This window comes from Ranitomeya imitator, chromosome 4, assembly GCF_032444005.1.
Source record: "Ranitomeya imitator isolate aRanImi1 chromosome 4, aRanImi1.pri, whole genome shotgun sequence".
Classification (NCBI taxonomy): Eukaryota; Metazoa; Chordata; class Amphibia; order Anura; family Dendrobatidae; genus Ranitomeya; species Ranitomeya imitator.
The window spans coordinates 681,939,651-682,001,506 of NC_091285.1; the positions used below are offsets into that span (position 1 = coordinate 681,939,651).

The window sequence follows — 61,856 nt, forward strand, 5'->3', positions numbered from 1 at the left end:
TTTGGCTGAAACAGTGAGGTCCCAGCCTAGGATCGAGTACCGATGTACTCGATCCAAGGCCAGCGCAATTGACGTGATCGTCGATCGCACCAATCGCACGGCACAGCGGCGGTGTTACCGCTCTGTGCCCTGCCTGTACCTGCACGCTCTGCAGCCCCGTGTCCCCTGCCATGTCTCCGGATCCTTCCAGTCTGATTGGCGCGATCGATGTGATTGTCGATCGTGCCAATCACAGGGCACAGCAGCGGTGTGACCGCGCTGTGCCCTGAAGGTGACCTGCCGGTCACCTGCCTGTCACCTGCTGGTGACCTGCCGGTGACCTGCCTATGATCGGAGCTGTGAGCTCCGATCATAGGCTGGTGCATAGCAACACCAGCATCACCAGGGCCTTCTCTGATTGGTGGGATCGATGTGATCATCGATCCCACCAATCACAGGTCACAGCAGCGTTGTGACCGCTCTGTGACCTGTCTCACCTGTCCCTGACCTGTGTAACTGCTCTGAAGGAATCCTCACACTTGGTGAGGATTCCTTCAGAGCGGTCACACTGCGAGATCCCCTCCTGTGCTGAGATTTGTGGTGCCACAGTAGACTGTGACACCACAATTCTTGCTAAAGAAAAAAGAAGGAAGAAAGAAGAGAGAAGAAAGAAGAGAGACTACAAACCGTAAGTGTTGATACCCCGATCCCGGCCCAATCTCTATTCATCCCCCCTTCTCCCATCCCCCCTTCTCCCATCCCCCCTCCTTGCGCCGTATCTGTGCCCAAATTTAGCAGCCGCCGAGCGTTGATTGGTGACGCAGTTCACCTATCAACACTCGTACTTGCTTTTTTTCACCCCCTTAGCGCCGCCGAGCGTTGATTTGTGACACAGTTCACCTATCAACACTCGTGCTCACTTTTTTTTTCCCCATCCCCGTGCGCTCCCCCAGCCGCTGCGTCTAATCCGTGCCTTTTCTTTTTTTTCCTCCCATCCCCTTGCGCTCCCCCAGCCGCCGCGTGTAATCTGTGCCTTCCCTTTTCTTTTTTTCCCCATCTCCGTGCGCTCCTCCAGCCGCTGCATCTAATCCGTGCCTTTTCTTTTTTTTCCCCCATCCCCTTGCGCTCCCCCAACCGCCGCGTCTAATCTGTGCCTTCTCTTTTCTTTTTTTTCCCATCTCCGCGCGCTCCTCCAGCCGCTGCGTCTAATCCGTGCCTTTTCTTTTTTTTTCCCCCCATCCCCTTGCGCTCCTCCAGCTGCCGAGTGTAATCTGTGCCTTCCCTTTTCTTTTTCTTTTTCCCCATCTCCATGCGCTCCTCCAGCCGCTGAGTCTAATCCGTGCCTTTTCTTTTTTTTCCCCCATCCCCTAGCGCTCCCCCAGCCGCTGCGTCTAATCTCTGCCTTCCCTTTTCTTTTCTTTTTTTCCCATCTCCGTGCGCTCCTCCAGCCGCTGCATCTAATCCGTGCCTTTTCTGTTTTTTCCCCCATCCCCTTGCGCTCCCCCAACCGCCGCGTCTAATCTGTGCCTTCTCTTTTCTTTTTTTTCCCATCTCCGCGCGCTCCTCCAGCCGCTGCGTCTAATCCGTGCCTTTTCTTTTTTTTCCCCCCCATCCCCTTGCGCTCCCCCAACCGCCGCGTCTAATCTGTGCCTTCTCTTTTCTTTTTTTTCCCATCTCCGCGCGCTCCTCCAGCCGCTGCGTCTAATCCGTGCCTTTTCTTTTTTTTTCCCCCCATCCCCTTGCGCTCCTCCAGCTGCCGAGTGTAATCTGTGCCTTCCCTTTTCTTTTTCTTTTTCCCCATCTCCATGCGCTCCTCCAGCCGCTGCGTCTAATCCGTGCCTTTTCTTTTTTTTTCCCCATCCCCTTGCGCTCCCCCAACCACCGCGTCTAATCTGTGGCTTCCCTTTTCTTTTTTTCCCATCTCCGTTCGCTCCTCCAGCCGCTGCGTCTAATCCGTGCCTTTTCTTTTTTTTTTTTTTCCCCCATCCCCTTGCGCTCCCCCAAACGCCGCGTCTAATCTGTGCCTTCCCTTTTTTTTTTCCCATCTCCGTGCGCTCCTCCAGCCGCTGCATCTAATCCGTGCCTTTTCTTTTTTTCCCCCATCCTCTTGCGCTCCCCCAACCGCTGCGTCTAATCTGTGGCTTCCCTTTTCTTTTTTTTTCCCATCTCCGTGCGCTCCTCCAGCTGCTGCGTCTAATCCATGCCTTTACTTTTTTTTTCCCCTATCCCCTTGCGCTCCCCCAACCGCCGCGTCTAATCTGTGCCTTCCCTTTTCTTTTTTTTTCCGATCTCCGTGTGCTCCTCCAGCCGCTGCGTCTAATCCGTGCCTTTTCTTTTTTTCCCCATCCCCTTGCGCTCCCCCAACCACCGCGTCTAATCTGTGCCTTCCCTTTTCTTTTTTTTTTTCCCCATCTCCGTGCGCTCCTCCAGCCGCTGCGTCTAATCCGTGCCTTTTCTTTTTTTTCCCCCCCATCCCCTTGTGCTCCTCCAGCCGCTGCGTCTAATCCGTGCCTTTTCTTTTTTTTTCCCCATCCCCTTGCGCTCCCCCAACCACCGCGTCTAATCTGTGGCTTCCCTTTTCTTTTTTTCCCATCTCCGTTCGCTCCTCCAGCCGCTGCGTCTAATCCGTGCCTTTTCTTTTTTTTTTTTTCCCCCATCCCCTTGCGCTCCCCCAAACGCCGCGTCTAATCTGTGCCTTCCCTTTTTTTTTCCCATCTCCGTGCGCTCCTCCAGCCGCTGCATCTAATCCGTGCCTTTTCTTTTTTTCCCCCATCCTCTTGCGCTCCCCCAACCGCTGCGTCTAATCTGTGGCTTCCCTTTTCTTTTTTTTTCCCATCTCCGTGCGCTCCTCCAGCTGCTGCGTCTAATCCATGCCTTTACTTTTTTTTTCCCCTATCCCCTTGCGCTCCCCCAACCGCCGCGTCTAATCTGTGCCTTCCCTTTTCTTTTTTTTTCCGATCTCCGTGTGCTCCTCCAGCCGCTGCGTCTAATCCGTGCCTTTTCTTTTTTTCCCCATCCCCTTGCGCTCCCCCAACCACCGCGTCTAATCTGTGCCTTCCCTTTTCTTTTTTTTTTTCCCCATCTCCGTGCGCTCCTCCAGCCGCTGCGTCTAATCCGTGCCTTTTCTTTTTTTTCCCCCCATCCCCTTGTGCTCCTCCAGCCGCCGCGTCTAATCTGTGCCTTCCCTTTTCACATCCCCGTTCGCACACCCAGCAGCCGCCGAACTCTGATAAGTGAACCGTGTCACTTATCAGAGCTCTCGTGCCTGGTGTTTTTTCCAAATCCCCGTTCGTACACCCAGCAGGCGCCGAAATTTGATAAGTGACGCGGTTCACTTATCAGAGCTAGGGCCTGCTGTTTTAGACTTTTCCTTTCACAGGTATTTTTTCTCCCCTTTGTTTTTTTTTCTTTAGCTTTTTCTTTTCAGAATAGTTTGCACCAAACACTATCCCCCCACACGTACACATAGTTACCATTAAAGTACACAAAAGCACCATACTCACAAAAAAAATGTCCCGCTTGTCCCGTTCGTCGCAACAGCGCTATTCAGCGGAGGAGGCATATGCTTTCCTTGCCTCCGACACTGATAGCGAAGGAGAGGATCCCACTTTTCTTTATTTTTCTGATTCTTCCTCATCCTCTTCCTCATCCTCTTCCCCCTCCTCATCTTCCTCCTCCTGCCCTGCGGGACCGCCACGCAGACGCCGCAGGACAGAAGAAGTGCCCATCTGTTATGAAAGGCAATTCAGAATCACAATGGACATGGAGGTCAGAGCACATACAGTGAACTGACAATAACCCAAAATAATAGAACGAGCTCTGAGACGCGGGAACTCTGCAGACCGCAATCCCTAAGCCTATCAAACCACACTAAAGGTAGCCGTGGAGCGCTCCTGACCAGAACCTAGGCGCCTCGTCACAGCCTGAGAAACTAGCTAATCCTGAAGATAGAAAAATAAGCCTACCTTGCCTCAGAGAAATTCCCCAAAGGAAAAGGCAGCCCCCCACATATAATGACTGTGAGTAAGATGAAAACACAAACATAGAGATGAAACAGATTTAGCAAAGTGAGGCCCGACTAGCTGAATAGAACGAGGATAGGGAAGATAACTTTGCGGTCAGCACAAAAACCTATAAAAAACCACGCAGAGGGGACAAAAAGACCCTCCGCACCGACTAACGGTACGGAGGTGGTCCCTTTGCGTCTCAGAGCTTACAGCAGGCGAGAAAAACCAATAAAGCAAGCTGGACAGAAAAATAGCAACAAAATAACATAAGCAAAACTTAGCTTTGCAGAGCAGCAGGCCACAGGAATGATCCAGGGAAAAAACAAGTCCCACACTGAAACATTGACAGGAAGCATAGATCAAAGCATCAGGTGGAGTTAAGTAGAGAAGAAGCTAACGAGCTCACCAGATCACCTGAGGGAGGAAACTCAGAAGCTGCAGTACCACTTTCCTCCACAAACGGAAGATCCCAGAGAGAATCAGCCGAAGTACCACTTGTGACCACAGGAGTGAACTCTGCCACAGAATTCACAACACCCATCATTCATGAAGATGAAGATGAGGCAGGGTCCACTCCTGAAGATGAACCAGCGTGCCCCTCTTAGGACCCCGTATGGACCTCGCCTCCCGAAAATTACGAGCCACTGATTCCAGATTTTGTGGCAGAATCAGGAATCAGGTTTGACACCACCGGCCTCACAGAAATAGACTTTCTCAAAGTCTTTTTCTCTGAGGATTTTGTTAACCTCATGGTGGAGCAAACTAATTTGTACGCTCGTCAATTTTTGGAGCAAAACACCGGTTCATCATATTCTAACTGGTCTCCTGTAGACGCAGTTGAAATGATGCATTTTTGGGGCCTGATGCTTCATATGGGGCTCCTGAAGAAGCCAGAAGTTCGGCAATATTGGAGTGTTGATATTTTATTCAACACTCCAGTGTTCCGAATGGTCATGGTCCGAACGCGTTTTGAGGCCATCCATAAGTTCCTGCATTATTCCGATAATGCACAGTGTCCCGCACGAGATGACCCCAACTTTGACCGTCTGTTCAAAGTTCGGCCTGTCATCGAACATTTCAACAAAAAGTTTTCTGAAGTGTACGTGCCCAAAAGGGACATCTGCGTGGATGAGTCCTTGGTTCATTTTAAGGGGCGGCTCAGATTCCGTCAATACCTGCCCAGCAAGAGGGCCAGGTATGGAATCAAACTCTACAAGCTGTGTGAGAGTACCTCAGGGTACACCTACAGCTTTAGAGTCTACGAGGGGAAGGACAGCAGGATTGAACCGCCTGAGTGCCCCCCTGTCCTGGGAGTGAGTGGGAAAATAGTGTGGGATTTGGTGCACCCACTGCTGGATAAAGGTTATCACCTCTAGCCTCCATCCCACTCTACAAATCCCTCTCTGCATGAGGTACCGCAGCCTGCGGTACTGTCCACAAAAATTAGAGAGGCCTCCCAAAGACGCTACTTGGGCAGATGCTCAGAAAAGGTGAGAGCAGAGCCCAATGTAGCGACCACCTGCTGGTGGTCAAGTAGAAGGGCAAGAGGGATGTCCTTCTCTTGACCACCATACACGGTGATGGCAGTGCCCTCAGCACTGTACGGGGTACCTCTACACAGGTCTGCAAACCGGACTGTGTACTGGGGTACAACAAAAACATGGGGGGGCGTTGATCTCTCCGATCAACTCCTCCAACCATACAGTGCTTTGAGGAAGGCCAAGGTGTGGTACAAAAAGCTGTCTGTGCACATCGTACAAATGGCAATGCTGAACGCTTTCCTGCTGTCACGATGTGCACGCCACAGCGATACGTCGTACCTTCAGTTCCAGGAGGTAGTGGTTAAGGCACTGTTATTTGGCACGAGGGAAGGAGCGGGCCCCAGTACTTCCAGAACTGAAGGTGCTCGTATCGTACCAGGTCAGCATTTCCTGGGGGAGGTCCCGCAAACTGGAAAAAGAGGTAAGTCGCAAAAAAGGTGCCGAGTGTGTTATAAAAGGGGAATACGCAAGGACACCATTTATCAATGCGACACCTGCCCCGAAAAACCTGGCCTTTGTATGAAGGATTGCTTCAATTGTACCACACTTCCATGCACTACTAATTTACTATGTAAGTTCATTGGGGGTCCAGTTTACAAAATGTCACTTGTGTTTTTTTTTTTACTGTTTGGGCACATCAGAGGCTCTGCAAACGGAACATGACGCCTGCAGACCATTCCATCAAAGTCTGCTTTCCAAAACGTCACCACATCCCTTCCGAGCCCCGACGTGTGCCCAAACAGTATTTTTTCCCACATGTGGGGTATTAGCATACTCAGGACAAATTGGACAACAACTTTTGGGGTCCAATTTCTCCTGTTACACTTGGGAAAATTAAAAATTGGGGACTAAATGATCATTTTTGTAGGAAAAAATAGGATATTTTATTTTCACGCCCGGGCGTTATAAATTTAAGTGAAATACTTGGGGGTTCAAAATTCTCACCACACACCTAGATAAGTTCCCAATTAGGTCTAGTTTCCAAAATGGGGTCACTTGTGGGGGATTTCTACTGTTCAGGCACATCAGGGGCTCTGCAAACGGAACATGATGTCCGCGTACCATCCCATCAAAGTCTGCTTTTCAAAACGTCACTACTTCCCTTCCGAGCCCCGAAGTGTACCCAAACAGTAGTTTTCTCCCACATGCAGGGTATCAGCGTACTCAGGACAAATTGGACAACAACTTTTGGGGTCCAATTTCTCCTGTTACACTTGGGAAAATTAAAAATTGGGGACTAAATGATCATTTTTGTAGGAAAAAATAGGATAGTTTATTTTCACGCCCGGGCTGTTATGGACCTGGTGGTTAAGAGCACCCGGCACGACCTGATAGATAAACTCAACAGGACAAGCTCTGGGATGTGGGAGCTCTGCTGACCGCAACCCCTAATCCTATCACAACAACTAGAAATAGCCGTGGAGCGTTCCTGACTCTCCCTAGACGCCTCTTCACAGCCTAAGAGCTAGCTAGCCCTAGAGATAGAAAATAAAGCCTACCTTGCCTCAGAGAAATTCCCCAAAGGAAAAGGCAGCCCCCCACATATATTGACTGTGAGTAAAGATGAAAGTCACAAACGCAGAAATGAAACAGGTTTCAGCAAAGGGAGGCCAGACTTACTAAACAGACAGAGGATAGGAAAGGTATCTTTGCGGTCAGCACAAAAAACTACAAAAGACGACGCAGAGTGTGCAAAAAGACCTCCGCACCGACTAACGGTGCGGAGATGCCACTCTGCATCCCAGAGCTTCCAGCTAGCAAGACAAAATCATGATAGCCAACTGGACAAGGAAACAATTAACAAATAATAACAAGCAGGAACTTAGCTTCTGCTGGAGTAGACAGGTCACCAGAAAGATCCAAGAGCGAACTGAACCAATGCAGGAACATTGACAGCTGGCATGGAGTAACGATCTGAGTGGAGTTAAATAGAGCAGCCAACCAAATGATAAACCACGTCACCTGTGTAAGGAACCTCAGAAGCAGCAGTTCCACTCACAGCCACCAGAGGGAGCCCATGGACAGAACTCGCCGAAGTACCATTCACGACCACAGGAGTGAGTTCGACAACAGAATTCACAACACCGGGCGTTATAAATTTAAGTGAAACACTTGGGGGTTCAAAATTCTCACCACACAACTAGAAAAGTTCCCAATTAGGTCTAGTGTTGTGAATTCTGTGGCAGAGCTCCCTCCTGTGGTCACAAGTGGTATTTCGGCTGATTCTCTCTGTGAGCTTCCATTGGTGGAGGAGAGTGGTACTGCGGCTTCTGAGTTTCCTTCCTCAGGTGATGTGGTGAAGTCGTTAGGTGCTGCTCTATTTAACTCCACCTAGTGCTTTGATCCTGGCCTCCAGTCAATGTTCTAGTATTAGACCTGTTTCCTCCTGGATCGTTCCTGTGGCCTGCTGCTCTGCATAGCTAAGTTCCGCTTTTGCTATTTTGTTTGCTGTTTTTTCTGTCCAGCTTGCTTATTTGTTTTTTACTTGCTTGCTGGAAGCTCTGGGACGCAGAGGGTGTACCTCCATGCCGTTAGTTCGGTACGGAGGGTCTTTTTGCCCCCTTTGCGTGGTTTTTGTAGGGTTTTGTGTTGACCGCAAAGTTACCTTTCCTATCCTCGCTCTGTTCAGAAAGTCGGGCCTCACTTTGCTAAATCTATTTCATCTCTACGTTTGTCTTTTCATCTTAACTCACAGTCATTATATGTGGGGGCTGCCTTTACCTTTGGGGTATTTCTTTGAGGCAAGGTAGGCTTATTTTCTATCTTCAGGCTAGCTAGTTTCTCAGGCTGTGCCAAGTTGCATAGGGAGCGTTAGGCGCAATCCACGGCTGCTTCTAGTGTGGTTGGAGAGGATTAGGGATTGCGGTCAGCAGAGTTCCCATGTCTCAGAGCTCGTTCTATGTTTTTTGGGTTATTGTCAGGTCACTGTATGTGCTCTGACTTCTATGTCCATTGTGGTACTGAATTACCTTATCATAACAGTACTGGAGGCCCAAAGTACTAATGATTCTCAATAGAGGGAAAAAAGAAGTTCTGAGACCATTTTTTTTTCTCTGCACTGTGTTTTGCCTTTTTTTTTCCCTAGACATTTGGGTGGTTCAGGACACAGGTGTAGCGATGGACATTAAAGGTCTGTCTTCATGTGTGGATCAGCTCATGGCAAGAGTACAAAATATTCAAGACTTTGTGGTTCAGAATTCTATGTTAGAACCAAGAATTCCTATTCCTGATTTGTTTTTTGGAGATAGAACTAAATTTCTGAGTTTCAAAAATAATTGTAAACTATTTCTGGCTTTGAAACCTCGCTCCTCTGGTGACCCAGTTCAACAAGTTAGGATCATTATTTCCTTTTTACGTGGCGACCCTCAGGACTGGGCATTTTCTCTTGCGTCAGGAGATCCTGCATTAAGTAATATCGATGCGTTTTTCCTGGCGCTCGGATTGCTGTACGATAATAATAATAATAATAATTTTTATTTATATAGCGCCAACATATTCCGCAGCGCTTTACAAATTATAGAGGGGACTTGTACAGACAATAGACATTACAGCATAACAGAAATACAGTTCAAAACAGATACCAGGAGGAGTGAGGGCCCTGCTCGCAAGCTTACAAACTATGGGGAAAAGGGGAGACACGAGAGGTGGATGGTAACAATTGCTTTAGTTATTCGGACCAGCTATAGTGTAAGGCTCAGGTGTTCATGTAAAGCTGCATGAACCAGTTACCTGCCTAAGTATGTAGCAGTACAGACACAGAGGGCTAATACTGCATAAAGTGTATGAGAACATGATGCGAGGAACCTTTTTTTTTTTTTTTATTATATATAGGCCACACAGGGATCGTTAGGTTAATGCATTGAGGCGGTAGGCCAGTCTGAACAAATGAGTTTTTAGGGCACGCTTAAAACTGTGGGGATTGGGGATTAATCGTATTAACCTAGGTAGTGCATTCCAAAGAATCGGCGCAGCACGTGTAAAGTCTTGGAGACGGGAGTGGGAGGTTCTGATTATTGAGGATGCTAACCTGAGGTCATTAGCGGAGCGGAGGGCACGGGTAGGGTGGTAGACTGATACCAGGGAGGAGATGTAGGGTGGTGCTGAGCCATGGAGTGCTTTGTGGATGAGGGTAGTAGTTTTGTACTGGATTCTGGAGTGGATGGGTAGCCAGTGTAATGACTGGCACAGGGTAGAGGCATCGGTGTAACGGTTGGTGAGGAATATGATCCTGGCTGCAGCATTCAGGACAGATTGGAGCGGGGAGAGTTTTGCAAGAGGGAGGCCGATTAGTAGAGAGTTACAATAGTCCAGACGAGAATGAATAAGTGAAACAGTCAGAGTTTTTGCAGAGTCGAAAGTAAGAAAAGGGCGAATTCTAGAAATGTTTTTGAGATGCAGGTAAGAAGAGCGAGCCAGTGATCGGATGTAGGGGGTGAATGAAAGGTCAGAATCAAGGATGACCCCAAGGCAGCGGGCATGTTGCTTTGGAGTAATGGTGGAACCGCACACGGAGATGGCAATGTCAGGCAAAGGTAGGTTAGTAGAGGGAGAGAACACGAGGAGTTCAGTTTTTGACAGGTTTAGTTTCAGATAGAGGGAGGACATGATGTTAGAGACAGCGGTAAGACAATCACTGGTGTTTTCTAAAAAGGTCGGTGTGATATCGGGAGCAGAAGTGTATAATTGGGTGTCGTCAGCATAGAGATGGTACTGGAAACCAAATCTACTGATTGTTTGTCCAATAGGGGCAGTATACAACGAGAAGAGTAGGGGGCCTAGGACTGATCCTTGAGGAACCCCAACAGTAAGGGGAAGGTGAGAGGAGGAGGAACCAGCAAAACATACAGTGAAGGATCGGTCAGAGAGATAGGAGGAGAACCAGGAGAGAACGGTGTCCTTGATGAACCTAATTCAGTGGATCAGGCAGAGAAAAATTTGCTGGCTCTGTGTCAGGGTCAGGATGAGATAGAGGTATATTGTCAGAAATTTAGAAAGTGGTCCGTACTCACTCAATGGAATGAAGGTGCGCTCGCAGCTATTTTCAGAAAGGGTCTCTCTGAAGCCCTTAAGGATGTCATGGTGGGATTTCCTATGCCTGTTGGTCTGAATGAGTCTATGTCTTTGGCCATTCAGATCGGTCGACGCTTGCGTGAGCGTAAATCTGTGCACCATTTGGCGGTATTATCTGAGCATAAACCTGAGCCTATACAGTGCGATAGGACTTTGACTAGAGTTGAACGGCAAGAACACAGACGTCAGAATCGGCTTTGTTTCTACTGTGGTGATTCCACTCATGCTATCTCTGATTGTCCTAAGCGCACTAAGCGGTTCGCTAGGTCTGCCACCATTGGTACGGTACAGTCAAAATTTCTTTTGTCCGTTACCTTGATCTGCTCTTTGTCATCTTATTCTGTCATGGCATTTGTGGATTCAGGCGCTGCCCTGAATTTGATGGACTTGGAGTATGCTAGGCGTTGTGGGTTTTTCTTGGAGCCTTTGCAGTGTCCAATTCCATTGAGAGGAATTGATGCTACGCCTTTGGCCAAGAATAAGCCTCAGTACTGGACCCAGCTGACCATGTGCATGGCTCCTGCACATCAGGAGGTTATTCGCTTTCTGGTGTTGCATAATCTGCATGATGTGGTCGTGTTGGGGTTGCCATGGCTACAAGTCCATAATCCAGTATTAGATTGGAAATACATGTCTGTGTCCAGCTGGGGTTGTCAGGGGGTACATGGTGATGTCCCATTTCTGTCTATTTCGTCATCCACCCCTTCTGAGGTTCCAGAGTTCTTGTCTGATTACCGGGATGTATTTGATGAGCCCAAGTCCGATACCCTACCTCCGCATATGGATTGTGATTGTGCTATCGATTTGATTCCTGGTAGTAAATTCCCAAAAGGTCGACTGTTTAATTTATCTGTGCCTGAGCACGCCGCTATGCGGAGTTATGTGAAGGAGTCCTTGGAGAAGGGGCATATTCGCCCGTCATCGTCGCCATTAGGAGCAGGGTTTTTTTTTGTGGCCAAGAAGGATGGTTCGCTGAGACATTGTATAGATTATCGCCTTCTAAATACGATCACGGTTAAATTTCAGTACCCCTTGCCGTTGTTATCTGATTTGTTTGCTCGGATTAAGGGGGCCAGTTGGTTCACCAAGATAGATCTTCGTGGTGCGTATAGTCTTGTGCGTATTAAGCGAGGCGATGAATGGAAAACTGCATTTAATACGCCCGAAGGCCATTTTGAGTATCTAGTAATGCCATTCGGACTTGCCAATGCTCCATCAGTGTTTCAGTCCTTTATGCATGACATCTTCCAAGAGTACCTGGATAAATTCCTGATTGTGTACTTGGATGACATTTTGATCTTCTCGGATGATTGGGAGTCTCATGTGAAGCAGGTCAGAACGGTGTTTCAGGTCCTGCGTGCTAATTCTTTGTTTGTGAAGGGATCAAAGTGTCTCTTTGGTGTTCAGAAGGTTTCATTTTTGGGGTTCATCTTTTCCCCTTCTACTATAGAGATGGACCCTGTTAAGGTCCAAGCCATCCATGATTGGACTCAGCCGACATCTCTGAAAAGTCTGCAAAAGTTCATGGGCTTTGCTAATTTTTATCGTCGCTTCATCTGCAATTTTTCTAGTATTGCTAAACCATTGACCGATTTGACCAAGAAGGGTGCTGATGTGGTCAATTGGTCTTCTGCTGCTGTGGAAGATTTTCAAGAGTTGAAGCGTCGTTTTTCTTCTGCTCCTGTGTTGTGTCAACCAGATGTTTCGCTTCCATTCCAGGTCGAGGTTGATGCTTCTGAGATTGGAGCAGGGGCTGTTTTGTCGCAGAGAAGTCCTGATTGCTCGGTGATGAAACCATGCGCCTTCTTTTCCAGGAAGTTTTCGCCTGCTGAGTGAAATTATGATGTTGGCAATCGAGAGTTGCTGGCCATGAAGTGGGCATTCGAGGAGTGGCGTCATTGGCTTGAAGGAGCTAAGCATCGCGTGGTGGTCTTGACTGATCATAAGAACTTGACTTATCTCGAGTCTGACAAGTGGTTGAATCCTAGACAGGCTCGTTAGTTGCTGTTTTTTGCCCGTTTTGACTTTGTGATTTCGTACCTTCCGGGCTCTAAAAATGTGAAGGCGGATGCTCTGTCTAGGAGTTTTGTGCCCGACTCTCCGGGTTTATCTGAGCCGGCGGGTATTCTCAAAGAGGGAGTAATTGTGTCTGCCATCTCCCCTGATTTGCGGCGGGTGCTGCAAAAATTTCAGGCTAATAAACCTGATCGTTGCCCAGCGTCGAAACTGTTTGTTCCTGATAGGTGGACGAATAAAGTTATCTCTGAGGTTCATTGTTCGGTGTTGGCTGGTCATCCTGGAATCTTTGGTACCAGAGAGTTAGTGGCTAGATCCTTTTGGTGGCCATCTCTGTCGCGGGATGTGCGTTCTTTTGTGCAGTCCTGTGGGATTTGTGCTCAGGCTAAGCCCTGCTGTTCTCGTGCCAGTGGGTTGCTTTTGCCCTTGCCGGTCCCGAAGAGGCCTTGGACACATATCTCTATGGATTTTATTTCAGATCTTCCAGTCTCTCAAAAGATGTCAGTCATTTGGGAGGTCTGTGATCGCTTCTCTAAGATGGTCCATTTGGTACCCTTGTCTAAATTACCTTCCTCCTCTGATTTGGTGCCATTGTTCTTCCAGCATGTGGTTCGTTTACATGGCATTCCAGAGAATATCGTTTCTGACAGAGGTTCCCAGTTTGTTTCGAGGTTTTGGCGAGCCTTTTGTGCTAGGATGGGCATTGACTTGTCTTTTTCCTCGGCTTTCCATCCTCAGACTAATGGCCAGACCGAACGAACCAATCAGACCTTGGAAACATATCTGAGATGCTTTGTTTCTGCTGATCAGGATGACTGGATGTCCTTTTTGCCTTTGGCTGAGTTCGCCCTTAATAATCGGGCCAGCTCGGCTACCTTGGTTTCGCCATTTTTCTGCAACTCTGGGTTCCATCCTCGTTTCTCTTCAGGGCAGGTTGAGTCTTCGGATTGTCCTGGTGTGGATACTGTGGTGGACAGGTTGCAGCAGATTTGGACTCATGTAGTGGACAATTTGACCTTGTCCCAGGAGAAGGCTCAACGTTTCGCTAATCGCAGACGCTGTGTGGGTCCCCGACTTCGTGTTGGGGATTTGGTTTGGTTATCTTCTCATCATATTCCTATGAAGATTTCCTCTCCTAAGTTTAAACCTCGTTTCATTGGTCCGTATAGGATTTCTGAGGTTCTTAATCCTGTGTCTTTTCGTCTGACCCTTCCAGATTCTTTTTCCATACATAACGTATTCCATAGGTCATTGTTGCGGAGATACGTGGCACCTATGGTTCCATCTGTTGATCCTCCTGCCCCGGTTTTGGTGGAGGGGGAGTTGGAGTATATTGTGGAGAAGATTTTGGATTCTCATGTTTCGAGACGGAAACTGCAGTATCTGGTTAAGTGGAAGGGTTATGCTCAGGAAGATAATTCCTGGGTCTTTGCCTCTGATGTCCATGCTCCCGATCTTGTTCGTGCCTTTCATATGGCTCATCCTGGTCGTCCTGGGGGCTCTGGTGAGGGTTCGGTGACCCCTCCTCAAGGGGGGGGTACTGTTGTGAATTCTGTGGCAGAGCTCCCTCCTGTGGTCACAAGTGGTATTTCGGCTGATTCTCTCTGTGAGCTTCCGTTGGTGGAGGAGAGTGGTACTGTGTCTTCTGAGTTTCCTTCCTCAGGTGATGTGGTGAAGTCGTTAGGTGCTGCTCTATTTAACTCCACCTAGTGCTTTGATCCTGGCCTCCAGTCAATGTTCTAGTATTGGACCTGTTTCCTCCTGGATCGTTCCTGTGGCCTGCTGCTCTGCATAGCTAAGTTCCGCTTTTGCTATTTTGTTTGCTGTTTTTTCTGTCCAGCTTGCTTATTTGTTTTTTACTTGCTTGCTGGAAGCTCTGGGACGCAGAGGGTGTACCTCCGTGCCGTTAGTTCGGTACGGAGGGTCTTTTTGCCCCCTTTGCGTGGTTTTTGTAGGGTTTTGTGTTGACCGCAAAGTTACCTTTCCTATCCTCGCTCTGTTCAGAAAGTCGGGCCTCACTTTGCTAAATCTATTTCATCTCTACGTTTGTCTTTTCATCTTAACTCACAGTCATTATATGTGGGGGCTGCCTTTACCTTTGGGGTATTTCTCTGAGGCAAGGTAGGCTTATTTTCTATCTTCAGGCTAGCTAGTTTCTCAGGCTGTGCCGAGTTGCATAGGGAGCGTTAGGCGCAATCCACGGCTGCTTCTAGTGTGGTTGGAGAGGATTAGGGATTGCGGTCAGCAGAGTTCCCACGTCTCAGAGCTCGTTCTATGTTTTTTGGGTTATTGTCAGGTCACTGTATGTGCTCTGACTTCTATGTCCATTGTGGTACTCAATTACCTTATCATAACAGTTTAGTTTCCAAAATGGTCACTTGTGGGGGATTTCTACTGTTCAGGCACATCAGGGGCTCTGCAAATGGATCATGATGTCCGCGTACCATTCCATGAAAGTCTGCTTTTCAAAACGTCACAACTTCCCTTTCGAGCCCCGAAGTGTACCCAAACAGTAGTTTTCTCCCACATGTGGGGTATCAGCGTACTCAGGACAAATTGGACAACAACGTTTGGGGTCCAATTTCTCCTGTTACACTTGGGAAAATTAAAAATTGGGGACTAAATGATCATTTTTGTGGGAAAAAATAGGGGTTTTTTTTTCATGCCCGGGCGTTATACACTTTCGTGAAGTTGGGGGATTAAAGTGCTCACGACACATCTAGATAAGTTCCTTAGGGAGTCTAGTTTCCAAAATGAGGTCACTTGTGGGGGTTTTCCACTGTTTAGGCACATCAGGGGCTCGCCAAATGCGACATGGCGTCCGATCTCAATTCCAGCCAATTTTAGCTTGAAAATGTCAAACGGCGCTCCTTTCCTTCTGAGCCCTGCCATGCACCCAAACAGTGGTTCCCCCCACATATGGGTATCAGCGTACTCAGGACAAATTGGACAACAACTTTTGAGGTCCAATTTCTCCTTTTACCTTTGAGAAAATAAAAATTGGGGACTAAACGATCATTTTTGTGGAAAAAATAGGATTTTTTATTTTCATGCCCAGGCATTATAAACTTTCGTGAAGCACTTGGGGGATAAAAGTGCTCACGACACATCTAGATAAGTTCCTTAGGGGGTCTAGTTTCCAAAATGGGGTAACTTGTGGGGGTTTTCCACTGTTTAGGCACATCAGGGGCTCGCCAAACGCAACATGGCGTCCGATCTCAATTCCAGCCAATTTTAGATTGAAAATGTCAAACGGCGCTCCTTTCCTTCTGAGCCCTGCCGTGCGCCCAAAAAGTGGTTAACCTCACATGTGGGATATCAGCGTACTCAGGACAAATTGGACAACAACTTTTGAGGTCCATTTCATCTTTTTACCCTTGGGAAATTAAAAAAATTATTGCTGAAAGATCAGTAAAATGTTAATTTTTTCCTTCCATGTTGCTTCTGCTGCTGTGAAACATCTGAAGGGTTAATCAACTTCTTGAATATGGTTTTGCGCACCTTGAGGGGTGCAGTTTTTAGAATGGTGTCACTTTTGGGTATTTTCTGCCATATAGACCCGTGAAAATGACTTCAAATGTGAGGTGGTCCCTAAAAAATGGTTTTATAGATTTTGTTGTAAAAATGAGAAATTGCTGGTCAAATTTTAACCCTTATAACTTTGCAGAAAAAAAAAATTTTGTATCCAAAATTGTGCTGATGTAAAGTAGACATGTGGGAAATGTTATTTATTAACTATATTGTGTCACATATCTCTCTGGTTTAACAGAATAAAAATTCAAAGTTGGAAAATTGCAACATTTTAAAAATTTTCGCCAAATTTCCGTTTTTTTTTCACAAATAAATGCAAGTTATATCGAAGAAATTTTACTACTATCATGAAGTACAATATGTTTCAAGAAAACAATGTCAGAATCACCAGGATCCGTTGAAGCGTTCCAGAGTTATAACCTCATAAAGGGACAGTGGTCAGAATTGTAAAAATTGGCCCGGTCCATAACGTACAAACCACCCTTGGGTGTAAATGGGTTAATCCCATTTTGGAAAAGATATAAGCAAGGATGAATTAAGATCATGACATTCTGATTCAGGGATTTCCAGTTTAAAATTTAAAATCTAATAATAAACTCTCTTTTCTTACAAATTCAAAGATGACAATGGCATGAACAAAGTGTTAGCTGTTCCCGGCAAGGATTATTTTTTTATGTTTTGAACTCAATTCCCAAATGATATTTTTCATCAAAGTATTGTTGATAAGATATTAATCTACATAACTTAAATAAAACACATTTTTAAACACTTTGCCTACAGGTGGCAACAAAGTCTAATTTAAAAAAAAAAAACCGCATGGTGCAAAAACGCATGTAAACGCGTGTAAACGCTGCGATTTTTTGACGCACGCGTTTAACATATGCGTCAAAAAAACGCAGCGTTTACATGCGTTTACATGCGTTTTTGCATGCGTTTGCGTTTTTTAAAGCATTTCTTAGAAAAAAACAAAAAACAAAAAAAAGGTAACTAGACACAACCAATGGGAATAGAGAGAGCGTATATGATTGTCTCTCAATATATTGACCTTAGGGGTACAGAAATTTTAAATTTTTTTTTTGTTTCTTTTTCTTCTAGATTTCTTGCCACAGGAGAGAGTTTATCTTCCCTCCACTTCCAATACCGCCTTGGAATCTCAACCCTGTCTGCAATTGTTGTGGACACTTGTCGTGCGTTATGGAATGTACTCCGTGAGGAGTTTATACCAGTACCCACTGCGGACATGTGGCGTGAAATTTCCGATAAATTTTTGAATGTGTGTGATTTCCCCAACTGTATAGGGGCGGTGGATGGAAAGCACATCCGCATTATCAAACCTGCCAGAACCGGATCTGAGTTTTTTAACTACAAAATATATTTTTCGGTAGTTCTCATGGCAATAGCGGATGCGGAGTGTCGCTTCATCGCCGTGGACATTAGAGCTTTTGGCCGTGGCAATGATTCCCAGACTTTTAAGAGCTCGGATATGGGCCGTCGTGTGTATGGCAACAATTTTAATTTTCCACCTCCACAGCCTCTCCCCAACACTCAAGGCCCACCGCTGCCATTTGTTATGGTTGGGGATGAGGCCTTCCAGATGTGTGAAAATCTCCTTAAGCCATATTCTAGTAGGGACTTGGACCACACTAGAAGAATCTTCAACTGCAGACTGACCAGGGCCAGAAGAACCGTAGAGTGCACCTTTGGCATTCTGGTTGCTAAATGGCGCATTCTTGCAACAGCCATAAATCTAAAAGTGGAAACAGTGGACGAGGTGGTCAAAGCCTGTGTGGTTCTACACAATTACCTCATTGCTAAGGAGCGACCACACATTGAACTTGATGAACCAGTTGCACACCCACTGCCTGATTTTCAGCATCACCCGATGCGGTCAACTGCAGCCGTTGGTCTTATGCGGGACCAATTTGCGGCCTATTTTGTTTCCGATATTGGACGGGTGTCATGGCAGGACAATGTTGTGTAAATGTCCTGTTGTATGTTTATCTTTACCAATTCTTAAATACTGATACAAATTTTTCAAATTAATAAACTTGAGTGTTGGTTGTGTTGACCGTGTCTCCTATTTTTTTCATCTCTAAACAAAGGTTGCCCAAAGATGGGCAGTAGATATGTATATCATATTTTGTAATCCAAAACCAGGAGTGGGTGATAGATGATGAGGTAATAGTTATTATTTTTTTTATCATAATTAACCTCTTATATTGTTGCACTCCCTATTTTGGTTTACAAATAATGATATAAAACACAGGCCGCATACTTATAATAATGGAAAAAATGTTGATTTATTGGTAATCTTGTTGACGTCATTGCGTCAAGACTGTCACGCTCTCTATACCCATCAAGTCAAGTGTAAGAAATAATGAATTCATGATAAACATATACATGCTCATGAATTCACAATTTCTTACACCTGGGCAGGTGAGCATAGATATGTAGCGTGTGACAACCATTGTCCCATCAGTTTGACAACCATTGTCACATAATTTGCTATATAAATAAGAGAATATGGTGAATATACAAGGCAATAATCAACTCAATAGGCCAGGTGTCTATTTTGACATCTGACCGCTTCAGTTGAGTACTGAACTTGATTTCCACCATTTTCTCTGTGTACAGTGACACTACACTAGGTACAAAAATAAGAGTATGGAAATAACTAATATTTTTTTGGCCAACTCATATCTGTATACTGAAGAAACACATATAGATGTAGTCTTGTATTTTATACTACTGGAGATATGTTTTGGCCAAAAGAATAAGTGTGTGTCGAAGTTTATTGGTGTGTATTGAGAGCGGTGAAAGACACAATAAACCAAACATAATTGTTGCAAATAAACTTTTTTTTTATTGAGTTAACAAACAATTTTAAACATTTATTTTTTTGTACCGCGACGGGTTGTACCGCGACGGCTTGGGGTAGAGTGACGTAACCGGGGGGTGTTGAGAACTGAAGCCTGGCTCACCGTGGAGGAGGCAGAGGTGGCAGGAGAAGGGGCAATAAAACTGGAAGGGTCTGGAAGTTCGGGGATGGGGCTTAAAACATGAGGGGCTTGAGACACACTGGAAGGGTGAGACACAACAGACAATACAGACACATCGGTAGGTGATGGGGTGGAATACTCAGAGTTTTTTGTTTTTTATGTGTTTTGGGGGTTTTCCTTTGGGTTTTCCTGGTAGGGGGACGTCTTCTTGGGCTAATAGGATGTTGAGTGTTGGCGGGAGACACGTCAGGATCCGGCTCCACAATAACACAGTCCGTTTCCATTGTGGAGCGCTCGGCAACGCCAGAGTCCAACTGCATCGTAGTGGGGGGGAAAGATAAAGCCCTGCCAGGGTCCTGGTGCCTCGTTGGGGGGGGGAACATAAAACCATCCCAGGGTCCTGGTGCATCGTTGGGGGGGAACATAAGCCCATACCAGGGTCCTGGTGCATCGTTGGGGGGACCTAAACCCCTCCCAGGGTCCTGGTGCATTGCTGGTGGGGGGGAACATAAAGCCCTGGCAGGGTCCTGCTGCATCGGGGTGGGTCCTGCCCGGAAAGCTATGGCTTGGTCCTGCTGCATCGTGGGGGTGCCAGTGCGATATGCCATGCCTGGGTCCTGCTGCATGGGGGGGGCATCCTATATGCCTGGCCTGGGTCCTGTTGCATCGGGGGGTGTCCTGCCCGGAAAGCAATGCCTCGGTCCTGCTGCATCGGGGGGGGGGCCTGTCCAATATGCCATGCCTGGGTCCTGCTGCTTCGGGAGGGGACCGGGCCGATAAGCCACGCCAGGGTCCTGCGTCATCGTGGTGTCAGCAGAGGAGGTCCAAGCCAGAGCAGCGGTTGTCACGGTGGTGGCGGTGGGATGTCCAACAGCACTCATCATCGTGTTGGCGCTGTAGTGGAGTACACCTGTGGATGGAATAGAGGTGGCCGTGCAGTGGTATGCAGCGGAGGTAGGAATGGTGGTTAATCGTGACAGTGACAGCACAGTTGGATAGGCCAACACTGTCAGCTGTAAATTGCGACTCTGACTCTGCTGCATAGCCTGCACAAAAGCAACATTGCAGGCCTGCATCACACTCAGCTGGAGATCAGGGCTAAGGTGTTCCGACATGCCCTGTTGTACTTGATTAAAAAAATGATGAGCTGGCTTCTGGAGGTCGGCTTTCACTTGATCAACGCTTTTGGCGACATCCTGGATGCGGCAATCTAAGAGGTTATGGGACACATCCATTCTGTCACCTAAAGCCTTGATTGCTTAGTGTAAAACCGAGCTCAAGTGCAAAAACTCGGGCATGAGTGACCTATCCGAAGCCCTCTGTCGCTGCCGGGATGAGCCCGCAAAAATGGGTGCAGTGAAAGAGGACTGCGAAAGGGTAAGACCTGATGGGCCAGCCCCCTGGTCTCCAGTGAGTGTGGAAGACCCACCTGGTGCTGCGCTGCTGGATGGCTGGGACGGGTCCGTGGCTGCCGGCTGAAGGACCGCTCCAGAACCTGGTGCGACAGTCGTGCTGTGTGTGCTGAGAAAAAAGAAAACAGAAAATTAATACCAAAATATAACAAGACGGTACATCCTGTGAAATTTAAATTTACAGATTATGTCAATGCAATACAACCGGAAGCATGTGAGAAATACTTACGTTCTCATGAGAAGGACCGGTCTTAAAAAGGCCAGCACACGGTGGTATTTGTACAGCCGGTGCCTTGCTCCGGAACCACTTGCTGCACGATTCTCTGCACGAAGGTCCTTACTGAATCGGTCCTTCATGGAACGCCAACGTGTTCTTATTTTGTCCACTGCAAAATAACAATAACATATAATGGTCAGAAAAAGTATTTTTGGCCGTGCTCTCTTGACTGTGTGTGATGACAGAAACTCCGAAAAGTTTCTTTCATCACACACAGTAAAGAGAGCCCGGCCAAGGTCTCTGCTGCTTCACACTGCAGTGCAATACTTACCAAATTGTGACAATCTAACTGCACTCTGATGTAATCTGAGCGCAGTCCTATAGTGACCGTGAGGACGGAAGACTGAGACAATCTGACTGCACTCTGATGAAATCTGAGCGCAGTCCTATAGTGACCGTGAGAACGGAAGAACCGGACAGAGAGTGGACCCTCTGGGTCACGGTACTGATACACCCAGGGGCGAGCGAACCCGAGATGACAACCCCTATACAGGGATAGTTGGGAAGCAGGCCCGAGGGGAACAATACCGCAACAGCTGGCACCAAGAGGGACGGCTCTGGAAAGGACAGAAGGGAAAGACGGAAGTGGAGGAGAAATCCTGGGAATGAAAGCAAAAGGGAGAGGGGAGGAAGGGACGAACCAAGGGAGACAGGCAGGGAAAACGGAGGGAAGACAGGGGGAGAATGAGCCTGAGAAAACGGACCAGACCGGAGCAGAAAAGGATCTGAACCAGACAGGGCCAAACGAAGGTACAAACTGCACACAACAATCAGGCACCTCCATTATGGAGGCGAGGCCTGATATAGCCCAAAGAAGTACCTGATTGGAGGAGACAGGAGCAGGGAGGGTCCGAAATGGTTAACTGGAGGAAGAAGTGCACGCCCGCGTCCTAAGGCGCATGTGTGGAGCAGGTACAGGATGGGAGGGAAGAGGAGCGCGCACCCCACGCCGAAATCCCCGAGCAGCAGGAAGAGGACGCGGGGAACCGGCGCGACACTGAGAGCGGCGAGGAGAAATGGAGAGAGCGGGACTGATAGGAGAAGCGGCCGCAGCGTCAGAGGAGGCCGGTATGACACAAATGCATTACGGACCCTGTTGTGAGTTCTGTTTTTGGGCTCCCTCTGGTGGTTACTGATGGTACTGGGTGACTTGTCTTTCCTGGGTCTCTGGGTTCCACCTGTTCCATCAGGATATGGAAGTTTCCTATTTAACCTGGCTTTGCTGGCATTTCCTCGCCGGTTATCAATGTATCCAGTGTGTCTTGTTACCTCTGCTCCCTGCTCCTAGAACCTTCTGGTCAAGCTAAGTTTGGATTTTCCTGTTTTGGTGTTTTGCTTTATTTGGTTTTTAGTCCAGCCTGCAGATATTTGTTTCTTTGCTGCTGGTTGCTCTAGTGGGCTGAAATTGCTCCTCATGTACCATGAGTTGGCACATGAGTTCAAGTAATTTCAGGATGGTTTTTTGAAGGGTTTTTCGCTGACCGCGCAGATCACTTTTGTATCCTCTGCTATCTAGCTTTAGCGGGCCTCATTTTGCTGAAACTGTTTTCATACTGCGTATGTGCTTTCCTCTCATTTCACCGTCATTATATGTGGGGGGCTGCTATTTCTGTGGGGTGTTTCTCTCGAGGCAAGAGAGGTCTGTGTTTCTTCTAATAGGGGAAGTTAGATCTTCGGCTGGAGCGAGACGTCTAGGATCATCGTAGGCACGTTCCCCGGCTACTTTTATTTGTGTGTTAGGTTCAGGGTCGCGGTCAGCTCAGGTTCCATCGCCCTAGAGCTTGTTTGTATCTGTGCTTGTCCTTTAGTGATCCCCTGCCATTGGGATCATGACAGTATAACCGGCCCACAAAGTGTTAATTGTATTGGCTGAAGTAGGAGGATAAGTAGTCTGAGGAAGTTTTTTTTTTTTTTTTTTTCTCTTTCCCTCAGAGTTTGCTGCCTAGCCTTATTGCAGAGTGGCTACTTCCTCCTCCTCTTAATCTTTGAATGGCTCTGATCCCAGCTGTTTATCATGGACGTCCAGAGTTTGGCTTCCAGCCTGAATAATCTTGCCGCTAAGGTTCAAAATATACAGGATTTTGTTGTACATGCTCCTATGTCTGAACCTAGAATTCCTGTCCCAGAGTTTTTTTCTGGAGATAGATCTCGTTTTCTGAATTTTAGGAACAATTGCAAGTTGTTTCTTTCTTTGAAATCTCGCTCCTCTGGAGACCCTGCTCAGCAAGTCAAGATTATTATATCTTTCCTGCGGGGTGACCCTCAGGATTGGGCATTTGCATTGGCACCAGGGGACCCTGCGTTGCTTAATGCGGATGCGTTTTTTCTGGCATTGGGTTTGCTCTATGAGGAACCTAACCAAGAGATTCAGGCTGAAAAAGCTTTGTTGGCCCTCTCTCAGGGGCAAGATGAAGCAGAAATTTATTGTCAAAAATTTCGGAAGTGGTCGGTGCTTACTCAGTGGAATGAGTGCGCCCTGACTGCAAAGTTCAGAGATGGCCTTTCTGAGGCCATTAAAGATGTTATGGTGGGGTTCCCTGCGCCTACTGGTCTGAATGAGTCTATGACTATGGCTATTCAGATTGATCGGCGTTTACGGGAGCGCAAACCTGTGCATCATTTGGCGGTGTCGTCTGAACCGTCACCTGAGATAATGCAATGTGATAGAATTCAGTCCAGAAGTGAACGGCAAAATTATAGGCAGAAAAAAAGGTTGTGCTTTTATTGTGGTGATTCAGCTCATGTTATATCAGCATGCTCTAAACGCACAAAAAAGGTTGATAAGTCTGTTGCCATTAGTACTTTACAGTCTAAGTTCATTCTGTCTGTGACTCTGATTTGTTCATTATCATCCATTTCCGTCGATGCCTATGTGGATTCAGGCGCTGCCCTGAGTCTTATGGATTGGTCATTTGCCAATCGCTGTGGGTTTAGTCTGGAGCCTCTGGAAGTCCCTATTCCTTTGAAGGGAATTGACTCTACACCTTTGGCTATGAATAAACCTCAGTACTGGACACAAGTGACCATGCGTATGACTCCTGTTCATCAGGAGGTGATTCGCTTCCTGGTACTGTATAATTTGCATGATGTCCTAGTGCTTGGTCTGCCATGGTTACAAACTCATAATCCAGTCCTTGACTGGAAATCAATGTCTGTGTTAAGCTGGGGTTGTCAGGGGGTTCATGATGATGCACCTCCGATTTCTATCGCTTCATCTACTCCTTCTGAGATTCCTGTGTTTTTGTCTGACTATCGGGATGTTTTTGAGGAGCCTAAGCTCAGTTCGCTTCCTCCTCATAGGGATTGCGATTGTGCTATAAATTTAATTCCAGGCAGTAAATTTCCTAAAGGTCGTTTGTTCAATCTGTCAGTGCCAGAGCATACTGCTATGCGGGATTATGTTAAGGAGTCCTTGGAAAAGGGACATATCCGTCCATCTTTGTCCCCTTTGGGAGCAGGTTTTTTTTTCGTGGCCAAAAAAGATGGTTCCTTGAGGCCTTGTATAGATTATCGTCTTTTGAATAAGATTACCGTAAAATATCAGTATCCTTTGCCATTGTTGACTGATTTGTTTGCTCGCATTAAGGGGGCTAAATGGTTCACTAAGATTGATCTTCGGGGTGCGTATAATCTTATACGAATAAAGCAAGGTGATGAGTGGAAAACCGCATTTAATACGCCTGAGGGCCATTTTGAGTATTTGGTAATGCCTTTTGGACTTTCTAACGCTCCTTCAGTCTTCCAGTCCTTTATGCACGATATTTTCCGTGAATATCTGGATAAATTTATGATTGTGTATTTGGATGATATTTTGGTTTTTTCTGATGACCGGGAGTCTCATGTTCAGCAGGTCAGGAAGGTGTTTCAGGTCCTGCGGGCCAATTCCTTGTTTGTAAAAGGCTCAAAGTGTCTCTTTGGAGTCCAGAAGATTTCTTTCTTGGGGTATATTTTTTCCCCTTCTACTATTGAGATGGATCCCGTCAAGGTTCAGGCTATTTGTGACTGGATGCAGCCTACATCTCTTAAGAGTCTACAGAAGTTCTTGGGCTTTGCTAATTCCTATCGTCGTTTTATAACTAATTTTTCTAGTGTTGTTAAGCCTTTGACGGATTTGACTAAGAAGGGTGCTGATGTTGCTAATTGGTCTCCTGCGGCTGTGGAGGCCTTTCAGGAACTTAAGCGCCGGTTTTCTTCTGCTCCTGTGTTGCGTCAGCCAGATGTTTCGCTCCCTTTTCAGGTTGAGGTTGATGCTTCCGAGATTGGAGCGGGGGCGGTTTTGTCACAGAGAAGCTCCGATGGCTCAGTGATGAAGCCATGCGCGTTTTTTTCTAGAAAGTTTTTGCCGGCTGAGCGGAATTATGATGTTGGTAATCGGGAACTTTTGGCCATGAAGTGGGCATTTGAGGAGTGGCGCCATTGGCTAGAGGGTGCTAGACATCGTGTGGTGGTCTTGACTGATCACAAAAATTTGATTTACCTTGAGTCTGCCAGGCGTCTGAATCCTAGACAGGCTCGTTGGTCACTGTTTTTCTCTCGTTTCAATTTTGTGGTTTCATACCTGCCAGGTTCAAAGAATGTGAAGGCGGATGCTCTTTCTAGGAGTTTTGTGCCTGACTCCCTTGGAAATTCTGAGCCCTCTGGTATCCTTAGGGATGGGGTGATTTTGTCTGCTGTCTCTCCAGACTTGCGACGTGCTTTGCAGGAGTTTCAGGCGGGTAAACCTGATCGTTGTCCGCCTGAGAGACTGTTTGTTCCGGATAATTGGACCAGTAGAGTCATCTCCGAGGTCCATTCTTCTGCGTTGGCAGGTCATCCTGGAATATTTGGTACTAGAGACTTGGTGGCCAGGTCTTTTTGGTGGCCTTCCTTGTCGAGGGATGTGCGTTCTTTTGTGCAGTCTTGTGAGGTTTGTGCTTGGGCTAAGCCTTGCTGTTCTCGGGCCAGTGGATTGTTGTCACCTTTGCCTATCCCGAAGAGGCCTTGGACGCACATTTCCATGGACTTTATTTCGGATCTCCCTGTCTCTCAAAAAATGTCCGTCATCTGGGTTGTGTGTGATCGCTTTTCTAAAATGGTTCATCTGGTACCCTTGCCTAAGTTACCTTCCTCCTCTGAGTTGGTCCCTCTGTTTTTTCAGAATGTGGTTCGTTTGCATGGGATTCCTGAGAACATCGTTTCTGACAGGGGATCCCAGTTTGTGTCTAGATTTTGGCGGACGTTCTGTGCTAAGATGGGCATTGATTTGTCCTTTTCCTCTGCATTCCATCCTCAGACGAATGGCCAGACTGAACGAACTAATCAGACCTTGGAAACTTATTTAAGGTGTTTTGTTTCTGCTGATCAGGATGACTGGGTCACCTTTTTGCCGCTGGCCGAGTTTGCCCTTAATAATCGGGCTAGTTCTGCTACCTTGGTTTCTCCTTTCTTTTGTAATTCGGGGTTTCATCCTCGTTTTTCCTCTGGTCAGGTGGAACCTTCTGATTGTCCTGGAGTGGACATGGTGGTGGATAGGTTGATTCGGATTTGGAGTCATGTGGTGGACAATTTGAAGTTGTCCCAGGAGAAGGCTCAGCAGTTTGCTAATCGCCGTCGCCGCGTGGGTCCTCGACTTCTTGTTGGGGACTTGGTGTGGTTGTCTTCTCGTTTTGTTCCTATGAAGGTCTCTTCTCCTAAGTTCAAGCCTCGGTTCATCGGTCCCTATAGGATCTTGGAAATTCTTAACCCTGTGTCGTTTCGTTTGGATCTCCCGGCATCGTTTGCTATTCATAATGTGTTCCATCGGTCGTTGTTGCGGAGGTATGAGGTGCCTGTTGTTCCTTCGCTTGAGCCTCCTGCTCCAGTGCTGGTGGAGGGAGAATTGGAGTATGTTGTGGAGAAGATCTTGGATTCTCGTGTTTCCAGACGGAAACTCCAGTATTTGGTCAAGTGGAAGGGTTATGGTCAGGAGGATAATTCTTGGGTGGTTGCCTCGGATGTTCATGCTGATGATTTGGTTCGCGCTTTTCATAGGGCTCATCCTGGTCTCCCTGGTGGTTCTCGTGAGGGTTCGGTGACCCCTCCTCAAGGGGGGGGTACTGTTGTGAGTTCTGTTTTTGGGCTCCCTCTGGTGGTTACTGATGGTACTGGGTGACTTGTCTTTCCTGGGTCTCTGGGTTCCACCTGTTCCATCAGGATATGGGAGTTTCCTATTTAACCTGGCTTTGCTGGCATTTCCTCGCCGGTTATCAATGTATCCAGTGTGTCTTGTTACCTCTGCTCCCTGCTCCTAGAACCTTCTGGTCAAGCTAAGTTTGGATTTTCCTGTTTTGGTGTTTTGCTTTATTTGGTTTTTAGTCCAGCCTGCAGATATTTGTTTCTTTGCTGCTGGTTGCTCTAGTGGGCTGAAATTGCTCCTCATGTACCATGAGTTGGCACATGAGTTCAAGTAATTTCAGGATGGTTTTTTGAAGGGTTTTTCGCTGACCGCGCAGATCACTTTTGTATCCTCTGCTATCTAGATTTAGCGGGCCTCATTTTGCTGAAACTGTTTTCATACTGCGTATGTGCTTTCCTCTCATTTCACCGTCATTATATGTGGGGGGCTGCTATTTCTGTGGGGTGTTTCTCTCGAGGCAAGAGAGGTCTGTGTTTCTTCTAATAGGGGAAGTTAGATCTTCGGCTGGAGCGAGACGTCTAGGATCATCGTAGGCACGTTCCCCGGCTACTTTTATTTGTGTGTTAGGTTCAGGGTCGCGGTCAGCTCAGGTTCCATCGCCCTAGAGCTTGTTTGTATCTGTGCTTGTCCTTTAGTGATCCCCTGCCATTGGGATCATGACAGGACCCGTGGCGGGGCATTCTCCCAGCCATCCCACAACGCTTGGGCCACCTCACTCCACAACTGATGGAGCGTACTATTGACTGCGTGCTTTGGATCCCGGCTGTCCCACAACGGGACTCGCTCTTGGACCAGGGTGATCAGGAGGTCATTATCGATCCGGTCATCGTCCCGTTGTGAAACCTAAAAGTAAAAGAAAATCATATAAGTTTGCTCAATCACATTGGGGAAAAAAAATACCAGAAGATGAGAAAGGGCAGGAATATGAAAGTCAACTTTCAGAAAAGGATCATACAAGAAAAATTAAAAGAAAATCAAGGGTACAGAAAGGAAGATTCAAGAATATTACAATGAGGACAGTCTGCCTTGTATACATACCCGCTGCCGTCTTCCCACCGGACTTTGACTCCGCTGCTCCGTCCCTCTCTGTCCCTCAGTTGAAGTGCTCTATAAAAAAAAAAAATCAAATTGTCTCATGTGTCGATGTGACAGTCAATACTTACCAAGCTGAAGGACAAAAGACTAACCTCACTGACATGATCCACTTCTGACTGACGTGGCTGAAACTCCTCATCAGATGAAGACTCCGCAGAAGACATTCTGATGCATGTTGAAATAAAAAAAAGAAGAAATTAGGACATGTAGATCCAAAAAATTTAAAATAAATGCATTGGCTAGGATATACTCACATTGCTCTGGGTCTTGTCCACCAATGCGTCCGGGCAGGGTCTTGTCTTCTTTGGACTCTGATGAGAAGTGACCAGAAACTTCCCACAACCTTCCTTTTATGACCCTGCTGCTATGGGGGAGGCTTATCAGTGTCTAGACAACCTTATCTACAGTCTATTCAACCTTTGTTAAAAAAAACGCATGCATCAAAAAAACGCATGCAAACGCATGTACAAAAAAACGCATGCGTCCCCATTGACTCCAATGTATTTTTGGACCCAAAAAAAACGCATGAAAACGCATGCGTTTTTATGTGTCCGAAAAAAGCCTCTCAAAAATACTACAAGTTGCATTTTGGAAAATGAACGCATGCAGTAAAAAAACGCATGCGATTGAAAACGCAACCAAACGCGTACACAGAAAAACGCATGCGTTTTCAATGTTAAATATAGGAAAAAAAACGCATGCGTTTTTTTGCGCAAAAAACGCTGCAGACCAAAACGCAAGTGTGAAACCACCCTTACTTGACCCCGACGTGATTTGAACACGCAACCTTCTGATATAGAGTCAGATGCGCTACCGTTGCGCCACGAGGTCAGTTGAAAACCATATACGCTCCAATACTTCTCATGAAAAGTGCATGAGACAATGTATGGAAGCCATCAGGAAATTTGCAACCTTTAATCCCATTTTGGAAAAGATATAAACAAGGATGAATTAAGATCATGACATTCTGATTCAGGGATTTCCAGTTTAAAATTTAAAATCTAATAATAAACTCTCTTTTCTTACAAATTCAAAGATGACAATGGCATGAACAAAGTGTTAGGGTATGTTCACACGTTCCTGATTTCCATCCTTTTTTTTTCAGGACTGTTTTTTAAAAAACTGCAGCTCTTGGCAGAAAACGCAGGTCCTTTTTTTGGTCCTTTTTTGGTCCTTTTTTGATGCTTTTTTTGATGCGTTTTATTGATGCGTTTTTTGATGCAGTTTTCTAGCCAGAGTCTGTGTGTTTTCTAGGAATTTTTTTAGGGTTAAAATGGCTGAAAATACCCTAACCCTACCCCTAACCCTACCCCTACCCCTAACCCTACCCCTAACCCTACCCCTAACCCTACCCCTAACCCTAACCCTATTCTAACCTTAGTGAAAAAAAAAAAAATTCTTTATTTTTTTTATTGTCCCTACCTATGGGGGTGACAAAGGGGGGGGGGTCATTTACTATTTTTTTTATTTTGATCACTGAGATAGGTTATATCTCAGTGATTAAAATGCACTTTGTAACGAATCTGCCGGCCGGCAGATTCGGCGGGCGCAATGCGCATGCGCCCGCCATTTTGCAAGATGGCGGCGCCCAGGGAGAAGACGGCCGGACGGACACCGGGAGGCCGGGTAAGTATAAGGGGGGAGATTAGGGCACGGGGGGGCATCGGAGCACGGGGGGGGGGGCATCGGAGCACGGGGGGGTGACATCGGAGCACGGGGGAGGGGCATCGGAGCATGGGGGGGTGGGATTGGGGCAGCCACACTCCACCCACGCACTTCCGCCCGCTTCCCCGCACTTCCTGCTGCAGCGGTTCTGCACCACGAACCGCAATAAAACCCGCAGATCTATTTTTGATCTGCGGGTTTTACTGCGGGTTTGACCTCACAATGGAGGTCTATGGGTGCAGAACCGCTGCTGTTTTACAAAAAGAAGTGACATGGTACTTCTTTTTTACCGCAGCTAATCAGTGCGTTTTTTTTTTCAATTCAGGACCATGTGCACAGTGGGTCCTGTTTTCCATAGGGTACAGTGTACTGTACCCTGCATGGAAAACAGCCGCGGAACCGCAGCGGCAAAACCGCTGCGTTTCCGCGGTAAAAAACGCACTGTGTGAACATGGCCTTAGCTGTTCCCGGCAAGGATTATTTTTTTTTATGTTTTGAACTCAATTCCCAAATGATATTTTTCATCACAGTATTGTTGATAAGATATTAATCTACATAACTTAAATAAAACACATTTTTAAACACTTTGCCTACAGGTGGCAACAAAGTCGAATTTTTCTATTGTCAGTGGAATTACTCAGTTTCCGTTTTCAATCTTAACAAAAGCATCGATGAAGTTATGAAAAGATGAAAGAGCTTCTCGACCCTGATGTGATATCAACACGCAGCCTTCTTTAATGGAGTCAGAAGCGCTACCATTGTGCACAAGGTCAGTTGAAAAGCATGTTTGCTCCAATACTTCACATGAAAAGTGCATGAGATAATATATGGACCCCATCTGGATATTTGCTACTTTTAATCACAGTTTAGAAAAGACATAAACAGGGCTGAATTAAAATCATCACATTCGGATTCATTGATTTGCAGTTTAAAATAAAATATCTAGTAATAAGCCCTCTTCTCTAAGAAATTCAAAGAAGACAATGGCATGAACAAAGTATTGGCTGTTCCCGGCATGGATTATTTTTTTATGTTTTGAACTCAATTCCCAAATGATATTTTTCATCAAAGTATTGTTGATAAGATATTAATCTACATAACTTAAATAAAACACATTTTTAAACACTTTGCCTACAGATAGCAACAAAGACGAATTTTTCTATTGTCAGTAGAATTACGCAGTTTCCATTTTCAGTCAACACAAGCATCGATTAAGTTATGAAAAGATGAAATAGTTACTTGACCCTGACTTGATTTGAACACGCAACCTTCTGATCTGGAGTCAGATGCGCTACCGTTGCGCCACGAGATCAGTTGAAAACCATGCACGCTCCAATACTTCTCATGAAAAGTGCATGAGACAATATATGGAAGCCATCAGGACATTTGCAACCTTTAATCCCATTTTGGAAAAGATATAAACAAGGATGAATTAAGATCATGACATTCTGATTCAGGGATTTCCAGTTTAAAATTTAAAATCTAACAATAAACTCTCTTTTCTTACACATTCAAAGATGACAATGGCATGAACAAAGTGTTAGCTGTTCCCGGCAAGGATTATTTTTAATATGTTTTGAACTCAAATCCCAAATGATATTTTTCATTACAGTATTGTTGATAAGATGTTAATCTACATAACGTAAATAAAACACATTTTTAACCCCTTCCCGACCCATGACGCCACGTAGGCGTCATGAAAGTCGGTGCCATTCCGACCCATGACGCCTATGCGGCGTCATGGAAAGATCGCGTCCCTGCAGATCGGGTGAAAGGGTTAACTCCCATTTCACCCGATCTGCAGGGACAGGGGGAGTGGTAGTTTAGCCCAGGGGGGGTGGCTTCACCCCCTCGTGGCTACGATCGCTCTGATTGGCTGTTGAAAGTGAAACTGCCAATCAGAGCGATTTGTAATATTTCACCCATTATAACGGGTGAAATATTACAATCCAGCCATGGCCGATGCTGAAATATCATCGGCCATGGCTGGAAATACTAGTGTGCCCCCACCCCACCCCTCCGATCGCCCCCCCACCCCCCCGATCTGTCCGGTACACTGCTCCGGCTCCCCGCCGCCCTGTGCTCCGCTCCCCCCCCGTGCTCGTGCCCGCTCCCCCGTGCTCCAATCACCCCCCCGTGCTCCAATCACCCCCCCTGCACTCCGATCCACCCCCCCCCCCGTGCTCCGTTCCACCCCCCCGTGCTCCATTCCAGCCCCCCCGTGCTCCGTTCCACGCCCCCCGCGCTCCGTTCCACCCCTCCCGCGCTCCGATTCCCCCCCCGTGCTCCGATCCCCCCCCCCCGTGGTCCCCCCCCACCCTATCATACTTACCGATCCAGCCGTGGTCCCGTCCTTCTTCTCCCGGGCGCCGCCATCTTCCAAAATGGCGGGCGCATGCGCAGTGCGCCCGCCGAATCTGCCGGCCGGCAGATTCGTTCCAAAGTGCATTTTGATCACTGAGATATAATCTATCTCAGTGATCAAAATAAAAAAAATAATAAATGACCCCCCCCCTTTGTCACCCCCATAGGTAGGGACAATAAAAAAATAAAGAAATTTTTTTTTTTCCACTGTTAGAATAGGGTTAGGGTTAGGGGTAGGGTTAGGGTTAGGGGTAGGGGTAGGGTTAGGGTTAGGGGTAGGGTTAGGGTTAGGGGTAGGGTTAGGGGTAGGGTTAGGGTTAGGGGTAGGGGTAGGGTTAGGGTTAGGGGTAGGGTTAGGGTTAGGGGTAGGGTTAGGGGTAGGGTTAGGGTTAGGGGTAGGGTTAGGGGTAGGGTTAGGGTTAGGGCTAGGGTTAGGGTTAGGAATGTGCACACGTATTCTGGTCCTCTGCGGATTTTTCCGCTGCGGATTTGATAAATCCGCAGTGCTAAACCGCTGCGGATTTATGGCGGATTTACCACGTTTTTTTCTGCGCATTTCACTGCGGTTTTACAATTGCGATTTTCTATTGGAGCAGTTGTAAAACCGCTGCGGAATCCGCACAAAGAAGTGACATGCTGCGGAATGTAAACCGCTGCGTTTCCGTGCAGTTTTTCCGCAGCATGTGTACAGCGATTTTTGTTTCCCATAGGTTTGCATTGAACTGTAAACTCATGGGAAACTGCTGCGGATCTGCAGCGTTTTCCGCAGCGTGTGCACATACCTTTAGAATTAGGCTATGTGCACACGGTGCGGATTGGCCGCTGCGGATTCGCAGCAGTTTTCCATCAGGTTTACAGTACCATGTAAACATATGAAAAACCAAATCCGCTGTGCCCATGGTGCGGAAAATACCGCGCGGGAACGCTGCGTTGTATTTTCCGCAGCATGTCAATTCTTTGTGCGGATTCCGCAGCGTTTTACACCTGTTCCTCAATAGGAATCCGCAGGTGAAATCCGCACAAAAAACACTGGAAATCCGCGGAAAATCCGCAGGTAAAACACAGTGCCTTTTACCTGCAGATTTTTCAAAAATGGTGCAGAAATATCTCACACGAATCCGCAACGTGGGCACATGGCCTTAGGGTTAGGGTTGTGATTAGGGTTGTGGTTATGGTTAGGGGTGTGTTGGGGTTAGGGTTGTGGTTAGGGGTGTGTTGCGGTTAGGGCTGTGATTAGGGTTATGGCTACAGTTGGGATTAGGGTTAGGGGTGTGTTGGGGTTAGTGTTGGAGGTAGAATTGAGGGGTTACCACTGTTTAGGCACATCAGGGGTCTCCAAACGCAACATGGCGCCACCATTGATTCCAGCCAATCTCGTATTCAAAAAGTCAAATGGTGCTCCCTCACTTCCGAGCCCTGACGTGTGCCCAAACAGTGGTTTACCCCCACATATGGGGTACCAGCATACTCAGGACAAACTGGGCAACAATTACTGGGGTCCAATTTCTCCTGTTACCCTTGTGAATCTAAAAAAATGCTTGCTAAAACATAATTTTTGAGGAAAGAAAAATGATTTTTTATTTTCACGGCTCTGCGTTGTAAACGTCTGTGAAGCACTTGGGGGTTCAAAGTGCTCACCACATATCTAGATAAGTTCCTTGGGGGGTCTAGTTTCTAAAATGGGGTCACTTGTGGGGGGTTTCTACTGTTTAGGCACACCAGGGGCTCTGCAAACGCAACGTGACACCCGCAGACCATTCCATCAAAGTCTGCATTTCAAAAGTCACTACTTCCCTTCTGAGCCCCGACGTGTGCCCAAACAGTGGTTTACCTCCACATATGGGGTATCAGCGTACTCAGGAGAAACTGGACAACAACTTTTGGGGTCCAATTTCTCCTGTAACCCTTGGGAAAATAAAAAATTCTGGGCTAAATAATTATTTTTGAGGAAAGAAAACGTATTTATTATTTTCACGGCTCTGCATTATAAACTTCTATGAAGCACTTGGGGGTTCAAAGTGCTCACCACACATCTAGATAAGTTCCTTTCAGGGTCTAGTTTCCAAAATGGGGTCACTTGTGGGGGGTTTCTACTGTTTAGGCACATCAGGGGCTCTGCAAACGCAACGTGACGCCCGCAGAGCATTCCATCAAAGTCTGCATTTCAAAACGTCACTACTTCAATTCCAAGCCCCGGCATGTGCCCAAACAGTAGTTTACCCCCACATATGGGGTATCACCGTACTCAGGAGAAACTGGACAACAAATATTGGGGTCAAATTTCTCCTGTTACCCTTGGGAAAATTAAAAAATTCTGGGCTAAATAATTATTTTTGAGGAAAGAAAACGTATTTATTATTTTCACGGCTCTGCATTATAAACTTCTATGAAGCACTTGGGGGTTCAAAGTGCTCACCACACATCTAGATAAGTTCCTTTGGGGGTCTAGTTTCCAAAATGGGGTCACTTGTGGGGGGTTTCTACTGTTAAGCCACATCAGGGGCTCTGCAAACGCAACGTGACGCCCACAGAGCATTCCATCAAAGTCTGCATTTCAAAACGTCACTACTTCACTTCCGAGCCCCGGCATGTGCCCAAACAGTGGTTTACCCCCACATATGGGGTATCAGCGTACTCAGGAGAAACTGGACAACAACTTTTGGGGTCAAATTTCTCCTGTTACCCTTGGGAAAATAAAAAATTGCAGGCTAAAAGATCATTTTTGAGAAAATAATTTTTTTTTTTATTTTCATGGCTCTGCGTTATAAACTTCTGTGAAGCACTTGGGGGTTCAAAGTCCTCACCACACATCTAGATTAGTTCCTTTGGGGGTCTAGTTTCTAAAATGGTGTCATTTCTGGGGGATCTCCAATGTTTAGGCACACAGGGGCTCTCCAAACGTGACATGGTGTCCGCTAATGATTGGAGCTAATTTTCCATTTAAAAAGCCAAATGGCGTGCCATCCCTTCCGAGCCCTGCCGTGCGCCCAAACAGTGGTTTACCCCCACATATGGGGTATCAGCGTACTCAGGACAAACTGGACAACAATATTTGGGGTCCAATTTCTCCTATTATCCTTGGCAAAATAGGAAATTCCAGGCTAAAAAATCATTTTTGAGGAAAGAAAAATTATTTTTTATTTTCATGGCTCTGCGTTATAAACTTCTGTGAAGCACCTGGGGGTTTAAAGTGCTCAATATGCATCTAGATAAGTTCCTTGAGGGGTCTAGTTTCCAAAATGGGGTCACTTGTGGGGGAGCTCCAATGTTTAGGCACACAGGGGCTCTCCAAACGCGACATGGTGTCCGCTAACAATTGGAGCTAATTTTCCATTCAAAAAGTCAAATGGCACGCCTTCTCTTCCGAGCCCTGCCGAGTGCCCAAACAGTGGTTTACCCCCACATATGAGGTATCGGCGTACTCGGGAGAAATTGCCCAACAAATTTTATGATCCATTTTATCCTACTGCCCATGTGAAAATGAGAAAATTGAGGCGAAAAGAATTTTTTTGTGAAAAAAAATTACTTTTTCATTTTTACAGATCAATTTGTGAAGCACCTGAGGGTTTAAAGTGCTCACTAGGCATCTAAATTAGTTCCTTGGGGGGTCTAGTTTCCAAAATGGGGTCACTTGTGGGGGAGCGCCAATGTTTAGGCACACAGGAGCTATCCAAACGCGACATGGTGTCCGCTAACGATGGAAATAATTTTTCATTCAAAAAGTCAAATGGCGCTCCTTCCCTTCCGAGCCTTACCATGTGCCCAAACAGTGGTTTACCTCCACATGTGAGGTATTGGTGTACTCAGGAGAAATTGCCCAACACATTTTAGGATCCATTTTATCCTGTTGCCCATGTGAAAATGAAAAAATTGAGGCTAAAAGAATTTTTTTGTGAAAAAAAAGTACTTTTTCATTTTTACGGATCAATTTGTGAAGCACCTGGGGGTTCAAAGTGCTCACTATGCATCTAGATAAGTTCCTTGGGGCGTCTAGTTTCCAAAATGGGGTCACTTGTGGGGGAGCTCCAATTTTTAGGCACACGGGGGCTCTCCAAACGTGACATGGTGTCCGCTAAAGAGTGGAGCCAATTTTTGATTCAAAAAGTCAAATGGCGCTCCTTCCCTTCCAAGCCCTGCCGTGCGCCCAAACAGTGGTTTACCCCCACATATGAGGTATCAGCGTACTCAGGACAAATTGGACAACAACGTTCGTGGTTCAGTTTCTCCTTTTACCATTGGGAAAATAAAAAAATTGTTGCTAAAAGATAATTTTTGTGACTAAAAAGTTAAATGTTCATTTTTTCCTTCCATGTTGCTTCTGCTGCTGTGAAGCACCTGAAGGGTTAATAAACTTCTTGAATGTGGTTTTGAGTACCTTGAGGGGTGCAGTTTTTAGAATGGTGTCACTTTTGGGTATTTTCAGCCATATAGACCCCTCAAACTGACTTCAAATGTGAGGTGGTCCCTAAAAAAAATGGTTTTGTAAATTTCGTTGTAAAAATGACAAATCGCTGGTCGAATTTTAACCCTTATAACTTCCTAACAAAAAAAAATTTTGTTTCCAAAATTGTGCTGATGTAAAGTAAACATGTGGGAAATGTTATTTATTAACTATTTTGTGTCACATATCTCTCTGGTTTAACAGAATAAAAATTCAAAATGTGAAAATTGCGAAATTTTCAAAATTTTCGCCAAATTTCCGTGTTTATCACAAATAAATGCAGAATTTATTGACCTAAATTTACCACTAACATGAAGCCCAATATGTCACGAAAAAACAATCTCAGAACCGCTAGGATCCGTTGAAGCGTTCCTGAGTTATTACCTCATAAAGGGACACTGGTCAGAATTGCAAAAAACGGCAAGGTCTTTAAGGTCAAAATAGGCTGGGTCTTGAAGGGGTTAAACACTTTGCCTAGAGGTGGCAACAAAGTCGAATTTTTCTATTGTCAGGAGAATTACGCAGTTTCCGTTTTCAATCTTAACACAAGCATCCATTAAGTTATGAAAAGATGAAATAGTTACTTGACCACGACATGATTTGAACACGCAACCTTCTGATCTGGAGTCAGACACGCTACCGTTGCGCCACGAGGTCAGTTGAAAGGCATGTTCTTCTCCTGAAAAGTGCACGAGATAATATCTGGAAGCCATCAGGAAATTTGCAACTTTTAATCCCATTTTGGAAAAGATATAAACAAGGATGAATTAGGATCATGACGTTCTCATTCAGGGATTTCCAGTTTAAAATTTAAAATCTAATAATAAACTCTCTTTTCTTACAAATTGAAAGATGACAATGGCATGAACAAAGTGTTAGTTGTTCCTGGCAAGGATTATTTTTTTTATGTTTTGAACTCAATTCCCAAATGATATTTTTCCTCACAGTATTGTTGATAAGATGTTGATCTACATAACTTAAATAAAACACATTTTTAAACACTTTGCCTACAGGTGGCAACAAAGTCGAATTTTTCTATTGTCAGTGGAATTACTCAGTTTCCGTTTTCAATCTTAACACAAGCATCGATGAAGTTATGAAAAGATGAAAGAGCTTCTCGACCCTGATGTGATATCAACACGCAGCCTTCTTTAATGGAGTCAGAAGCGCTACCATTGTGCACAAGGTCAGTTGAAAAGCATGTTTGCTCCAATACTTCACATGAAAAGTGCATGAGATAATATATGGACCCCATCTGGAAATTTGATACTTTTAATCACAGTTTAGAAAAGACATAAACAGGGCTGAATTAAAATCATTACATTCGGATTCATTGATTTCCAGTTTAAAATTTAATATCTAGTGTCATGATATGTACTTTTGCCCTGTCCTGTATTTGCATAATATGCCATTTGATGTATGTAACTGTTTTCTGGTTTCTATTAGCTGTAATTTATGTATTTTCTTGTGCTGGGAGTTCACCTGTAACAATATGTCTCCTTCCCCCAATACTTGCAGCCCTAAGCTATAATGTAGTTAAGCTTTGTCAACATCACTAGTGGAGGATTAGCAATTCTTCCTCACAGCAGGTGGGTAGTCAAATGTACATACTACATAGACTACTTGGAGCCCACCAGTCTAGAATCTTCTGGTGGACCCAACCATTGAATAGAAGGTGTGACCCCTACCCTCCTTCATGGGCGGATCCCAGGAGCTCAGACAATCCATTCTTATTTTGAGATCAGATGTGAGTTGATCCTTGAAGGAGAAGGAGTGGGGATTCTTAGCTGAGGCAAGACCCCATGTCCATCTGGGACTGAGGAAGCGAACGGGGCGAGACTTGAGCTGAGGACATATCTCGTCGTTCGTGGGATTGTTTTGGGATCCCTTGGACTCGTGTGGACTATTGCTTTGTTACCTGGCACAAGGATTATCGGGAGGTGCCCCCGAACCTGTTACGTTGGACTAATTGTGGACTCTGTAGATCTACCTGCATGTGTTGTTCCAGCGTTCTTGATCATAAATCTGTGGAATCATCCCTCGGCCTGTTGTCCCTTCTTGCTCTGAAATGAAATCAGAATTCAGCAAAGGAGGCCAATACTAAACTAGATAGACAGAGAGAAAAGGATACTGTGCGGTCAGTATAAAAACTACAAAATCCACGCAGAGTTTACAAAAATGAACTCCACACCGACTCACGGTGTGGAGGGGCAAATCTGCTTTCCCACAGCTTCCAGCTAGCCTGAATAAGACATAGTGACAAGCTGGATAAAAAGAGACATATTTGCAAAGCAATAGAGTCCAAACAAATGGACAAACAAAAACTAGCAAAAACTTATCTTTTGCAGACAAGGACTGGCCATATGAGAATTCCAAGGAGAGAACCAAATCCAATCAAGAACATTGACAGCAGGCATGGACTAAAGCTCAGAGCAGGTTTAAATAACAAACCCAGGCAAGGCGATTAGTGAAGGCAGCTGCTACAGCTACCTAAAGGAGCAGCAGTTCCACACGAAACCACCAGAGGGAACCCAAGGGCAGAACTCACAAAAATACCATTAGCAACCACAGGAGGGAGCTCCAGAATGGAATTCACAACAGTACCCCCCCCTTGAGGAGGGGTCACCGAACCCTCATCAGAGCTCCCAGGCCGATCAGGACGAGCCAAATGGAAAGCACGAACCAAATCGGCAGCATGAACATCGGAGGCAACAACCCAAGAATTATCCTCCTGGCCATAACCCTTCCACTTGACCAGATACTGAAGCTTCCGCCTCGAAAAACGAGAATCCAAAATCTTCTCCACCACATATTTCAATTCCCCCTCAACCAACACCGGAGCAGGAGGATCAACGGAGGGAACCATAGGTACCACATATCTCCGCAACAAGGATCTATGGAACACATTATGAATGGAAAAGGAAGCTGGAAGGGCCAAACGAAAAGACACTGGATTGATAATTTCAGAAATCTTATAAGGCCCAATAAAGCGAGGCTTGAACTTAGGGGAAGAAACCTTCATAGGAACATGATGAGAAGACAACCAGACCAAATCACCAACACGAAGCCGGGGACCAACACACCGATGACGGTTAGCAAAACGTTGAGCCTTTTCCTGAGACAACGTCAAATTGTCCACCACATGAGTCCAAATTTGCTGCAACCTGTCCACCACGGATTCCACACCAGGACAGTCAGAAGGCTCAAGCTGCCCTGAAGAAAAACGAGGATGAAAACCAAAGTTACAAAAGAAAGGCAAAACCAAGGTAGCAGAACTAGCCCGATTATTAAGGGCAAACTCGGCCAACTGCAAAAAGGTCACCCAATCATCCTGATCAGCAGACACGAAGCATCTCAAATCGGTTTCCAAGGTCTGATTGGTTCGCTCCGTTTGGCCATTTGTCTGAGGATGGAATGCTGAAGAAAAAGACAAATCAATGCCCATTCTAGCACAAAAGGACCGCCAAAACCTATAAACGAACTGGGAACCTCTGTCAGACACAATATTCTCCGGAATACCATGCAAACGAACCACATGCTGAAAAAATAATGGAACCAAATCAGAGGAGGAAGGCAACTTAGGCAACGGCACCAAATGGACCATCTTAGAAAACCGGTCACAAACCACCCAGATGACAGACATCTTCTGAGAGACAGGAAGATCAGAAATAAAATCCATGGAAATATGCGTCCAGGGCCTCTCAGGAATAGGCAAAGGCAAAAGCAACCCGCTGGCACGGGAACAGCAAGGCTTAGACCGAGCACAGGTCCCACAGGACTGCACAAACGAACGCACATCCCGCGACAAGGAAGGCCACCAAAAGGACCTAGCCACCAAATCTCTGGTACCGAAAATCCCAGGGTGACCAGCCAACACCGAACAATGAACCTCAGAAATTACCCTACTAGTTTATCTATCAGGAACAAACAATTTCTCCACAGGACAGCAGTCAGGTTTATCAGCCTGAAACTCCTGAAGTACCCGCCGCAAATCAGGGGTGATGGCAGAAAGAATCACCCCCTCCTTGAGGATCCCAGGCGGCTCAAGAACTCCCGGAGAATCAGGCAAAAAAACTCCTAGAAAGGGCATCAGCCTTCACATTCTTAGAACCCGGAATATACGAGACCACAAAATCAAAACGTGAGAAAAACAGAGACCACCGAGCCTGTCTAGGATTCAACCGCTTAGCAGACTCGAGGTAAATCAGATTCTTGTGATCAGTCAAGACCACCACGCGATGCTTGGCTCCCTCAAGCCAATGTCGCCACTCCTCAATTGCCCACTTCATAGCCAACAACTCCCGATTGCCGACATCATAATTACGCTCAGCAGGCGAAAACTTTCTGGAGAAGAAAGCACACGGTTTCATCAAAGAGCCATCAGAATTTCTCTGAGACAAAACAGCCCCTGCCCCAATCTCAGAAGCATCAACCTCATCCTGAAAAGGGAGAGAAAAATCTGGCTGACGCAACACAGGGGCAGAAGTAGAATGACGTTTAAGCTCCTGAAAGGCCTCAACAGCCGCAGAGGACCAATTCACCACATCAGCGCCCTTCCTCGTCAAATCGGTCAGAGGCTTCACCACACTGGAAAAATTAGCAATAAAGCGACGATAAAAATTGGCAAAGCCCAACAATTTCTGAAGGCTCTTTACAGATGTAGGTTGAGTCCAATCATGAATGGCCTGGACTTTAATACGGTCCATTTCAATAGCCGAGGGGGAAAAAATGAAACTCAAAAAACAAACCTTCTGAACTCCAAAGAGGCACTTAGACCTCTTCACAAACAATGCATTAGCACGAAGGACCTGAAATACCATCCTAACCTGCTTTACATGAGACTCCCAATCATCGGAGAAAACCAAAATATCATCCAAATACACAATCATGAATTTATCCAGATAATTCCGGAAGATATCATGCATAAAGGACTGAAATACCGATGGAGCATTAGAGAGCCCGAATGGCATCACAAGATATTCAAAATGGCCTTCGTGTGTATTAAATGCTGTTTTCCATTCACCACCTTGTTTAATACGCACGAGATTATACGCCCCTCGAAGGTCGATTTTAGTAAACCAACTGGCACCCTTAATCCGAGCAAACAAATCAGAAAGTAAAGGTAAAGGGTACTGGAATTTGACAGTGATCTTATTGAGAAGGCGATAATCTATACAGGGTCTCAAGGAGCCATCCTTCTTGGCAACAAAAAAAAATCCCGCTCCCAATGGTGACGAAGACGGGCGAATATGCCCCTTCTCCAAGGACTCCTTTACATAACTCCGCATAGCGGCATGCTCTGGCACAGACAGATTGAAAAGTCGGCCCTTAGGGAACTTACAGCCAGGAATCAAATTAATGGCACAATCGCAGTCCCTATGAGGAGGCAGGGAACTGGACTTGGGCTCATCAAATACATCCTGGAAATCTGACAAAAACTCAGGAACTTCAGAAGAAGGGGACGAGGAAATGGACATCAAAGGAATATCACTATGTATCCCCTGACAACCCCAACCAGTTACAGACATAAATCTCCAATCCAGCACTGGGTTATGTACCTGTAACCATGGAAAACCCAGCACAACAACATCATGCAAATTATGCAACACCAAAAAGCAAATATTTTCCTGATGTGCTGTAGCCATGTACATGGTTAACTGAGTCCAATACTGAGGTTTATTCTTGGCCAATGGCGTAGCATCAATCCCCCTTAAGGGAATAGGACTCTGCAAAGGCTCCAAGGAAAAACCACAGCGCTTGGCAAATTCTAAGTCCATTAAGTCCAGGGCAGCGCCAGAATCCACAAATGCCATAATAGAGAAGGACGACAATGAGCAAATCAGGGTAACAGACAAGAGAAATTTAGGCTGTACAGTACTAATGGTAACAGACCCAGGAACCCTCCTAGTACGCTTAGGGCAATCAGAAATAGCATGAGCAGAATCACCACAGTAAAAACACAGGCCATTCTGACGTCTGAATTTCTGTCTTTCTGCTCTAGTCAAAATACTATCACATTGCATAGAGTCAGGACTTTGCTCAGAGGACACTGCCATATGGTGCACCACCTTGCGCTCACGCAAGCGCCGATCAATCTGAATGGCTAGAGACATAGATTTGCTCAAACCGGTAGGCGTAGGAAAGCCCACCATAACATCTTTAAGGGTTTCAGAAAGACCTTTTCTGAAAATAGCAGCCAGAGCCTCTTCATTCCACTTAGTGAGCGCAGACCATTTTCTAAATTTCTGGCAGTATAACTCTGCCTGCTTCTTGACCCTGACACAGGGCCAACAGTGTTTTCTCAGCATGCTCTACTGAGTTAGGTTCGTCATACAACAATCCGAGCGCTTGAAAAAATGCATCCACACTCAACAATGCCAGATCCTCTATTTCAAAAGCAAAAGCCCAGTCTTGAGGATCACCACGCAGTAAGGATATGATGATTTTTACTTGCTGAATGGGATTACCAGAAGAACGGGGTTTCAAAGCAAAAAACAATTTGCAGCTATTTTTAAAGTTCAAAAACTTGGATCTGTCCCCAAAAAACAAATCTGGAGTAGGAATTCTAGGCTCTAGAGCCGGAGTCTGGACAATATAATCTTGGATTCTCTGGACTCTTGCAGTAAGTTGATCTACACGAGAAAACAAACTCTGAACCTCCATACCAGAGCATATATCCAGCACCACCCAGATATCAAGAGGAAAAAAAAGACAGAACAGAGCACAGAAAAAAAAATGGTTCAGAAATTTCTTTTCCTTCTTTTGAGATGCATTTAATTCATTTCTGGACTGCTGTACTGTTATGACCTTGTGGTTAAGAGGCCACACTGATATGACCTGGTGGCTAAAACGCAACATGGAGCGAGCTCTGAGAAGGTGGTATCTCTACTGACCGCAGTCCCTAATCCTAACAACAACACTAGAAATAGCCGTGGGATGTTCCTGACTCTCCCTAGACACCTCTTCACAGCCTAAGAAATAACTACCCCTAAAGAAGGAAATAGAAAGCTATCTTGCCTCAGAGAAAACCCCCAAAAAGAAAGATAGCCCCCCACAAATATTGACTGTGAATGGAGAGGAAAATGACGTACACAGAAATGAAATCAGAATTCAGCAAAAGAGGCCAATACTAAACTAGATAGACAGAGAGAAAAGGATACTGTGCGGTCAGTATAAAAACTACAAAATCCACACAGAGTTTACAAAAATGAACTCCACACCGACTCACGGTGTGGAGGGGCAAATCTGCTTTCCCAGAGCTTCCAGCTAGCCTGAATAAGACATAGTGACAAGCTGGATAAAAAGAGACATATTTGCAAAGCAATAGAGTCCAAACAAATGGACAAACAAAAACTAGCAAAAACTTATCTTTTGCAGACAAGGACTGGCCATATGAGAATTCCAAGGAGAGAACCAAATCCAACCAAGAACATTGACAGCAGGCATGGACTAAAGCCCAGAGCGGGTTTAAATAACAAACCCAGGCAAGGCGATTAGTGAAGGCAGCTGCTACAGCTACCTAAAGGATCAGCAGTTCCACTCGAAACCACCAGAGGGAGCCCAAGGGCAGAACTCAAAAAAATACAATTAGCAACCACAGGAGGGAGCTCCAGAACGGAATTTGTTGTGAGTTCTGTGGCAGAGCTCCCTCCTGTGGTCACGAGTGGTACTTCGGCTGATTCTGTCTATGAGCTTCCGTTGGTGGAGGTGAGTGGTACTGCGGCTTCTGAGTTTCCTTCCTCAGGTGATGTGGTGAAGTCGTTAGGTGCTGCTCTATTTAACTCCACCTAGTGCTTTGCTCCTGGCCTCCAGTCAATGATCTAGTATTGGTCTTGCTTCCTCCTGGATCGTTCCTGTGGCCTGTCTGCTCTGCATAAGCTAAGTTTTGCTTGTGTTATTTTTGTTTGCTATTTTTTCTGTCCAGCTTGCTTAATTGGTTTTTTTGGCTTGCTGGAAGCTCTGGGACGCAGAGGGAGCACCTCCGTACCGTTAGTCGGTGCGGAGGGTCTTTTTGCCCCCTCTGCGTGGTTGTTTGTAGGGTTTTATGTTGACCGCAAAGTTATCTTTCCTATCTTCGGTCTGTTCAGTAAGTTGGGCCTCACTTTGCTAAATCTATTTCATCTCTGCGTTTGTATTTTCATCTCTACTCACAGTCATTATATGTGGGGGGCTGCCTTTTCCTTTGGGGTATTTCTCTGAGGCAAGGTAGGCTAATTTTTCTATCTTAGGCCTAGCTAGTTTCTCAGGCTGTGCCGAGTTGCATAGGGAGCGTTAGGCGCAATCCACGGCTGCCTCTAGTGTGGTTGGATAGGATTAGGGATCGCGGTCAGCAGAGTTCCCACGTCTCAGAGCTCGTCCTATGTCTTTTGGTTATTGTCAGGTCACTTTGTGTGCTCTGAACTTCAAGGTCCATTGTGGTTCTGAATTACCTAATCATAACAGGAATTCACAACAGGGAGCCTACAATCAAAGGCCCGTGAAGTAGGAGTCCGTTTTAAAGGACTCTCCAAGGAGCAGCTAATTGAGGCTTTGGAAGGAGTTCGCCTGCAAGATGACGCTGAGGAAGGATCCTCACAGCAAATGGAGGAAAGAAGGCAGCCGGAGGTAAATACCCAAAAAAGTCAGTGGGTTGTGTGGTACGAGGAGGAGTTGGCATTGCTGGGAGAAGAGGCCACCATAGACTATAAGAGGGAGGCCATTCACAGAGCTCAGGAGAGGGAGAGGGAGGCCATTCACAGAGCCGAGGAGAGGGAAGGGAGGCCATTCACAGAGCCGAGGACAGAGCTCAGGAGATGGCATTGCGGGAGAGGCAGATCGCTTTGGAAGCAGCTAGAAGCTCCAGACAGACTCTAACCCCAGCACCCACCATGAGGGAACTCCCCAGAGTGTCCCGCAAAGACTTCCAGCCCTTTAATGAGGCTGCAGGTGACATTGAGGGCTTCTTCCAGGACTTTGAGCATCAGTGTCGATTAATGGAAGTCCCGGAAAGGGACCGAGTCCGACATCTGGTGGGGCTCTTAGAGGGTGGAGCTGCCGCAGCCTATAGAGCTATGGACCCTCAGGGGAACTGTGAGTATGTGGAGATTAAACGGACTATTCTAGAACATTATGCTGTTACCCCAGACACAGGACTCAGTTCCGTACTTTAGCCTGTGATGAGGAAGTGTCTTTCAAGATGTATGACCACAGACTCAAACAGATATGTCATCGCTGGCTGGAGGCAGAGGGGGCCTTAACCTGGGAGACCTTCCTCCAGGTTATCCTACAAGAGCAGTTTTACTTCAAGTGCCCTGCTGAGATCCGGGAATGGGTGCGTGAAAGGAGACCAGCCACTGTGGAGGAAGCTGCAGCTCTAGCTGATGAGGCTCTCACCATCAAGCCTCAGTGAAGGATTCTGTTGGAGGATGGAGAGAGGCCTACCAGCTCCACAACACCGGTGGCCCCCTTTTCTTCTGTCCCCATTGTTCCCCGTTCCTCTAAGCCACCACCTCATGCTGATACCCGTGTAAATGTGCCTCCAGTTGCTTCTATTGCGCTTTCTGGAATACTACGAGGAGAGGAAGTAGCAGAGCGCAGGTGTTATGGTTGTGGGCATCCGGGGCATCTGCAGGCCTCATGCCCAGCCAGCCCATGGAGGAGTCGTCCTCAAAACCCTACAGCACTTTCAGGTGGGGGCCGGCCTCCAGGTTCCCTTACCCCTCGCCCTAGAGGACGCCTTGGATGGAGTGAGACCCAGCACAGATGCTATCGATGTGGACAGCCGGGGCATCTGCAAGCCTCCTGCCAAGCTGTTCAAATGAGGATTGATCCTGTACCCAGTCGTATTATTAATTATGTACAGCCAAGTGCCATGGAGGACAACATGTCACCACTACGTGAGGACTGGCCTTGTGCCTCACCCACCCATGTTGCACCACTAGGAGTTTATGGTGTGCGACCTGCAGCTATGACGACTTCTGCTCATCGAGGTAAGCACTTGCAGGAGGTCGTGCTGGATGGACAGAGACTTATTGGATTTTGTGACTCAGGGGCTTTCCTCACACTGGCTGATTCCTGAGTGGTTCGGCCTGAGGCAATCCATCGAGGACCTGGGATTGTCATTGAACTGGCTGGTGGACAATGGAGGACTATTCCCACAGCAACTGTGGATCTGAACTTTGATTTTGGGGTCAGGCGATGTGTGGTTGGGGTGATGGGTGGTCTGCCTGCAGATGTTCTCCTGGGCAATGATGTGGGGGAGCTACGATGCCAATTCGTGGCTGCATGAAGCCACATGTAAGTTACGCTCTGCCTGTGTGTACTTAACCAGCGACCTGTAGAGGTCCCTGGTAAGTACACAAATTGGGAGGGGAAGGGATTGTCATGATATGCACTTTTGCCCTGTCCTGTATTTGAATAATATGCCATTTGATGTATGTAACTGTTCTCTGGTTTCTATTAGCTGTAATTTATGTATTTTCTTGTGCTGGGAGTTAACCTGTAACAATATGTCTCCTTCCCCCAATACTTGCAGCCCTAAGCTATAATGTAATTAAGCTTTGTCAACATCACTAGTGGAGGAATAGCCATTCTTCCTCACAGCAGGTGGCTAGTCAAATGTACATACTACATAGACTACTTGGAGCCCACCAGTCTAGAATCTTCTGGTGGACCCAACCATTGAATAGAAGGTGGGACCCGTACCCACCTTCATGGGCGGATCCCTGGAGCTCAGACAATCCATTCTTATTTTGAGATCAGATGTGAGTTGATCCTTGAAGGAGAAGGAGTGGGGATTCTTAGCTGAGGCAAGACCCCATGTCCATCTGGGACTGCGGAAGTGAACGGGGCGAGGCTTGAGCTGAGGACATATCTCGTCGTTCGTGGGATTGTTTTGGGATCCCTTGGACTCGTGTGGACTATTGCTTTGTTACCTGGCACAAGGATTATCGGGAGGTGCCCCCGAACCTGTTACGTTGGACTAATTGTGGACTCTGTAGATCTACCTGCATGTGTTGTTCCAGCGTTCTTGATAATAAATCTGTGGAATCATCCCTCAGCCTGTTGTCCCTTCTTGATCTGCCGTTCACCCCGTCACATCTAGTAATAAGCTCTCTTCTCTTAGAAATTCAAAGAAGACAATGGAATGAACAAAGTATTGGCTGTTCCCGGCATGGATTTTTTTATGTTTTGAACGCAATTCCCAAATGATATTTCTCATCAAAGTATTGTTGATAAGATATTAATCTATATCATTTAAATAAAACACTTTTCAAACACTGCGCTGACACATGACAACAACGTTGAGCTATTCTATTGTCAGTAGGATTACGCAGTTTCCGTTTCAATCTTTACCCAAGCATCGATTAAGTTATGAAAAGATGATAGAGTTACTTGACCCCGACGTGATTTGAACACGCAACCTTCTGATATGGAGTCAGACGCGCTACCGTTGCGCCACGAGGTCAGTTGAAAAGCATGTACACCCAATACTTCTCATGAAAAGTGCACGAGATAATATCTGGAAGCCATCAGGAAACTTGTAACTTTTACTCCCATTTTGGAAAAGATATAAACAAGGATGAATTAAGATCATGACATTCTGATTCAGGGATTTCCAGTTTAAAATTTAAAATCTAATAATAAACTCTCTTTTCTTACAAATTCAAAGATGACAATGGCATGAACAAAGTGTTAGCTGTTCCCGGCAAGGATTATTTTTTTTATGTTTTGAACTCAATTCCCAAATGATATTTTTCATCACAGTATTGTTGATAAGATGTTAATCTACATAACTTAAATAAAACACATTTTTAAACACTTTGCCTACAGGTGGCAACAAAGTCGAATTTTTCTATTGTCAGTGGAATTACTGAGTTTCCGTTTTCAATTTTAACACAAGCATCGATGAAGTTATGAAAAGATGAAAGAGCTTCTCGACCCTGATGTGATATCAACACGCAGCCTTCTTTAATGGAGTCAGAAGCGCTACCATTGTGCACAAGGTCAGTTGAAAAGCATGTTTGCTCCAATACTTCACATGAAAAGTGCATGAGATAATAGATGGACCTCATCTGGAAATTTGCTACTTTTAATCACAGTTTAGAAAAGACATAAACAGGGCTGAATTAAAATCATCACATTCAGATTCATTGATTTCCAGTTTAAAATTAAATATCTAGTAATAAGCCCTCTTCTCTAAGAAATTCAAAGAAGACAATGGCATGAACAAAGTATTGGCTGTTCCCGGCATGGATTTTTTTATGTTTTGAACTCAATTCTCAAATGATATTTCTCATCAAAGTATTGTTGATAAGATATTAATCTATATAATTTAAATAAAACACTTTTCAAACACTGCGCTGACACATGACAACAACGTTGAGCTATTCTATTGTCAGTAGGATTACGCAGTTTCCGTTTCAATCTTTACCCAAGCATCGATTAAGTTATGAAAAGATGATAGAGTTACTTGACCCCGACGTGATTTGAACACGCAACCTTCTGATCTGGAGTCAGACGCGCTACCGTTGCGCCACGAGGTCAGTTGAAAAGCATGTACGCCCAATACTTCTCATGAAAAGTGCACGAGATAATATCTGGAAGCCATCAGGAAACTTGCAACTTTTACTCCCATTTTGGAAAAGATATAAACAAAGATGAATTAAGATCATGACCTTCTGATTCAGGGATTTCCAGTTTAAAATTTAAAATCTAATAATAAACTCTCTTTTCTTACAAATTCAAAGATGACAATGACATGAACAAAGTGTTAGCTGTTCCCGGCAAGGATTATTTTTTTTATGTTTTGAACTCAATTCCCAAATTATATTTTTCATCACAGTATTGTTGATAAGATGTTAATCTACATTACTTAAATAAAACACATTTTTAAACACTTTGCCTAAAGGTGGCAACAAAGTCGAATTTTTCTATTGTCAGTGGAATTACTCAGTTTCCGTTTTCAATCTTAACACAAGCATCGATGAAGTTATGAAAAGATGAAAGAGCTTCTCGACCCTGATGTGATATCAACACGCAGCCTTCTTTAATGGAGTCAGAAGCGCTACCATTGTGCACAAGGTCAGTTGAAAAGCATGTTTGGTCCAATACTTCACATGAAAAGTGCATGAGATAATATATGGACCCCATCTGGAAATTTGCTACTTTTAATCACAGTTTAGAAAAGGCATAAACAGGGCTGAATTAAAATCATCACATTCGGATTCATTGATTTCCAGTTTAAAATTAAATATCTAGTAATAAGCCCTCTTCTCTAAGAAATTCAAAGAAGACAATGGCATGAACAAAGTATTGGCTGTTCCCGGCATGGATTTTTTTATGTTTTGAACTCAATTCCCAAATGATATTTCTCATCAAAGTATTGTTGATAAGATATTAATCTATATCATTTAAATAAAACACTTTTCAAACACTGCGCTGACACATGACAACATCCTTGAGCTATTCTATTGTCAGTAGGATTACGCAGTTTCCGTTTCAATCTTTACCCAAGCATCGATTAAGTTATGAAAAGATGATAGAGTTACTTGACCCCAACGTGATTTGAACACGCAACCTTCTAATCTGGATTCAGACGCACTACCGTTGCGCCTCGAGGTCAGTTGAAAAGCATGTACGCCCAATACTTCTCATGAAAAGTGCACGAGATAATATCTGGAAGCCATCAGGAAACTTGCAACTTTTACTCCCATTTTGGAAAAGATATAAACAAGGATGAATTAAGATCATGACATTCTGATTCAGGGATTTCCAGTTTAAAATTTAAAATCTAATAATAAACTCTCTTTTCTTACAAATTCAAAGATGACAATGGCATGAACAAAGTGTTAGCTGTTCCCGGCAAGGATTATTTTTTTATGTTTTGAACTCAATTCCCAAATGATATTTTTCATCACAGTATTGTTGATAAGATGTTAATCTACATAACTTAAATAAAACACATTTTTAAACACTTTGCCTACAGGTGGCAACAAAGTCGAATTTTTCTATTGTCAGTGGAATTACTCAGTTTCCGTTTTCAATCTTAACACAAGCATCGATGAAGTTATGAAAAGATGAAAGAGCTTCTCGACCCTGATGTGATATTAACACGCAGCCTTCTTTAATGGAGTCAGAAGCGCTACCATTGTGCACAAGGTCAGTTGAAAAGCATGTTTGCTTCAATACTTCACATGAAAAGTGCATGAGATAATATATGGACCCCATCTGGAAATTTGTTTCTTTTAATCACAGTTTAGAAAAGACATAAACAGGGCTGAATTAAAATCATCACATTCGGATTCATTGATTTCCAGTTTAAAATTAAATATCTAGTAATAAGCCCTCTTCTCTAAGAAATTCAAAGAAGACAATGGTATGAACAAAGTATTGGCTGTTCCCGGCATGGATTTTTTTATGTTTTGAACTCAATTCCCAAATGATATTTCTCATCAAAGTATTGTTGATAAGATATTAATCTATATCATTTAAATAAAACACTTTTCAAACACTGCGCTCACATATGACAACAACGTTGAGCTATTCTATTGTCAGTAGGATTACGCAGTTTCCGTTTCAATCTTTACCCAAGCATCGATTAGGTTATGAAAAGATGATAGAGTTACTTGAGACCGACGTGATTTGAACACGCAACCTTCTGATGTGGAGTCAGATGCGCTACCAATGTGCCACGAGGTCAGTTGAAAAGCATGTATGCCCAATACTTCTCATGAAAAGTGCACGAGATAATATCTGGAAGCCATCAGGAAACTTGCAACTTTTACTCCCATTTTGGAAAAGATATAAACAAGGATGAATTAAGATCATGACATTCTGATTCAGGGATTTCCAGTTTAAAATTTAAAATCTAATAATAAACTCTCTTTTCTTACAAATTCAAAGATGACAAAGGCATGAACAAAGTGTTAGCTGTTCCCGGCAAGGATTATTTTTTTTATGTTTTGAACTCAATTCCCAAATGATATTTTTCATCACAGTATTGTTGATAAGATGTTAATCTACATAACTTAAATAAAATACATTTTTAAACACTTTGCCTACAGGTGGCAACAAAGTTGAATTTTTCTATTGTCAGTGGAATTACTCAGTTTCCGTTTTCAATCTTAACACAAGCATCGATGAAGTTATGAAAAGATGAAAGAGCTTCTCGACCCTGATGTAATATCAACATGCAGCCTTCTTTAATGGAGTCAGAAGCGCTACCATTGTGCACAAGGTCAGTTGAAAAGCATGTTTGCTCCAATACTTCACATGAAAAGTGCATGAGATAATATATGGACCCCATCTGGAAATTTGCTACTTTTAATCACAGTTTAGAAAAAACATAAACAGGGCTGAATTAAAATCATCACATTCGGATTCATTGATTTCCAGTTTAAAATTAAATATCTAGTAAGAAGCCCTCTTCTCTAAGAAATTCAAAGAAGACAATGGCATGAACAAAGTATTGGCTGTTCCCGGCATGGATTTTTTTATGTTTTGAACTCAATTCCCAAATGATGTTTCTCATCAAAGTATTGTTGATAAGATATTAATCTATATCATTTAAATAAAACACTTTTCAAACACTGCGCTGACGCTTGACAACAACGTTGAGCTATTCTATTGTCAGTAGGATTCCGCAGTTTCCGTTTCAATCTTTACCCAAGCATCGATTAAGTTATGAAAAGATGATAGAGTTACTTGACCTCGATGTGATTTGAACACGCAACCTTCTGATCTGGAGTCAGATGCGCTACCGTTGCGCAACGAGGTCAGTTGAAAAGCATGTACTCCCAATACTTCTCATGAAAAGTGCACAAGATAATATCTGGAAGCCATCAGGAAACTTGCAACTTTTACTCCCATTTTGGAAAAGATATAAACAAGGATGAATTAAGATCATGACATTCTGATTCAGTGATTTCCAGTTTAAAATTTACAATCTAATAATAAACTCTCTTTTCTTACAAATTCAAAGATGACAATGGCATGAACAAAGTGTTAGCTGTTCCTGGCAAGGATTATTTTTTTTATGTTTTGAACTCAATTCCCAAATGATATTTTTCATCACAGTATTGTTGATAAGATGTTAATCTACATAACTTAAATAAAACACATTTTTAAACACTTTGCCTAAAGGTGGCAACAAAGTCGAATTTTTCTATTGTCAGTGGAATTACTCAGTTTCCGTTTTCAATCTTAACACAAGCATCGATGAAGTTATGAAAAGATGAAAGAGCTTCTCGACCCTGATGTAATATCAACACGCAGCCTTCTTTAATGGAGTCAGAAGCGCTACCATTGTGCACAAGGTCAGTTGAAAAGCATGTTTGCTCCAATACTTCACATGAAAAGTGCATGAGATAATATATGGACCCCATCTGGAAATTTGCTACTTTTAATCACAGTTTAGAAAAAACATAAACAGGGCTGAATTAAAATCATCACATTCGGATTCATTGATTTCCAGTTTAAAATTAAATATCTAGTAAGAAGCCCTCTTCTCTAAGAAATTCAAAGAAGACAATGGCATGAACAAAGTATTGGCTGTTCCCGGCATGGATTTTTTTATGTTTTGAACTCAATTCCCAAATGATGTTTCTCATCAAAGTATTGTTGATAAGATATTAATCTATATCATTTAAATAAAACACTTTTCAAACACTGCGCTGACGCTTGACAACAACGTTGAGCTATTCTATTGTCAGTAGGATTCCGCAGTTTCCGTTTCAATCTTTACCCAAGCATCGATTAAGTTATGAAAAGATGATAGAGTTACTTGACCCCGACGTGATTTGAACACGCAACCTTCTGATCTGGAGTCAGATGCGCTACCGTTGCGCAACGAGGTCAGTTGAAAAGCATGTACTCCCAATACTTCTCATGAAAAGTGCACAAGATAATATCTGGAAGCCATCAGGAAACATGCAACTTTTACTCCCATTTTGGAAAAGATATAAACAAGGATGAATTAAGATCATGACATTCTGATTCAGGGATTTCCAGTTTAAAATTTAAAATCTAATAATAAACTCTCTTTTCTTACAAATTCAAAGATGACAATGGCATGAACAAAGTGTTAGCTGTTCCCGGCAAGGATTATTTTTTTTATGTTTTGAACTCAATTCCCAAATTATATTTTTCATTACAGTATTGTTGATAAGATGTTAATCTACATAACTTAAATAAAACACATTTTTAAACACTTTGCATAAAGGTGGCAACAAAGTCGAATTTTTCTATTGTCAGTGGAATTACTCAGTTTCCGTTTTCAATCTTAACACAAGCATCGATGAAGTTATGAAAAGATGAAAGAGCTTCTCGACCCTGATGTGATATCAACACGCAGCCTTCTTTAATGGAGTCAGAAGCGCTACCATTGTGCACAAGGTCAGTTGAAAAGCATGTTTGCTCCAATACTTCACATGAAAAGTGCATGAGATAATATATGGACCCCATCTGGAAATTTGCTACTTTTAATCACAGTTTAGAAAAGACATAAACAGGGCTGAATTAAAATCATCACATTCGGATTCCTTGATTTCCAGTTTAAAATTAAATATCTAGTAATAAGCCCTCTTCTCTAAGAAATTCAAAGAAGACAATGGCATGAACAAAGTATTGGCTGTTCCCGGCATGGATTTTTTAATGTTTTGAACTCAATTCCCAAATGATATTTCTCATCAAAGTATTGTTGATAAGATATTAATCTATATCATTTAAATAAAACACTTTTCAAACACTGCGCTGACACATGACAACAACGTTGAGCTATTCTATTGTCAGTAGGATTACGCAGTTTCCGTTTCAATCTTTACCCAAGCATCGATTAAGTTATGAAAAGATGATAGAGTTATTTGACCACGCAACTTTCTGATCTGGAGTCAGACGCGCTACCGTTGCGCCACGAGGTCAGTTGAAAAGCATGTACGCCCAATACTTCTCATGAAAAGTGCACGATATAATATCTGGAAGCCATCAGGAAACTTGCAACTTTTACTCCCATTTTGGAAAAGATATAAACAAGGATGAATTAAGATCATGACATTCTGATTCAGGGATTTCCAGTTTAAAATTTAAAATCTAATAATAAACTCTCTTTTCTTACAAATTCAAAGATGACAAAGGCATGAACAAAGTGTTAGCTGTTCCCGGCAAGGATTATTTTTTTTATGTTTTGAACTCAATTCCCAAATGATATTTTTCATCACAGTATTGTTGATAAGATGTTAATCTACATAACTTAAATAAAACACATTTTTAAACACTTTGCCTACAGGTGGCAACAAAGTTGAATTTTTCTATTGTCAGTGGAATTACTCAGTTTCCGTTTTCAATCTTAACACAAGCATCGATGAAGTTATGAAAAGATGAAAGAGCTTCTCGACCCTGATGTAATATCAACACGCAGCCTTCTTTAAGGGGAACCTGTCATCTGAATATGGCGGGACTGGTTTTGGGTCATATGGGCGGAGTTTTCGGGTGTTTGATTCACCCTTTCCTTACCCGCTGACTGCATGCTGGCTGCAATATTGGATTGAAGTTCATTCTCTGTCCTCCATAGTAGACGCCTGCACAAGGCAAGATTGCACCTTGCACAGGCGTGTACTATGGAGGACAGAGAATGAACTTCAATCCAATATTGCAGCCAGCATGCAGTCAGCGGGTAAGGAAAGGGTGAATCAAACACCCAAAAACTCCGCCCATATGACCCAAAACCAGTCCCGCCAAATTCAGGTGACAGAGTCCCTTTAATGGAGTCAGAAGCGCTACCATTGTGCACAAGGTCAGTTGAAAAGCATGTTTGCTCCAATACTTCACATGAAAAGTGCATGAGATAATATATGGACGCCATCTGGAAATTTGCTACTTTTAATCACAGTTTAGAAAAGACATAAACAGGGCTGAATTAAAATCATCACATTCGGATTCATTGATTTCCAGTTTAAAATTAAATATCTAGTAATAAGTAGGGTTGAGCGAAACGGGTCGAACATTTTCAAAAGTCGCCGACTTTTGACAAAGTCGGGTTTCATGAAACCCGATCCGACCCCTGTGCGGTGTCGGCCATGTGGTATGCGACTTTCGCGCCAAAGTCGCGTTTCAATGACGCGAAAAGTGCCATTTCTCAGCCAATGAAGGTAAACGCAGAGTGTGGGCAGCGTGATGACGTAGGTCCTGGTCCCCACCATCTTAGAGAAGGGCATTGCAGAGATTGGCTTGCTGTCTGCGGTGTCACAGGGGCTATAAAGGGGCGTTCCCGCCGACCGCCATGTTACTGCTGCTGATCTGAGCTTAGGGAGAGGTTGCTGCCGCTTCGTCAGAAGCAGGGATAGCGTTAGGCAGGGTTCATTAACCACCAAACCGCTTGTGCTGTAGCGATTTCCACTGCCCAACACCACCTTCGGTGTGCAGGGACAGTGGAAGCTACATTTTTTTTTTCCCTCAGCGCTGTAGCTCATTGGGCTGCCCTAGAAGGCTGCCTGATCGCTGCATTGCTGTGTGTACGCCGCTGTGCAAACCAACTGCTTTTTTCAAAGCACAAATCCTCTTGTTCCTTCCTTTCTGCACAGCTATCTTGTTTGTTTGTCCACACTTTTTATTTAATTTGTGCATCAGTCCACTCCTTATTGCTGCCTGCCATACCTGGCTGAGATTACTGCAGGGAGATAGCAATTGAAGGACAGTTCCTTTTTTTTTTTTTTTTTGTGGGAGATTAAGATTGGCATTTCTGCTAGAGTGCCATCCCTGTCTGTGTCATCTCTCACTCAGTGGGCCATAGAAAGCCTATTTATTTTTTTGCTTGATTTGGGTTCTAAAATCTACCTGAAAAAATCACTACATCAATCAGTGGGAGAAAAATATTGGCCTCAGGGCTTGTGTACCACTCCTTACTCCTGTGTGTGCCATCTCTCAGTGGGCCATAGAAAGCCTATTTATTTTTTTGCTTGATTTGGGTTCCAAAATCTACCTGAAAAAATCAATAAATCAATCAGTGGGAGATTAATATTGGCCTTTGGGCTTGTGTGCCAGTCCTAAGCGTGCCATCTCTCTCTCAGATAGTGGGCCATAGAAAGCCTATTTATTATTTTTTTTTATTGGGTTTATAAATTTTCCCTGGAAAAAAAAAAAAAAGTGGGAGATTAATATTGGCCTCTGGGCTTGTGTGCCAGTCCTGAGCGTGCCATCTCTCTCACAAATAGTGGGCCATAGAAAGCCTATTTATTTTTTTGGTTGATTTGGGTTCTAAATTCTACCTGAAAAAATCACTTAATCAATCAGTGGGAGATAAATATTGGCCTCTGGGCTTGTGTGCCACTTCTGACTCCTGTGTGCGTCCTCTCTCACTCAGTGGGCCCTAGAAAGCCTATATTTTTTTTTTTTTTTTCTAAATTCTCCCTGAAAAAATCATTTTATTTTATTTGGTTTCTAAATTATTCCTGAAAAAATCATTTTTTTTTTTTCTAAAGTCTCCCTGAAAAAAAAAAAAAAAAAACAAATCAGTGGGAGATTAATATTGCCCTTTCTGCTTGTGTGCCAGTCTTGACTCCTGGGTGTGCCATCTCTCTCTCTCCAATTGTGGGCCATAGAAAGCCTATTAATTTTTTTGCTTGATTTGGGTTCCAAAATCTACCTGAAAAAATCACTAAATCAATCAGTGGGAGATAAATATTGGCCTCTGGGCTTGTGTGCCACTCCTGACTCCTGTGTGCGTCCTCTCTCACTCAGTGGGCCCTAGAAAGCCTATTTTTCTTTTTATTTGTTTTCTAAATTCTCCCTGAAAAAATCATTTCATTTTATTTGGTTTCTAAATTATTCCTGAAAAAAATCATTTTTTTTGTATTTTTTTTTTCTAAAGTCTCCCTAAAAAAAAACAAAAAAACAAATCAGTGGGAGATTAATATTGCCCTTCCTGCTTGTGTGCCAGTCTTGACTCCTGGGTGTGCCATCTCTCTCTCTCCAATTGTGGGCCATAGAAAGCCTATTAATTTTTTTGCTTGATTTGGGTTCCAAAATCTACCTGAAAAAATCACTTAATCAATCAGTGGGAGATAAATATTGGCCTCTGGGCTTGTGTGCCACTCCTGACTCCTGTGTGCGTCCTCTCTCACTCAGTGGGCCCTAGAAAGCCTATTTTTTGTTTTATTTGTTTTCTAAATTCTCCCTGAAAAAATCATTTTATTTTATTTGGTTTCTTAATTATTCCTGAAAAAAATCATTTTTTTTGTATTTTTTTTTTCTAAAGTCTCCCTGAAAAAAAAAACAAAAACAAATCAGTGGGAGATTAATATTGCCCTTTCTGCTTGTGTGCCAGTCTTGACTCCTGGGTGTGCCATCTCTCTCTCTCCAATTGTGGGCCATAGAAAGCCTATTAATTTTTTTGCTTGATTTGGGTTCCAAAATCTACCTGAAAAAAATCACTAAATCAATCAGTGGGAGATAAATATTGGCCTCTGGGCTTGTGTGCCACTCCTGACTCCTGTGTGCGTCCTCTCTCACTCACTGGGCCCTAGAAAGGCTATTTTATGTTTTATTTGTTTTCTAAATTCTCCCTGAAAAAATCATTTCATTTTATTTGGTTTATAAATTCTTCCTTAAAAAATCATTTTTTTTTTTTCCTAAAGTCTCCTTTTTTAAAAAAAAAACACAAATCAGTGGGAGATTAATATTTACATTTGCGCTTCAGTGACAGTCCTGCGTGTGTGGCATCTCTCTCATTTGTTGCCACCAACAACAGAGTGTGTAACATTGTGCCTGATTTTCGTTGTGGTCTCACCCACCTGTAAAGGGGTAGCTAAATCATACTGAAGTTATAGCTCACCGTGTAAGTTGTGTGACAGCAACAAATACCGTTAGTTTGGTAACGTTTTTAAAACAATGAGGAAGTCTGGTGGAAGAGGTCGTGGCCGGGGGCGTTCATTGTCAGCTGGTAATGAGGGTAGTGGTAGTGGTGGAGCATCAGGTGGTCGTGGGAAAAAAAATATTGCACCTAAGTCTGGAGCTGTGGAGCCAGGTTCATCGTCTGGCTACACAAGGCCTCGAACGCTCCCTTTTCTGGGAGTAGGAAAACCGCTTTTAAAGCCGGAGCAGCAAGAGCAAGTTTTGGCTTATCTTGCTGACTCAGCCTCTAGCTCTTTTGCCTCCTCTCGTGAAACTGGTAAAAGTAAAAGCAGCGCGTCGTTAGTGGATGTTCATGGTCAGGGACAAGTCGCTTCCTTGTCCTCTTCAGCAAAAACAACAACAGAGAAGAATGCAGCAGGCGACACAACGGGTTACTCCATGGAGCTCTTTACACATACCGTCCCTGGCTTAGAAAGTGAAGCAGTTAACAGTCCATGCCCATTACAAGTTGAATCTGACATGGAGTGCACTGATGCACAGCCACAGCCAGACTACTATGCTGGTCCTTTGACTCAGACCACAACATTGCCCTCGCAGGGTGCTGATCAAGAATCAGACCCTGATGAGACTATGTTGCCCCATCACGAACGCTATACCACCGACCGACAAGGTGACACAGACGAAGTTGCACACGAGCTACAAGAAGAGGTAATAGATGACCCAGTTCTTGACCCCGATTGGCAACCATTGGGGGAACAGGGTGCAGGCGGCAGCAGTTCTGAAGTGGAGGAGGAGGGGTCGCAGCAGGCATCAACATCGCAACAGGTTCCATCTGCCGGGCCCGTATCTTGCCCAAAACGCGTAGCAAAGTCAAAACCTTTTGGAGGACAGCGTGGCCATCCGGTTAAAGCTCAGTCTGCAATGCCTGAAAAGGTATCCGATGCTAGAAAGAGTGCAGTCTGGCATTTTTTTAAACAACATCCAATTGATCAGCGCAAAGTCATCTGTCAAAAATGTTCAACTACCTTAAGCAGAGGGCAGAATCTGAAAAGTCTCAATACAAGTTGCATGCATAGACATTTAACCACCATGCATTTGCAAGCTTGGACTAACTACCAAACGTCCCTTAAGGTTGTAGAACTTTCGGCCAATGAAGCTAGTCATCAACGCAACATCCCTTACGGCAGTGTAGGGCCACCATTTTCTGCACCACCTGCAGTATCTGTGCAGGTTTCTTTGCCAGGCCAAAGCAGTCAGGGTCAGGGAATCACCAGTTTCGTAGTAGGAAACACTGCATCTAGGGCACCGGCGGCAACAATACCATCTCCCACCGTCTCTCAGTCTGCCATGTCCACCGGCACCCCCGCTAGTTCCACGATCTCCAGCTCTCCAGTCCAGCTCACCCTACATGAGACTATGGTTAGAAAAAGGAAGTACTTAGCCTCGCATCCGCGTACACAGGGTTTGAACGCCCACATAGCTAGACTAATCTTGTTAGAGATGATGCCCTACCGGTTAGTTGAAAGCGAAGCTTTCAAAGCCCTGATGGACTACGCTGTACCACGCTACGAGCTACCCAGTCGACACTTTTTTTCCAGAAAAGCCATCCCAGCCCTCCACCAGCATGTTAAAGAGCGCATCGTCCATGCACTCAGGCAATCTGTGAGCACAAAGGTGCACCTGACAACAGATGCATGGACCAGTAGGCATGGCCAGGGACGTTACATGTCCATCACGGCACACTGGGTAAATGTGGTGGATGCAGGGTCCACAGGGGACAGCAAGTTTGGGACAGTTCTGCCTAGCCCACGGTCTAGGAAACAGTTGGCTGTAGCCATTCGCACCCCCTCCTCCTCCTCCTCGTCCTCCTGCAGAAGCGAGACCTCGTCCACAGACCGCAGTCGCACAACCACTCCATCCGCAGCTGCCACTGTTGCACACCAGGTCTCCCATTATGGGGCAGCTACTGGCAAACGTCAGCAGGCTGTATTGGCTATGAAGTGTTTGGGCGACAACAGACACACCGCTGAAGTTCTGTCCGAGTTCTTGCAGAAAGAAACGCAGTCATGGCTGGGCACTGTAGATCTTGAGGCAGGCAAGGTAGTGAGTGATAACGGAAGGAATTTCATGGCTGCCATCTCCATTTCCCAACTGAAACACATTCCTTGCCTGGCTCACACCTTAAACCTGGTGGTGCAGTGCTTCCTGAAAAGTTATCCGGGGTTATCCGACCTGCTCCTCAAAGTGCGTGGACTTTGCTCACATATCCGCCGTTCACCCGTACACTCCAGCCGTATGCAGACCTATCAGCGTTCTTTGAACCTTCCCCAGCATCGCCTAATCATAGACGTTGCAACAAGGTGGAACTCAACACTGCACATGCTTCAGAGACTGTGTGAACAGAGGCGGGCTGTTATGTTTTTGTGGGAGGATACACATACACGGGCAGGCAGTAGGATGGCAGACATGGAGTTGTCAGGTGTGCAGTGGTCGAAGATTCAAGACATGTGTCAAGTCCTTCAGTGTTTTGAGGAATGCACACGGCTGGTTAGTGCAGACAATGCCATAATAAGCATGAGCATCCCCCTAATGCGTCTGCTGATGCAAAGTTTGACGCACATAAAGGATCAGGCGTCTGCAGCTGAGGAAGAGGAAAGCCTTGATGACAGTCAGCCATTGTCTGGCCAGGGCAGTGTACAGGACGAGGTAGCGGGCGAAGAGGAGGAGGAGGACGAGGAGGATGATGGGGATGATTATATTTTTAATGAGGAAGCTTTTCCGGGGCCAGTGGAAATTGTTGGCGCGGCAAGGCCGGGTTCTGGTTTTTGGAGGGACACAAGTGACGTGGATTTGCCTGAAACTGCCCCTCAACCAAGCACAACCACAGATTTGAGAACTGGAACTTTGGCCCACATGGCGGATTATGCCTTACGTATCCTCAAAAGGGACACACGCATAACAAAAATGATGAACGATGACGATTACTGGTTGGCCTGCCTCCTTGATCCTCGCTATAAAGGCAAATTGCAAAATATAATGCCACATGAGAACTTGGAACTAATATTAGCAACCAAACAATCAACTCTTGTTGACCGTTTGCTTCTGGCATTCCCTGCACACAGCGCCTGTGATCGTTCTAACACGAGCTGCAGGGGCCAGCAGACCAGAGGTGTTAGAGGGGCAGAAATCAGAAGTGTCGTTGGCCAGAGGGGTTTTCTGACCAGGTTGTGGAGTGATTTTTCTATGACCGCAGACAGGACAGGTACTGCAGCATCAATTCAAAGTGACAGGAGACAACATTTGTCCAGTATGGTTACTAACTATTTTTCATCCCTTATCGACGTTCTCCCTCAACCGTCATTCCCATTTGATTACTGGGCATCAAAATTAGACACCTGGCCAGAATTGGCAGAATATGCATTGCAGGAGCTTGCTTGCCCGGCAGCTAGTGTCCTATCAGAAAGAGTATTCAGTGCTGCA

The 61,856-nt window shown here is 44.8% G+C and overlaps 5 non-coding genes across 5 annotated transcripts; all 5 read right to left on the minus strand.

Annotated features, from left to right (window-relative positions):
* Positions 1-37,136: 37,136 nt before the first annotated feature.
* Positions 37,137-37,208, minus strand: TRNAW-CCA (transfer RNA tryptophan (anticodon CCA)). Its single transcript has one exon. It is a non-coding gene; the product is annotated as a tRNA-Trp (tRNA).
* A 10,717-nt stretch (positions 37,209-47,925) lies between these two features.
* On the minus strand, positions 47,926-47,997 carry TRNAW-CCA (transfer RNA tryptophan (anticodon CCA)). Its single transcript has one exon. It is a non-coding gene; the product is annotated as a tRNA-Trp (tRNA).
* Positions 47,998-49,003: 1,006 nt separating this feature from the next.
* TRNAW-CCA (transfer RNA tryptophan (anticodon CCA)) lies at positions 49,004-49,075 on the minus strand. The gene has a single exon. It is a non-coding gene; the product is annotated as a tRNA-Trp (tRNA).
* A 3,161-nt stretch (positions 49,076-52,236) lies between these two features.
* On the minus strand, positions 52,237-52,308 carry TRNAW-CCA (transfer RNA tryptophan (anticodon CCA)). Its single transcript has one exon. It is a non-coding gene; the product is annotated as a tRNA-Trp (tRNA).
* A 1,006-nt stretch (positions 52,309-53,314) lies between these two features.
* Positions 53,315-53,386, minus strand: TRNAW-CCA (transfer RNA tryptophan (anticodon CCA)). Its single transcript has one exon. It is a non-coding gene; the product is annotated as a tRNA-Trp (tRNA).
* Between the last annotated feature and the right edge of the window lie 8,470 nt (positions 53,387-61,856).